General features: G+C 33.9%; 6 protein-coding genes across 7 annotated transcripts in view; 3 read left to right on the top strand and 3 right to left on the bottom strand.

The window, feature by feature from the left end:
* The first annotated feature begins 369 nt into the window (after positions 1-369).
* LOC128555935 (pancreatic triacylglycerol lipase-like) lies at positions 370-2767 on the top strand. Its single transcript, XM_053539770.1, has 3 exons — positions 370-540; positions 1786-1992; positions 2515-2767. Exons 1-3 carry the CDS (start codon positions 370-372, stop codon positions 2677-2679), a joined length of 543 nt encoding a protein of 180 aa, XP_053395745.1. The 3' UTR covers positions 2680-2767.
* A 19730-nt stretch (positions 2768-22497) lies between these two features.
* LOC123524354 (pancreatic triacylglycerol lipase-like) lies at positions 22498-31592 on the top strand. 2 transcript variants are annotated; one of them, XM_053538956.1, is made up of 7 exons: positions 22498-22750; positions 24136-24355; positions 24866-25060; positions 27951-28191; positions 28565-28669; positions 29411-29494; positions 30009-31592. In XM_053538956.1, the coding sequence occupies exons 2-7, from the start codon at positions 24146-24148 to the stop codon at positions 30242-30244; spliced, it is 1071 nt and encodes a 356-aa protein (XP_053394931.1). In that variant the 5' UTR covers positions 22498-22750; positions 24136-24145; the 3' UTR covers positions 30245-31592. The 2 variants fall into 2 exon arrangements, with proteins under 2 accessions (XP_053394931.1, XP_053394932.1); XM_053538957.1 differs by having other exon boundaries at positions 22501-22750; positions 24889-25060.
* Positions 31593-37601: 6009 nt separating this feature from the next.
* On the top strand, positions 37602-55027 carry LOC123525677 (inactive pancreatic lipase-related protein 1-like). Its single transcript, XM_045304818.2, has 6 exons — positions 37602-37748; positions 38913-39098; positions 39471-39765; positions 53524-53715; positions 54309-54410; positions 54807-55027. The coding sequence occupies exons 1-6, from the start codon at positions 37602-37604 to the stop codon at positions 55025-55027; spliced, it is 1143 nt and encodes a 380-aa protein (XP_045160753.2).
* On the bottom strand, positions 40503-46122 carry LOC123524357 (uncharacterized). The gene is made up of 3 exons (XM_045302505.2): positions 46018-46122; positions 43903-44160; positions 40503-41120 (listed from the first exon to the last, which is right to left on the bottom strand). Exons 1-3 carry the CDS (start codon positions 46073-46075, stop codon positions 40936-40938), a joined length of 501 nt encoding a protein of 166 aa, XP_045158440.1. The 5' UTR covers positions 46076-46122; the 3' UTR covers positions 40503-40935.
* A 3349-nt stretch (positions 55028-58376) lies between the features above and the next one.
* On the bottom strand, positions 58377-63955 carry LOC123524355 (uncharacterized). Its single transcript, XM_045302503.2, has 3 exons — positions 63802-63955; positions 62030-62293; positions 58377-58990 (listed from the first exon to the last, which is right to left on the bottom strand). Exons 1-3 carry the CDS (start codon positions 63863-63865, stop codon positions 58800-58802), a joined length of 519 nt encoding a protein of 172 aa, XP_045158438.2. The 5' UTR covers positions 63866-63955; the 3' UTR covers positions 58377-58799.
* Positions 63956-71319: 7364 nt separating this feature from the next.
* LOC123524358 (metallothionein-like) overlaps positions 71320-72089 on the bottom strand; it is a 5582-nt gene continuing 4812 nt past the window's right edge. The window contains exon 4 of the mRNA XM_045302506.2: positions 71320-71738. Within this exon, the coding sequence (XP_045158441.2) occupies positions 71737-71738 (2 nt within the window). The 3' untranslated portion in view covers positions 71320-71736. The remainder of the gene's footprint in view (positions 71739-72089) is intronic.

Below are 72089 nucleotides of genomic sequence, written 5' to 3'. Positions count from 1 at the left end.
TTTATACGTGCGGACTTCAACCGTTTTAGATCTTTGTTTCTTCAATTCTGTAGATTAGAAATCTTTCAACTCGCAGACCGCAGCCTCTGTAGATCTTTATTCTTCAAATTTATACATGGTTTAGAAGTGCAGACCCCAGTTTTCTTCATTTAAGAGCTAAGAAATATTTTATCGTGCAGACCTCAGTCACTTGTAGATATTATGCCCTTCCGAATCTAACAGCTTAGAAATTTTCAACATGCATATCTCGGCCATTGTAAACCCGCGTTCTTCATATTAAGTGCCAATGCTAATGAGTCTCATACACGTACATATTTCAGTTTATTTTACGTTAATTTCTTCATGTTTGTAGCTAAGAGGCATTTCAATATGCAGAACGCATGTTTATATGGGTGTGCTGCGGTGCTTGGTTTACTGTCTTTACGTTGTGTGCGGTGTGACAGCGTAACGTACAATATAGGAGGAGAAGACGTCACTTTTACGAATGAACCGCCAACCGATAATGTTGAACGACTTCCAAGAAAACCTGATAAGATACCGGTAAGACTAGAAATATTTTTCTCGGAGCATGAAAATCTCCAAACAAACCAGTGAATTCTTACATACGACAGTCATGAGCTGATGAGTTATATGTAAACAACATGCACATTTGCTTATTTACACATATTTATTAGATATCATAATTGCAGATTAAAGTAGTTCTCGGCCATTTTCAAAACAGTAAATGTCATCTTCAGGCATACAGACACTAAATAGAAAATTGGCGCGAAAAAAATGGTAGTCGCATAATGGCGGATACAAATAGTCTTCAGATTTTTTTTGCTCTGTAGAGCTATTTTCCTTTTTTTTGCAATTTTTTTGCTAAATTTACATGACAGATCTATGCTTGACATGTAGATAGCGTTTTCATAATGAAATAACAACATGACAAAATTTTTCATGGAAACCTAGATCATACACCACCAGTATAATTTGGGGTCTCACTTTTTAGCTGATTTTGCAGTTTGTGTGTTTGACTGAAATTATTTTTCTTGCATCAAACATGACCCCCACTTTTTTTTAATTGTTTTTTAGCACTGACAATATTCTTCAAGAAAATGTAGGTTACAGACATTTAAAATGGGCCCTGATGTGTGCTGCCGCCATTGGAAATAGGTCAGTTGTACATAGAATAAAGAACAACAACTATTTAGTGTGTTATAACCTTCAACCTGCTATAATTTTTGCTCTAATTGTGGATGAGCTTTTGTCATAAATTTTGTCATGCATAACTTTTCACTTACGGACTATTTTCCGGGCCAGTTTGCGTGTTAGGTATAACGTCTCACCGACACAATCACAGGTCATACTGCGGCTTTCCCGATTTTGATGATGGAGAAAGATTTCAGGTGACTCGGTGCCGGCATTATTTCCGACATAGGAATGTACTTTGGTAGAACCACCGAGCTTGACGGCTTCCTCACATGAAGAATGCTATATTCAAAGCGAGGTTTCGAACGCACAACGGGAAGGGGCACGTGATTGGAATTCAGCGACCTAAAGCACCTGGCCCCTTAGGCACACCCTGTTTAACAGCTGGATTTATAAAAAGCTGAAAACAGCCTGCTTCCCGTATTCATCTTATTTCTTGAAAGAAAATGTACTCGTTGCATATCGAATGTAGGAGGCCAGGTTGTAATGTGCTGTTACATATAACAATACATATGGTTTAGTCTGTTTGATCATAATTCATGAGAAGAGAAAAAAAACTCGTGTAAAAATAATATTTTATCAATTATCTTATAGACTATCTTCTACCTTTACACACAAGGGAGAAAGCAGAAGAAACAACTTGCTAAAATAGCGACAAAACAGTCCTCAACAGTCAAGGAGAGTACTATAACAGGTTCTAATTACGATGGAACTAAAAGGACCATCTTTATTTGTCACGGATGGTGGGGATTATACTTAAGCGACTGGGTTAAAAAAGCCAGGAAATTGATTTTAGAAGAGGTATCTAGTATATTATTACTGGAAGGGTTGTTTGACTTCATTGAAAGATGTATGTATAAAATTGTGGTTGTATGTCAGGCATTTAACAAATCCTCAAGTTGTCTCTGCTCATACTGCATTGTACCAATGCACTAGTTTTACATGCACCATTCCATATGGACGTTCGATAATTTTACGAATACTAGTACACAACGTATCATAGTGAAACAGACATCATAATGGCGGTGCTATCTACTTTAAATTATATATAATATAAGAGCTTTCTTAATATAAAGATAATAAACACGTGTTCGTAATTGACCTGTGTTAGCCTCAGACGTATGGTCCTCGGTCAAATGATACCACAAAGAACGTCTGCCTTGCCCCGGAAATCAAACAGTCCAACTCTCGATTGAAAATCGAGTCCTTTGCCTACTGCGCCACCCAAGCGTGTCGACAAATTGATACTTAGACTTTTTTTAAAAAAAAAAAATGTCATTCATAATTATTTTTTTCTTTTTAAATGATTGTTATTTTGATTAGGAGGACGTTAATATAATAGCTGTGGATTATTGGAAAGCAGCTGCTACATCGTGGGATGTATGGGTGCAGTCAGTGGCTGATAGTTTTCTGGTAGGATATGTGATTGCTTACTTTATGAAGGAACTTAATCGTATAACCGGCGCATCCTACGGCAATATGTACTAAATTGGCCACAGCTACGGAGCACAAGTCGCCAGCATGGCGGGAAAAGCGCTGAAAAACTATTATGAATCTGAACTTGGAAGAATAACAGGTAATGTATAAACTATATATATATAATGTGATAAAATGAGTATACTTTAAGGAATTTAAATGCCTGCCACATATTTTCACCTTCGATTTATATTGAAATTCTACTACAGTTTTACACCCTTCCGTTGTTTTTGAAATTCCAGTGAAGACAACAGGCAAACGTGATTTAGAGCAAATACTGTCACGGTTACGTGTCCAGGCATATGTGAAGCCAGACTGGTTCTCTACCGGAGCTCTTTCCAATTCGCTCCAATATCTTGTACTTAATTTCTTTCGGTGACGTTGGTACTGTTATTTTCAATTTAAGAAAGATTAAAAATGTCTTCAGCACAGAAAAAAGGCCTTGAATGTTATTTGTTGTAGGCTTGGTCAGAATGTGTTAAGACGAAACGTTGTGACTTGGGAGTTTGATTACCTTTAATTATATAATATATAGGTATTGATTCTGCGGAAGAAAACTACACTCGCTTCAAGGGAACACGTTTGGAAGCTAACGATGCCACGTTTGTGGATACTATTCATTCCGACGGGTACGCCTATGATAGGAGAAAATGTAAGCATTATGAATCTGTAATATGTAAATACTTCAATATATGTTATATAAGGTATTTTCTCCAAGGATATAAACTTCTTGTAAAAAACTGTATTCAAATTAATATTCCATTGATGCGGTGTCCGTAGACATGCGTATCTGCAATTGTATGTTTGCATTATTTTGTAACTAATTTTATTGAATACATTTTGTAATTAAATGCATTCTTACAGCTTTGTGTATTTGTATGTTTATGAATGTAAAAAATTAAAAAATAGTTTTTTTCTTCTTAGATGGCTGGGGTGTACACTTACCACATGGTAATGCTGACTTTTATCCAAACGGTGGCGTTGACATGCCAGGTTGTTACCAGGCAGACTTGATAGGTAAAAGTAAGTTGTGGTCAGTAATTTCCCTGTATTTTATAACATTTACTCCATAATTTCATCAACATCATCATTGTAGTCATCGTCATCAACGTCGTCGTCGTCATAATCATCATCATCATCATTGCCGTCGTCATCACCATCACAATCACCATCATCATCTTCGACATCATCATCAACAACAACAACATCGTCATTAACATACACATTCACCTCAACCTGAAATTTTCTCAAACTTAAAAATAATGTTGCTGTTATATATTTCAAGTTTCTACTGAAAGATTGAACATTTAAAATAGTGCCTAAATATAATACCATTTCAAAAGTTTTGACACGGAAAATCCATTTCTTTGACGCTTTATAAAATCATCAAATGATACTTTTACAATACTCCTTCAAAGCAGTAAAATCGGTGACAATTTGATAAAAGATAAGATGATGTTGTTGGTATACGCTTAAAATTGAATTATCTACCAAAACGATATCCCAGCGCGATTTAAACAAATGTTACACTATCCCGGCGATATGTCATATACATTCTGTTAACATGTGTTTCAAGCAACACGTTGAGAATTTATCTAGATGTGAAAAACTAAGAAATGCTAATTTATTGAAATAGTTGTCCAAGGAAGTACATGCGTTTGTTATTCTATTTCATACAGATCTTTCTTTGTTGATTGAAACGGATGGCCCAAGCTAAAAAAGTTATGTTTGGTGTTTTCTTTCGTGTACACGTGCACTATTGCTCTTTATTAGTTAACGTTTAGCCCGCTAAATTGCTAAAATGGACTGGTCCATCATTCAATTATTTGAATGGGTGTTCACTGAAAATTTACTGACAGAATAGCAAAAAATGCAGACCATGATCAGCCTGCACTAGTCGCAAAGGCAGAATAACTTGTCGCTAGCAGGCTAAAGGTTAATTGATATTCAATATAAAATATTTCCGATCAATAAGTATATTCTAACTGTGGGATAAGAGTTCCGTGTTTGGTCACAAAAAGAAGCTGGGAAGCTTTTGGAATTTTAGCGTCTTTTGTATCTTGCACTATCCTCTATCTAAAATTACTACAAAAAAAAAAAAAAAAAACGATCTTGATTGCTAATATATTTTAGTATTAGATACAAAAATGAAACATTTTTAACATATGTGAATCGCTGTTGAGTGGGAAAAATCGATACTTTACTTATACATTATAAAATGTATAAGTAAAGTCATGTACAACATATGTGGCGGGAGAGACATAGATATACTGAACTATTATAAACGTTAGTAAAATCAATATTATTGAATTTAAGGTCCGAGAATTTTCCACATTTGAGAATTAACATGTATGAAAAACATGGTCAGGAAAATAATTTCAATAAACCGAGGTGTGTTTACATAAATGATATAAATTGAAAAATAATCGCAGGTATTAAGAAAAAAATAAATAAATAAAAGGTAACACTAGACTGGGCTAGCATAATCCGCTATTAGTACACGTTGTGTAATACAAATAATACAGCCAATAGTTTGGGTACCGTTATGAAATGTGTATTACTGATAAATAAAAATAAGTCTTATTTTCTAAGAACACACCGTTAAACGTTTAAACCTGAATCACACGTGCACTGACACTTTTAAAATTAAATGTCCGCTACTTTTACTTTGCCAAAGAAATGAAAAAGCTTTACTGCAGATATTTTATTGGAAAATAAACTTAACTTCCTAATCTACAGAAATCATCAGTAAGTCATGATATTGCAGTGTCAGATACTCAAAAATAAAATCGATGTGTCATCAAAATTATGCATTTTACATGGCTTCCTTGACATCACGGCGTCTTAACACGAAATTTGTACATATGCGCAGACAAAACAGATGATGAAAGATAGGGGCATTTATCTGTTACTTTGACTTCCACACACCATGACTGTATGCAAAACCATAAGAAGACTTACAGACAAAACAGATGATTAAAGATAGGGGCATTTATCTGATACTTTGACTTCCACACACCATGACTGTATGCATAAGAAGACTGTATATAATAAAGTGTAACAAATACCACCATGTGTCACAAAACCGACCAGCATCAAAGGTTAGTAAAACATTAGAACAACAAATAAACAATTTCTTACTATATTCCTCTAAGTTCTCTAGGACAAAAAACTGGATGGTAACATTACAAATCGCAGCTCGATTTAACCCATGAAAATGAAAAGTATTACTTTTATATAATTGTTTACATTTCAAACAGGTGGATTTATAACTTCAAAGCATATACAAGAACGCGAATTGCATGAATTCCTATCATCGGTTAAGTGAACTTCCAGTCTTAGCTTCTCGTAGACCTTAAGGTCGCCAGCAATGACAAAGATCTAAACATGTTTCATGTGTCTCCAAAAACGTTTGACATACATATGTCAGTACCGACAATGAGCTTTCTGTGTTATTTTGTTTACAAAAATTATAACAATCACTGAATGTGATGCGTACCCTGACCAAAGGCTTGTTTGCCTAAAGGAACTACATTCTGATTATAACATTATTTGAATCTCACTTTCCAATGTCAATATGATTACCTCTCATAAATTTTATATGTTAAAACAATAGTATATTTACATTGCAAACTCCATGGAACGTTTTCTATAAAAGAAATATGAAAGACTTCTACTTTATGAAAGTAAATATGCAAAACTTTAAACAGATAAAAGATTATTACAAACTGTCTTACATACGATATTGATGCTTCTTAGTTGGTAGGGCACAAAACGGCCTGACTGAACCTATATTCCCTAAAACAAGTTTTCATCCAGAAGGTGATTAAAACACTATAATATGAAATTGATGTTAGAGCTATGGTGAAGCCACATTAAAATCTTTATGTAGAATTAGCCTCAGGAATTTTTACTTCATACAGAAAAATATCACTTTAATTTAGCCCGCATTGACAGGATATACACATTTGTTCGGAAGAGATGGTTAATCATAATGCTTAACTGTTATATACATAATGCAAATAAAATTGCGAGACTTCAAAGTGTTTTTTTTGCAAATTAACCTAAAGCATGTTTTTCATGCACGGTGTATCTTTCTCCCTATTCCTCGATATTTCTTTATCTCTCTTGTCTCCCAATTTGGGTTGCACATATTGTATTATCCATTAAACAGTTCAGGTTTTGTTGACCAACCAATGCTTCAAACACCAGTGACCTTTGGACGGGTATCTGAAACGAAAACTATTAGTCATTGTTTCATCAACACTGTTACAATAGTATGAATCTTACAGTTTTCTTATGTTTATCAGAACTACAAATCTAAACCTGTTTCATCTTAGAAATACAAATAAAACAATATCTATCTGAAAAAGATTAAATATGTTTATTGATTAAGAAAAATATAACCTAAGAAATAGTAAAACAATACCTCACAAAATTAATAAAGACACAGATTTCAGACTATGAATTTCAGCTGAATATATATATTTATCTATTTCGACTTCATTAATCTACTTTTACAATATTTAAAGTATATCAAGCACATACTGGCATGCGTATGTCCAAATTTTACTGCCAGACTCTGTAGAGACATGACAATAAAATAATATCAATTACAGTAAGACCTGTCGCAAGGACAGTGCTTCCGACATTTTGAAACTGTTTGCTAGTAGAGGAGGGGAAAGAACTGTCGGAATGACATCGCCCTCGACTATTCGTAAGTGTTTGCCAATACAGAAGGGGAAAGAAGTGCCGGAATGACAGCGCGCTCGACTATTCGTAGGGAAGGGGAAAGAACTGCCAGAATGATAACGCGCTCGAGTTTTTTTAAGTGTTTGCCAATAGAGAAGGGGAAGGAGAAAGAACTGTCGGGATGACAACCCGCTCGGCTATTTGTAGAGAAGGGGAAAGAACTGCCAGAATGGCAGCGCGCTCGACTATTTGTAAGTGTTTGCCAATAGAGAAGGGGATAGAGCTATCGGAATGACCGACTGTGCGTGTTTGCCAATAGAGAAAGGGAAAGAACTGTCAGAATGGCAGCGCTCTCGACTATTTATAGATGTTTGCCAACAGAGAAGTGACAATGATAAAAAACTCTGCGAATACAATAGAAGAAATATACAGACTATATTACTTTCATGTGTGTGATGGGGGAGGGGTGGTAATGCAGGGGTAGAGGAGTACTAAGTTGAAGTTCCGAAAGAGGAAGGGACATAAAAAACAAGAACGATTTCAACGTTTTATGACATATGCCCTCTGAAAATGCTGGACAGAATTTTGATATTTAGTCCAACTTCCTAAAACAACAAATAAACATGAAACTGGTTACAATTTGCCTTAGGAAATTTCTAAAACATTACGATTGTTTTTAGACCAGAAGTTGTAAATGTAAGCCATACCCAGTCCTTAACAAAACTTTCAAGTAGATTTGCAAGGTTTGACTTCGTATTAATAGAAATAAATGAAAAAATCAACCTACCGTTTTACATCGCGATTATTTTTTTCATCGGGCGTCGGGAAGGCGGTTATCCTTCAATGTGGTTTGTGTTTAATATACGCATGTCAACTTCATTATGATAATGTTAACTATAGACTTTCTTTTTTTCAAATATCTCAAACCAAACTTGAGTAATTGAGGAGAAATAATGGATGCCTTGTTAAAAAATGCACATGAAATCAATCTGTAACCATGGTAACAAGTCATTAGATTTGTAACCATGACAATTTCTGAACTTACAAAATAAGATAGAATAGATATAAAACAATTAACATTTCATGATGTGTCTTTATGGTGGAAATTTGAAAAAAAAATTGCATTTTAGTTAATTTTTGCCTTAATTTCCCATTGTTTTGAGTGAAGAATAGTTATCTCCCTTTATATTTCTTTTCTTATCTAAGTATTATAATGGATATTAAATGTCAAAATAAATTTCACACTATATTAGCCAATGAATGATCAAGTAAATTTCTAATTTAAGTTAAGTAATAACTTCAATATGTCACTTTTTTAAAACATACCCCCTTATAAAGCAAATATTCACACACTTGGACGCATGTATATATAAATCAGTATTTTTCAAAAAATACTGACTTTATTTAGATATTTGGCAACATAATAAAGAAAATAGACATATTTTATAGTCTAAGGATGCATTTAAAAACAAAATAGAATTGGGGGCCCAAAACACCCCTTATCATACATGGTCCTTTCGTTCGAATTTGATTGAAACTGTTAGTACAGTATGTACAGATGTAGTTACGATATTGTAAAGTAAAAAGGGCATAACTCGGGAAAGATAACCGACTTGGAAGTCCTGTTAATATGCGCATTTCGACTTCATTTTGATGATTTGTATACCAAATTGCACTTGCATTGTATAAAAACTATGGGAGAAGAGGAGTACATAAGGTACAAATGTAGTTGTAATATTATCAAGTAAGAGGCACAACTCTAGAAAAATAAAGTCATAAAAGCACTGACAACATGCGCATGCGCACTTTATTGTAGTGATTTATACCAGTTTCAATGAAATTGGAAAGAAAGTGAGGGAGGAGTTGAGTAAACAAGATACAAATGTAGCTGTAATACATAATTTATAAAGTAAAAAATACGGCCATAACTCAAGAAAAAAATCACCGGATATAAAAGTCTCGATAATATGTGCATGTCCATTGCATTTTGATGACGTATACCGTGTTGAATTTGATAGCATGTGTAGGAGGAGTTTGAAACACAAGGAATCAATGTAGCTGTATAAAGGGGCATATTTACTCAAGAAAAAAGTCAAACATGAAAGTCCCGTATGAACATACCCACTTTATGTTGATGTTGTATACCAATTTTCATTTTGAATTGGACAGAAACTCTAAAATGTTAAGCATATACATGAATGCATTTTGGTAATTTTGAAATAAAAGCAGCACTAAACTCTCATTGGCTGAGTGGTCAGTGAGTGGTCAGTTTCGCGGACATAGAATCACGTGCCCCTTACCGATGTGGGTTCGAAACCTCGCTTGAGGTGTAGAATCTTTCATGTTAGTAATCCATCCATCTGGCTTACAGAAGGTCGGTGGTTCTATCTAAGTACCCGCCCAGGCCTGAAACAATGTGAGAGGGTCATCTAGGGTCTGCCTCCACCATCAAAAGCTGGAAAAACCGCTATATGACTTGTGTCGGAATGACTGGACATCCTTCCAAAAACTAACAAACAAACGAACAAACTCATATATCTTTCTGAGGTTGAAAATATTTCAAAATCATCCTTTGTTCTACTATTCATGGTTTATTGTAGGCTGCATTGATCGTATCATACTGTAAATGAAATAAAATACCTATATACAAATTTATATATAGACAAAGCTCTGTTCATAACAAGCTGCAAATTCATTTGCACTGATACTGTGTGTTCAAAACAATTTTCAGAAATATATAAATCTTAGTTTAATCATTATCAATTATTTATTAAATGCTACATGCTAAATGTCAAATTTATTATCAAAATACTGACATCTACCTTTATATAAAATATATACAAATATTGACGGCCAAGTAAGTCTTTTTCTGGTACCCTTGTCATCTTTGTTTAATTTTACATATTCATCTGAAATAAGTACAATACAATTAGACACTTATGATTACAATACAAGGAAAATAACATTACTGTATTACATTTTTATGCAATTTTGACAAATTCAAGCATCAACCTAAAATCGTACCATTCATTGTCATTCAGAATGGCTTTAATGACATTTTAGTGCATGACCAGCTTCATTCAGACCTTTGTCCAATAATACATTTAAGACACTTTCGGCTAAGAGAACTTTTTTTTTCAAATAGTAATATTGTTTATGAAATACTTACATTTACCTTTCTGCTCTGCTGGCTGTCATCATACAATTAAATATTGTTTTTGTTGTTGTATAAACATACATGCTTACATATATACATGTATGTATAAACATACATATATACAACATTGTTTCTATGGTGTATATTTTCATCCATCTGAAACAAACACAAAATGTTTTGTAAAAAATATTATAATTCATATTACTTAAGGAATCCTTATGGTGCTTTAATGCAATGCATCAATAGCTGATTCATTTTATTGACCAGTCACACATGTATGAGGGTCCTGCAAAAAGTTCTGTCATTGGGTTCGGATTTCTTAAGTGCTACTTTTTATCAAAATTATTTTTATTACAAACCTTCAAAGTATTCCCCCTTTACCGAAACACATTTTTGTAACCTTTTTACCCAATCGCGAAAAGCAGATAAATAGTTTTCTTTTGGTATCTGTTTGAGACACTGATAAATGGAGCTGCCAAGAGAACTTCTGGACTTTCAAGAAAACATTTTCGTAAGCCTTGGAAATAAAAAAAAGTCACAGGCACTCAGGTCAGGTGAATAAGGTGGATGGTTTACAACTTCAACCTTTTCAGAAGCCAATAAAGACTTAACAACCCCGCACTTGTGAGAGGAGGCGTTGTCGTGCATAATCCTGACCATCCTTTGCTTGGTCGTTTCTTACTGTAAACTGTTTTTCACTTCCTTCAGTACAGAGTTCCTGTAAAATCGTCTAGTGACTGTATGACCAGATGGACAAGAAACTTGAACGACTGGCCCACTAGAATTAAAGAAAATTGCGTACAATATCCTTTTTGAACTTATGGATCTCTTGGCAATACAGGGGCGTTTTTGATATTTTCGTTTCCATTGCTGATTATCAGTCATTCTCTGTGGCTCAAACATGTGCAGACAGGTTTCGTCACCTGTTAGCAAGTTAGAAATAACCCGACTATTACAGCCTTTGTATGTTTTCAAAAGTTCCCGAGCACATTTCAGGCGTTGTTTCTTTTGCTCTTCAGTGAGCAAATGAGGTACCCACCTAGCGCAAACCTTTCTCAGGTCCAAACGCTTTTTCAGAATTGTTTGCACACTGCCTTCTGATATGCCAGTACAACTGGCTATATTTTTCACCGACAATCGCGCATCCTGTTCGACCACAGCTTTCACAGCGGCGATGTTTGCCTTGGTAACCAAGGTTTTAGGCCTACCAGAAAAGGTATCATCTTCGACAGATAATTTCTAAGCTTTGAAAGCTTTAACCCACCTAAAATCTGTGCGCATTGAAATGGCCTGAGGTCCATATATACCACACAATTCATCAAATATCTGCTTTGAATCTATATCAAGCCTAATGCGGCATTTAATATAGCTACGAATTTTAGTCTTTTCGTCCATTTTACAATGTGACAAGTAAATTGGTCAGTGTACATGACTGCATGTATTTCAATTTAAAATAACTCGGTCAGTTGAAAAGCAATTTGCACGAAATAAACGAATATCGTTAGCTATTGGACACACCATTCATGTGCAATGAAGCGTTTTAAAAAATACCTGGGATAAAACTACGGAAGCCCATTAGTGACAGAACTTTTAGAAGGACCCTCGTATGCAGATGCTTCTCGGCCACAGGTTTATGGCGTGTATTCAAGTGGAATCTCCTACCCCACCAAGATACTATCCTATCCATATGCTACAATCCCGATCATATAGAAAAGGTAAACATTCTTGTTTAACGTGGGTAGTCGACGAAAGTCCCCACCTGGAATGGATGGAACAACTTTTTTCCAGCCTAGTCCACGGCAAGCGTTATATTTATCTCCCCAGCATCCAGTCTAGGCCGATACTGCTGGAAACAGTACCAATTTAAGTAAATCACCCAGCACTGAACACTAGTCGTGATATCGGCCGCGACCGGGAATCGAACCCGGACCGCTGGCGTTGTAGTCCAAACTGCTAACCACTGCGCCACTGACTCCCTGATATACTGAAATAAAAGAAACATGTTCAACATTAATATAACATATCATTACTGCAAAAGTCTTTTTTGGCTAATTTTTTATTACAAACGTCTTTTAGATAAATTATTCCCAATTTTTCTGACACATATTATTTGGACAATTCTCAGCCGACTTCTTTAAACAAGGTGTCAACAGACGCATACATAAACAGGCTTAAAATCAAAAGAATTCCATAAACATTTTAAGTAAAGGGTTATCGTAATCCCAGAACTTAATATACAAATAACTGCAACGAGTCTCTACCTACACAATACAATCGCTCATATTCTTACACAAATTACTTCGGTATTCTTGAGAATCACATCAGCAACGCAATTTACCGATAGAAATCGCATCTAAATCCTTAATATGTTGCTGTACGAGATGATGTTTTCAGAGCGCTTCTCAACTATTCTTTCCGTCAACCATTTTGATTTCGATGACACATAAGTGGAAGACGCGCATATGTGCTGTTGTCATATTCTCACCATAGACGTCATCTCCAAGCAGGAAACCAGTACTTTCTACATGTATGCTTACATCAGCTTTTTTTTAGTTTTAAAAGGCGATAAACCTCATTCTTAAAAGGCACAACTTTGTAAATTTAGGAAAAGCAGGAACAGGAAAAGGCTTTACTGTAAAAAGTATTGATCAAAGTAATTGATGAAAAGGCAGATGGGGATGTTTGAATTGGAAGCGTGTCTATTATTGAAAATAACTTGCATTGAACGGTACAAAATGTCCGAGATGATGACACAGTTGATTAATTTGAATTATTAAACATCAAACTTCCAATGGAGAAATTTCAATTTTCAGGTAAATATAGTTTGGCTATGTTCTTGTTTAAAATGAATAGCAACTTTATACCTTACCGCAAATTTTAGAAGGCCAATGTTTATGCATGATATTTCCAGTTATTACATAGGGACTTATGAACTATTAAATCTGACTCGAATAGTGAATTAATACAGTGACCTCTCATCAGTGTTTAGGATTGAAAGGGCCAGGTCTGGCTGAATTCCACATATGAGCCGCGCCATTAGAAAACCAACATAGTGGGTTTGCGACCAGCATGGATCCAGACCAGCCTGCGCATTCGCGCAGTGTGGTCAGAATCCATGCTGTTCACTTTCAAAGCCTATTGCAATTAGAGAGACTGTTAGCGAACAGCATGGATCCTGACCAGACTGCGCGGATGCGCAGGCTGGTTTGGATCCATGCTGGTCGCAAACCCACTATGTTGGTTTTCTCATGGCGCGGCTCATATATAAATGATATGACATCTTTAAAGTAGAATTGAAAGCAGTATACGTTTTAAAATTTTAGATTCGTGTCTTGTACTTCTTTTTAGAAGGTGTAATGTAATACCTAGTTTTATAATTTTCTATTTTGGTATTTCTTTCGGATAATTAAGATTTTAACTGTACATTTCAAAAGTCAGACAAAACTTGTCAACTCTACATGTGCAGTAGCTTCAGGGTGTAAAACATTCGTGAATTAATTACTAAGTTTACGGAAGTGAAATAATGTGTCTGTTGTGTTTTCCTGTATAATTCTTTATAAACTCAGTATACTCTGTGATCAGCAGAGAGACTGCCCAAGTGGCGGGCTAAGGGACTCGTTCCCGCTCTCATGAACTGAAACTTAATAAGCTTTGTTAAGAGCTAGTTTGAAATATATTTATAATTAAGAAATGTTGTTAAATAGATCAGTAAACAGAACTGTTTTAAAAGACTTATTGAACATTGATTATATTCATGAAATTAGACTGAACATTTATAAGTTACTGTGCATTGCTCTTCGTATGAAATAAATGTTAGAACTGTTGTAATGTGTTGTGTTCAAGACAAGCTTCAGGTACACTACGCTACAAGCACTTTTATGGTGCCGTGACCAGGATGTCGGACTTCTACAATGGGTTGTCGCGAGATCAATGTGCAAGTACTACCACTATAAAATGACACGCCGAGAACATGGCCAACATTCCAATACATTGCCAGTAGTTTCGGCAAAAGTAGTCTCCCTTGAATGTACACGGATCGCGGACCCGATAACGTTTATCGATAAACAGTTTTACTATAGATTCGTATAGGAAAATATATTTCATGCATTAAAAACGTATTTTTATCGTTATCTAAAAAAATTTTATAACCTCGTGAAGAAATCTTCATTTGTTGCCCTTTATTTCAATATATTTTTTATCGATGTGATACAAAAACTTATTGCTTCCATTTTTGTTTGAAGTCGATGACTATGGTTTCTATGTATTTCTATATAGAAATTTTTAAAAGATCGGTTATGTCAGGTTTTAAAAGGCTATAAAAGTATTTTCTATCAAAATGACATTATTTTATAACCTCGTGAAGTATTCTCCATTGTCTGAACATTGTCTGGGTATTTTTTATTTTAAAATTGAGTAATGACAAATTGCTTCCATTTTAATTTGAAAATGAAGTAATCGCAATTTTGAGCACGCTTTTCACAAATATTTACTTGACGGTACGACGGCACAAGGCAATGCGTATCAATATGTTGCATATCTTTTTTGAGCGTTTTTTTTTAAATTTATTTATATAGTATCACATATATACATAACATATACTTTATTTGGCATAAAATGACATTATAAAATGACATTAATTGATATATTATGAATAAAGGTAAAACTTTTTTGAATTTACAAACTTTAAGTCATATCTTTAATTGGAAAATTGGTCTTAAAAAGTCCGCATTAAATTAAAGGCAATTAGAATTAATTCTATGTAATTGCTTTACAAACTGTGTTCCGGTATATTACAATAAACTGTTCAATAATTGAAACATTTCGCGAAAATTTTGATATATATGGGCCTAAAATATTACATACAACCATGGCTTCTTTACATTCACTGATCACTACGTGAACGTAAAAATATAAATTACAAATTAAAGAATGATGGTCATATTAACCGTGATGATAATTTGATTTATTTACCCGTGCATGCATTTCAGTAGAGGATGAAAAAAGGTACACTTTATGAAACTTATTATTCAAATTGAAAACAAAATAACAAGTAAATATTTATCAAATACAATAATCACTTTCACCGGTATATGACCTTTTTCATTATCATGATATTGGCAGATATCTTTTATGAAAACAAATACATTTTTATAGCTATATTATTATTCTACATTCCATAAAGGAAAACTAATTCCTACTCCACAAATCTTCACGGTCCGATGGGGACCCCTGTTGTGCAAAATTGCCCATCAATTATAATTAGCGGCTATTACATAATCGCTGATAAGCAGCAGATAAGACGGGGTTTTAGATTGGATTATCGTGGTGGACACCTCTTCGCAAATGTTTTATGGTCTTAGCGCGAATATTGTGAAACAGTGAAGTTTTATTGTAATACAATAATTTTTGATAGCAAATAGTTATTTTAGGTTAATTGTAAAATGTAAGATAGTATGTGTTTTAGACAATTATAAAATGTGTTTTTTTAACAAATGTATGTATAATATAAATGTGCACAAAGATGACTCAAATGAAATATTGAACTTATATAGTAGTGGATCTAGGCATTTAGAAAACACAGATAACACTAGAAATTGCCAAAATTTATATATGTGTTTAATTCAGTTTAGGTTGTATTGTCCAGCTGTCCGAAACTATTCTGAAACAAACTGTTTAACTGCCTTAATTTCTTTTATAATTTTCTACATCCATCTAAAATTTTATGCAAAAAGTATAATAAGTAAAAAAAGTACATCTGTGATCAATTTGCCGATAGATAATTTAATAAATAAATATCTGTTTTATCGTTTAAGCTGTAAGAAGATATATATGGCAAGACATCTCTACTTAATGTCTCATTTGATGATTTTTATTACAGACATATTTTGGGGGTAATTAGCATAGCCTGGGGTGTTTAGCTTGTCTTCATCCGGTGTATTCGCAAAGGTCCATAAAAACTTAAAGGCAAAGAAAATCTCTTACAGTCAATATGCAGTAATTGTCATAATCGAAATTTTCAGGGCGATAAATTAAAAATAAATAAATAACACGAGAACATAATTTTACAACATTACGCTTTACAGCAAAAAGGTGAAAAGCTTTCAAAAAGGATTGAAAGAAAAGGAATTGGTTTGTGTGATGCTTTATCCTTTACCACTAAAAGTGGCATTTTATTATTTTTATATTTTCGGTCCATGCATTCAACGAAACTTATAACTTCACCCAGCATATACATGACAGAAAATACACATTACATACGCATGATGAACAAGTATTTTTATCGTAAAATCGTACATTTTACTTATTGTTTAATATATAATTATTTATAACTCATGGAACAATGTCGGTAGCAAAGTCCATGAAATACAATTAATTACAGTAGCTTAAAGATGAGTTATATTCTGCTTTAATTTGCATACTTCAATAATTCTATCTAACCAAGATGCGTTGCTCAGAACCGAGTTTACCTATATATGCCAAACAGCAGGTTTATCGATAGTTTGGTGTAAAGGGAAACAACTACAACGGCGCACAAGGCAAAAAATCAATACCGACAAGAGTTGCGGTTCTCGTATATTTCACGCTCAAAGTTGGGGATGATAATGTGATGCCGCTAACAGTAAGACCTTTATTTTCATACATAGTTCTTACAAAATACAAGCCTTTTCGGTTATAAAAACAAGAAATTATTTGGCGTTTGAGATGAAATTAAACAAAAATGTTCTTGATCATGACGAATTTTTATTATGATACGATTGTAGAGTTATAAAATGTAGCAAAAATGCTGAAAAAAGTAAAGGATTAAAGAAACTCAAGGAAACCTCAAATATTTATCTGTGTATATATAAAGATCCTATTTTTTTGTTGTTTATGCATATGTCATTCTGTAAATAGTAATTTTATTGATACCCAATGGTGCATTCTTATATTGTAATTGTAAAGGAAATGCTATAGAAGCTTAAATTCCTTGAAACCATTTTAATAGTATTAAATGGTGTATCCTCTATAATGTGTCCATTTTTGATATGGATACTAGTAATTAAAACTATAGAGATGCTGTGCTTTCGCACGGGTTGAACGTGTAAGTACACGTTTATTTAAGGCACTTTTGAAAGCAATTTTATTGACTATTTATTACTTGTATATAGATTCATCGGAGTACAGTTATATTGATTCGAGTGTTTAAGATTAATTAAGCTGAATTGATATTTTTGCGTTGTAGCCTCAAGGCAGGCTTGTCAACCGCATCTAGGGAAGACGACGTGTTATGATATAATATAAAAATCCCTTCAGGTGTGGAGTTAATTACTCTGAGTAATATGTTGTAGTACATAATAATTTGTAATATTAATACAAAAAGGCTCAGGGATAAGGTATGAATGTTAAAATCGCCCCTATACTAGGTTCAGTATGTAGACTGTTTTTATTGAAAATAACAGTTTGTGGTCATTCATGGGTATAAATATATTCAGCTGTTCGTTAAGTAAAAGAGATGTTGTACTCCATCATTGTTATGCATGTAGAAGCATAACTGATTATTGTCATTAATTTGTGTAAATATTGATTTCAATGTGTTTTGTTTGCTTGCAAATTTGTTTATTTCTATGTAAGGTGTCATACGGTATAATATTTGACGTTTTGCTAGCGTTTCTTCTCTTGTGTGAAATACTGATTTTGTCCGTTGTCTGTTTTAGACTATAGACTTTAAAGAAATTGATACAAGCTTGCACTTAATATTAAGAACTATGAAGATTAAAAAGGCTTGATAGCTTATGCTCACATGTTCATATGAATATACCGGTGAAGGATTTAGAAATAAAAACAGTTCTAACACAACATTTGTAAACAGTGACCTACTACAAAATAATATGAACTTGGCATTTCAGAAAAAAAAAAACAGAGATAAATAAGTGTAACATTCACATTAAAATATGACAGAAAAGGAGAGACATTTCACTGAATATCTTGCTACGAAGTTATTTTATTCAAATTAAAATGCAATGAATGGACTTAGCATGCACAGTAGCATAATTATTAAATCAAATGCATATTATCGAATGGCAAGCTGAAACAAAGAAGTATAAAATACACAGAATGGCAACTGGCTGTAATCTCGCGTGAGCTCGTGTCAGAGCGTGATTCGGCGTTATCTTACTAAAAACAAACATCGGCGAGCATGGAGTTACAATTTGTACCTTTAAAACTACATTTAAAATACATGTTAGCTTCTAAAACAAAATTAGTTTAATTTGAAATGGTCTTAAGACACGAAGTACACGGTTTTTTGCCATCGAAAGAAGCGTGGTCATACGGTGATAATTATTTTACCGATGAATAATTGCTTTCGCATACAAAATGGTGCGTGGAGAAAGCGCCACTTCCGGTAAACGAGATCTCGTTTTTTTGTCACGGGAGGTTGGCGAGATTTGCTCTATATGCCTTTCAAGTTGCCAATCTATTTATCTTTATAGCTCTTAGGCTGAAACAACAAAAAGTTACATGACATTAAATCGCAGATCTTTAGAACATTCTAGTACACAGAGGAATGAAACCACGACTATCGAGTTGGATATGGTACGATGAAGTTTTGGCGATTCAACGTTCAAGATAACATCTCCTTTGGTGGATATCGTTTGGCTAAACGATGAACGATGGTAGTGGACATTCTTAAGAAGCTGACGGATCGAGAACTACCGACTGCTGATACCATGGTCGTGTAACGTTATACTACGGTTGGATCAATGGTTATGTGTAGCAGATGTCAATTCCACCTGCCAACTGGGAACACCAATGGAAAATTTCTCATTGCATTTGTTTAACTTTATTTCTTTTATCACTTGTTTTTTTTTAATTAAATTGTTATATCTAATCAATTGATTTTTTTCATCATAGACTAGTACATTGCTTATGATCAAGAAATCACATATTCATCCATCTTAAAATAATATTCAAGAATGTTTATCTTAATAGTAAGGAAAGTAAAAATGTGTTAACATGCAAACTAATAAACTTTCATATATCTGAATTTCATGCAATGTTAAACAGAATTTTAATTGTGCTTTCTAATTTCAGAATTTGATGTATTTCTACCTATTGATTCAGAATATCCGTGAAAACACAGACATTGAATGGAATCCCTACGCAAAGTGGCATATTCTAAATATGAAGAATGGAAATGACTTTCATTACGTACAAATGTGTGACTGCGAATAGGACTATATCGAATAATGAATGCTACATACACATATGAAATGATGTTTACTGTGTAACTTTTATAATGAATTTTGTGTTCAAGTTATAACTTATTTGTATGTTTAAGCTATGTTAATCTATCATATGATTTAATTTCTAAAACCTAAACAAGTAGGGATTCCTGTTTATTTGATTTCATTGATGTATGCAAGGGAACGAACAATTAAAGGAATATCTCCTGTCTCCTTGATTGCCGTGCCCTGTTATATTGACACATTATTCAATTCCCCAATATACAACTTAATAGTCCATATTAGTTGCATATTTTAGACTTCTATAATTTTACTGTTTATTTAGTTCATTCAGACATTTCAACCTTTTTTTTATTCTTTTTTTTCGTGAAGAAATGAAGGAATTTGTAATGTAATACCTAGTTTTATAATTTTCTATTTTGGTATTTCTTCCGGATAATTAAGATTTTAACTGTACATTTCAAAAGTCAGACAAAACTTGTCAACTCTACATGTGCAGTAGCTTCAGGGTGTAAAACATCCGTGAATTAATTACTAAGTTTTCGGAAGTGAAATAATGTGTCTGCTGTGTTTTCCTGTATAATTCTTTGTAAACTCAGTATACTCTGTGATCAGCAGAGAGACTGCCCAAGTGGCGGGCTAAGGGGCTTTTTCCCGCTCTCATGAACTGAAACTTAATAAGCTTTGTTAAGAGCTAGTTTGAAATATATTTATAATTAAGAAATGTTGTTAAATAGATCAGTAAACAGAACTGTTTTAAAAGACTTATTGAACATTGATTATATTCATGAAATTAGACTGAACATTTATAAGTTACTGTGCATTGCTCTTCGTAGAAAATAAATGTTAGAACTGTTGTAATGTGTTGTGTTCAAGACAAGCTTCAGGTACACTACCCTACAAAGGGCATAAGTACTTTTGATGGTATGTGTATATTTTTTATTTTATACTGCACATTTGGTGATTATAGTGTATAGGTTAGAATAGTCATTAATGTGTGAGTGACAGTAATCTTTATATAAACAGAATTTAACATGCTTTGTCTAACATAGTAGTCTGAAGCGTTTTTCATAACAGATAGTGCTCGAACCCACGACCTTCCTAACTCTAAGCGGGCGCTCAACTACTAGGCTACCTAGGTGATTCATTGACGCTTCTTACTGGATGCAAATTGGTTCCATTAACCACTGAAGCATTGCCCGCTGAATACCGTCATCAATTAAACCTGACTAATTACTCACTGAGCCTGAATCAGTCAGATAGACATTACTCCTCGGACCCAACTGATGGTCTTTTTTCACAAGTAGGAAAGCCTACCATAATTTGAAAACCTATGTTATCGGGTTAAATTCGTTGTGCTGCAGGCAGTGGGTACAAGCAAGTTACGACGGGTCAATGGTATGAATATGTATGATGGATGGAGAATGAATATTGAAAGTGTTACAAACTCGCGTAGAAATTCAATGATGTTCACCTGCAGGTGATGTCAAATGTTTAACAAAATCCGACTGTACAAACAGAAGCCAAAATCAGAAAAGCCATAAAGTCCGACATCATGATTATCATCCAGATATTGCGCCAGGGAGGACTGAAGTAGGTTTCCTTGTTTTCACTTCTTTCACTTTTCGTTTCTTAGGGATCATGGTGTTCATTCAACGTTTTTGTATTATCGGGTCCCGCTTAAGTAGATGGTAGATTGGAGAGTGGGATGGGGGAGTGAGGCGGGATTTGTACTTTCCATTGCTTCTCCTGAACAGTATTAATCAAACCGAGGCAAGTTAACATTGATTGCATTCTATGCTTTCAAATCTTCTTAGAATCATTATACAATTATCGACTTTTTCATAGGTTGATATCAGGATTTATCAACCCGAAAAGAGTTATATTCACCGAGCAGGCAAGCTCAGTGAATGTAACTCTTTTCGGGTTGATAAATCCTGATATCAACCTATGAAAAAGTCGATAATTGTTTTATTACACCAATAAATGTATAGTCAGTCTTGTTATTACAATTGTATATTTAATAAAGAAATAAGGAATAAATTTAGACCAAATCAGGTTGATATTGGTTTTCCAAGCACCTACTTCGATCTATTTTTATTTTCGTACTATTTATAACCCAAGATAAGTTGATATGATATATACTCATTAATTTTCGAACAATTTTCAGCCAATCAGAGAAACAATAGAATACAGTCATGTAATAAAAATTGTATTAACTTTGGTCTGTCCGCATTTGACACTGGTGTTTTCACAATGGTGGTTGTAAAATTTAGTGTTTTTCTTGTGACGGCTGTTAAGTCTACTCATATGTTTAAACAGTCCAATCTGTATTTAGCAGCCAGCCAGGAAACCGGCACAGTCTGGCTATTTAAGGCAGGTGTTTGCTAAAAACAAGTTGAAATTAGAGTAAAAAGTTTATTTAGGAAGTAGTTGACTTGCGTACTGCAAGTGGTACGTAAATTATGAAAGTCTTACATAATTTAGTTTACTTCTATATACAATAAACAACATCTCCAACAGCAATGGTTAAATTTTGGCTAATAAAATACTTATAGCCAGTAAATAAATAAGCAACGGAACAGTTTTAGAAGAAAAAAAACTGTTTTGTGTCGAGAGAAAACACTAAATTTAAATATTGAATTTTCTACGCACACAAAGTATTCTTAAGATATCCCAGTATGATTTAAACAAATGTTACACTCTCCAGGCTATATTTAATATAATATGCTCAACTGAAACGTGTTTCAAGCGACATGTTGAGAATTGATTAAGATGTGAAAATGAAGAAATGTTAGTTTATGGAAATATTTGTCCAAGGAAGTACATTTATTTGTTGTTTTATTTTATGTAGAAAGATCTTTGTAAAATAAAAAGGAGCAGTAAATGCCGATCTTATAACGAATTTATTTGTAATTAAAACCATTCTTATTTTAAATACTGTGCCAGAAACAAACAAATCTAGGTCTTTTTGGATACTAACGTAAAGAGTGGTTAAAATTTTATACGGGTACGTGTTTAATTGTGTTTATCTTTGGATTCAAAACATTGAAATTTTAGCCGAATTTAGACGGATACAATCATAAAACACATGTTCAATCTACGAAACCGTAAAAGCACATGGTTAACTATATTTGGGATCGTAAACCTTCTAATACTTTGATATTTTTTTTTACAATGAATATGTTTAATAACTCTGAATTCTTTGAAATAAACGAGAAAAGGTAGACACCAGTTTTAAATATGGATTAATTGATTAACAAGACTAATCGATCGTGCTATGTATAACATTACTGTAACATATGTTACGGGCGTTCCAGGTTTTATTTGATTTTTTTCAGTATGCACGCTATACATAAACATAATAACAAACTCCAACAATTATAAATAAAAGACACGCGATCATAGAGGACAACTGTTATTTATAAACGTGAAAGAATGAAAAAAAAAACATATCAGATTATTTATTACTCATTATTCTATATCAGTAAGTAATTTAGAATCAATATTTGTGTGCTTTTTGGCGATCAGAAACCAAGTCTATAATTGAAATTAATTTCCAAGCTATTTGATTTGTCAGATTATTCACACGCTTTGTTTAAAGTTATTATTATATGTATGCTACTGGGTCAAATAATATTATGTGGAATAATTATGTCATACGCAACATTGCACGTGGTCGACCAGTTAGACGGTCATTTTGTTAAATTTTCAAAGTTTTGTAGAAGATTTAGACATTTTATTGTAGAAAACTGGTTGGAAGTAATACGTATATACTATTCATATAAGATGGGTAAATTCTGAACATGCCACAAACATTTTAACTAGTGCTAAAGATCACCTGTAAACACAGACTACATGGCTTTCAAGACATGTATAGTTTCACTCCCATTTACAAAAATACAGTATAACCTGCAAATAGAGACCGCCTGCAAACAAACACTAGCCGTTATTTATTTATAATAATCAACGGTTGCACATAGGGTTTACTCTATCACCCAATTTTACTAATTTAAGGTTTCGGAGGAAAGATCAAAAGGTAAAAAAAAATGCTCCAGGTTCCTATTCGGACAATTTGTAAAGCACCCTACGAGGTGTCTCGATTTAAAGTAGCATTGGGCAGACCTTTTGTAATTTAAGTTAAAGCGTACTAGTAACAGGGAACTGAGCTCGCAGCCTCTGGTTTCGTTGTCCAGCGTCCATAACATTTGTAATATAAACAGCAGCTTTATCAAGATGTACATGACCAGTGTTTAGAAACATCATTTTTATCAAAAGAGAAAAGCACTCTTATCAAATGTAAATGACTCTCCCCGCCTCGCACGCACGCACGCACGCACACACATCCTCCCACGTACAGTTGGCATGATAACATGATAACCATTATTATTGTAGACATGACCCCATGGACAAATATGCAATGCGGAAGAAAACTATTATGGCAGTTTTCAACTGGCTTTTGTTCATCTTCCTATTCGGTCTCTGTATAGTGTACGTAACACCGAAGCCGCCGGCGGAAAAATGTTTCATTATTGGCGATGAAACCAAATGTTTTAGTAATGGAACGCCATTCCATGAAATAAGTAGTTTGCCCGAAGATCCAAGTGAAATACCGGTAAGAAAGTTAAGTATTTTTTATTTTATGTAACATTAGCAGATACTGAATTAAAGAAAAAAACAACAACAACAAAAACCTCAATAAGAATATCATCGCTTTATTTCTTTAGTTGAATGAAAATTATTGTATAAAGACAGGTTGTACGAATAAAGAAATAATTTTAACTAATGACAAAAACCAAAAGCTAGTTCCACAAATAATATACTTTATTTTGAATTTCCGTAACAAAGGTTGTCTAAACCAATATTTCAGTTTCTAAGTGGGTTGTCAGGAATGTAACTTATGCAATTATTATTACAAATGGTACACGAAGTTCAAATGAAAAAATCCACTTTGATAGACATGCAGACTGAGCATCAATGGACAAATATTTTTATCATGATGAAAAATATTACAATTATTGTAACATTTTTATCCCACTGTAGTAAACATCCTTAAAAATTTCTAAATTGCATCGTTACATTTTACTGTTATGTAACTTCATTGAAACGATTATTGCTTATCTAGACAACATTCCGTTTGTATGTTAGAGGTCACCATCCTGAAAAAATATTCAAATTCGGAAATGAAATATCGCAGTATATACCGGATAAAGATACAATTTACAATGGTACGAAACAGACTGTGTTTATTACCCATGGTTGGCATGGACGCGGGAACCAGGATTGGATTATCAGGGCTAAAAACCATATCATGGCTCTGGTAAGTACAGCTTTATTTTAAGGGAATGCCAAAACACGAAGCCAAATGGTGAAACTATCCCTATTTTGGAGAACAAAAGGAAACAGTCAGTTAAACTTCGAACATATAGCGGTAGAACCTGTATTTTTTCATATATTTTAAGTTTGAAGTCATATCCGTAGCTTTTTTCGGGTACCTGCTTCATGACCCCAAATGTCTGTCCGGCAAGGACAGGTACCTGTCTCATGACCCTAAATGTCTGTCAAGCAAGGGAGGGAATTGGCCTGCCGGATGACCCTAGTTGTGTGTCCGGCATGACTGGCCCTGCTGGAAGACCTGGAAAATGAAGTTTAACAAACAAATGTAACATTTCCTCCTGTCGTGATTTGTCAAACACCCACATTGAGAAGAATATTCATATTATAGTTGACTTTCAAGCCAGATATTATAGACCTGAAAATTACGTTGTAATATTGTACATTATCTGCCGTTGTCGGTATAGCCGTATTAAGCTCTAATAACCTATGTCACGTGACTAAGTTGGCAACTTTTATTAGATTGATTGATTACTTTCATTTTCAGGTATTTCTAGCTATTCGAAAGAATTATGCAACAGTCTAAAATGTTCAGGGTATTTTTTCACTCTGTCTTGTGCAACGCTGAGTGGTATGACAAGGCTTTCATGCTAAATGACGCTTAGGATGACGCTGTGTTAATGTGTCAGTCAGTATAGTTAGCAAATATATGTCTAAATAGTTATAATAAGTGTGTCTTATAAATAGAACAAAAGTCCGTTAAAATACTTAGGTCACTAGGTCGTGGTGGGTCTTTAAAACCACCTGTACAACCGGATTTTGTTAAACATATGACATCACCTATAGGTGAACATCATTGAATTTCTATGTGAGTTTGTAATACTTTCAATACTCATTCTCCATCCATCATATACAGATCAATCGTAACTTACCTGTACCCACTGACTGCAGCACAACGACTTTAGCCCAATGAAGTGGTTTTCGAATTATGTAGGGATTCCTACTTTTGAAAAAAACATCAGTTGGGTTCTAGGTGTAATGTCTACCTAACTGATTCAGGTGGTGTTAATCTTTTTTCTTATATGTACTAAGTAACAGGCATTTTCATGCAAGATTTCTTCTCGTTTGATGTTCAGCTGCAGATAGGCAATAATAAAATTAAACAAGAAATCACAGACTTTTACCACTTGCCTTGAAACTGTTTGTACAACTCTCCGTTACCGCCCAATGCGCAGGTGCCCTTGGGACGTGTATTTCTATCCGCTTTGTAAAGCATGACAGATATCATTATTCTTCTTTTCAGCATTTTTATGCCCCGGAATCAAATATCAAATGATATGAGGGCATATTGTTTTGCTCTGTCTGTTTATCACAAAGTTTAATCATGCTTATAACTCAATCATTTCTACATGTTGCTGGATCACTTTGAAACTCATATACATATTTCTGCTGGACACAAGTAATATACATTGATGTAAAGACATTTCACTCTGACCTTCAAACACTTACCACATTTTCAATTTTGGACACAATATTTTCTTTCTTACTGGATCCCTTTCGTAATAACACACTTAAAAAGTCAAGTTTTTCAATGGCAAACACTTACCAAATATATACATTACTTATTTTCCATCTACATTGCGCCGGCCATCTTTTTGTAGACTTGTATTGCTTGTTACAAGGTGTGTTTGTTTAATTCAGTGACGATGTGTGGATTTCGTCACCATTACAACTTATCTACATGTACATTCAATACTTTTTCTCGAGTTTCTATTATAGATTTAAAGTTGTTATATAGAATTTCTGGTTCAAAAGTTAAAACGTCTAAATCTAAATAATCTTACAAGATAAAATAAAGGGTTTAGTATACAAAATAAAGTTTCGTTCAAGTATGAAAATGTTCACGACATAACTTACTTTCAACAGGTATCTGCAGTTTCAATTATGTGGCACTATAATATAATATAAGTTTTTGTTGTTGTATACTAGTATTTTGTTATATACATATAAAGCATTGATTAAATAATATTACTTAAAGTTATGTGAACATTAGCAATAGATTCGTTTTATGTAAATATTATTCGAACATATGTCGCCATATGTGTCGATATTTTCGCTTGTGCCACATAGGTCTAAGACCTTCTGGGTGAGCTTGATACTAATATATTCCAGATTCAGATGAATGTTATAACTAGTGGTATGTTTCAGACACGGCCAAACTGATAACAATTGGTACTGTTTCATACTCAGGAGAACACGATATCGACAGATATATTTCAGACACGGCCGCACTGACGGCAACTGATACTGTTTCAGTCTCAGACGAACGTGATAATAAATGATATATCGCAGACCCGGCAAAAGTGATAGTTATCGGAAACATTTCATACTCAGACGAATTTGAAAACGATTTATATGTCTCAAACTTAGCTAAAGTGATAGCAACTGATAATATTTCAGACTCAGACGAACGCGAAAACGATTGATGTATTTCAGAGTCAGCAAAAGTGATAGCCACAGATAATATTTCAGACTCAGACGAACGTAATAACTGATATGTTTCAGACTCGACCAAGGTAAAAACAATCGATAATATTTCATACTCAGACGAACGTGACAACAATTTATATATTTCAGACTTTGCCTAAGTGATAGCAACTGATGATATTCCAGAATCAAACGAACTTGATAATAGACTGATATATTTCAGACACGGCCAAATTGATAGCAATCGATAATATTTCAGAGTCCGACTAACTTGGTAACGACTTATATGATTAGACAGGGCAAAAGTGACAGCAACTGATAATATTACAGACTAGGAAAGTGACAGCTGTTGACAGTATTTCACGTTAACGAATGATGATATATTTCAGACTAGGGCCAACGTTATAACAATTGACTGGAGAGCTGGCGCCGCAGGATCTTACTATCAAGCTGTTGCCAATAGTCGCTTGGCAGGAGCGGCTACAGCTTATGTAATGAAAGTTCTGCACCAGACATTTGGAACTAGTTACAGCAATATGCACATGATAGGCTGGAGTTTAGGGGCCCATCTCGCCGGTTATGCCGGCGAAGAGATAAAAAAGTCTGACAATTTGTTAGGAAGAATTACAGGTAAAATAAAGCTAATAGTATTTATATTCAGAAATGTACATTTTGTGATTATTACCATTCTAACCTTTACGTATTTATTCAATTATTATTGTCAAAAGTAAGTTTTTTTTTATTGAGATACGGCTGTTTGAAATCCAGTTACAGGCAGACACATTAATATAAATTTTGTAAAAAAAAAATTCCACTGATGTCACGTGCTTAGACAGGCGCTTGATTGGTGTTGCACATTTAATTATCTCTCATGAAAAAAAAACAAACTCAGTCACATCGAGTCATTTACTATATTGCTTGGATATTTCTAATACTTTTAACTGAATTATAAGATGATGAAGATGCTTTGAACTTATCAATGCGTGTCAATTTCTTTTGAAAGGTTTGGACCCCGCAAGTTTAGGCTTTACAGGTGACGGGAAGAAACGTGTAAGACTTGATAAAAGTGATGCTTCCTTCGTAGATGTCATCCATACGGACTGTGATTGTAAGTTAATACTGTTGTATATGCACACTTATAACTTATTTCTTACCTTTATTTTCAAATACGCTTTGTGACGTCCCTTCGACCATTTGTAGCGACAAAGAAATAGTGCTATTTTATTTGCAACCTACTAAATTCTATATAACACGATAAAATCGAAATAATACACAGCAGAAGTATATCAAAATAAACTGAACACTCCTAGTCTCTTTTACATATACCGCACAGAGAAAAAAACTCTTAGTCTTAGCTATCGTGAACTTATTCCACGAACCGTTTAACCTACTTCATTAACGCACATTTCTGCTTTATATTATTTCTTAAATAGACTTTTTTCAGGTAAGATTGCTAGTCTTATCAAGAATACGAACCCAATGTGTTTTACATGTACTTTTATTCCGGCCCGTCTCGACGGGTCGGTATTACGATAGGATTTTGTTGAAAACCAACGAAAAAGACCGAAGCCTTCGAATCGCATCGAATCCCATGGAGGTTTTAGTACCTTGCTTAATATGTGAGTTACTGCAAACTCAATGGAAAGTTTAGAATAAGCTATTGCAATACATAAACCCAAAGAGACTCTTGTTTTCTTTTTTGCGTAAGTAGTCGACGGTATACCTCAGATATTTCAGTCTCTATTATGTTGAACATTGGCATAATTAATAGGCCGTGTACAAAAAACTAACCTTGTTTCATTTTAAAGGAGGATAAAAGTAATAAGTCACTATTATTCACATTTTACAGCTGGAAAGGGAATACGAGAAGCGATTGGTCATGCGGACTTTTATCCTAACTACGGTGTACATCAGCCGGGTTGCAAGGACAAACGTAAGTCTGTAATCTTAACACTTCAATATCTCTTACTAAAATACAGAGCCTATTTCAAAAGTACTAGATATCATTTCTTGTTTGATGATGTAAAAGAATGATCCCAATTTATAAATGCAGTATTTGTGCAAAAAGATTTGTTAGAAACGTTCAGATATCGCGCTTGCTATAGACAAAGCTAATCTTTGTTTGTTTGTTGTTGATTTAACGTATTTTTTAAACATTATTTATGCAGTTAATCTAACCAGTGTTCCTGGATATATACCTGCTCTCCGCAAGTAACTGCCATCTTTTCCACATGAATCAGAGGTAAAGAACGAATAATTTCAGACACAATATCTTTTATAAAATCGTCACGGAGAACATATGCCCCGCCCGGGAATCGAACTCACGACCCCGCGATCCGTAGATCTGCGTTCTCCCTACTGAGCTAAGCTGGTTGGCATAATGCTAATCTACTGTACATTTCATACATTACATGTATATATATTCAAAAATGTCTTCTGCAATTCAGATATGTGCGATCACGCCAGAGCGCCGGCGTACTTTGGTGAATCTATTATACATGCTTGCTCGTTTGAGTCAAACCCATGCCCGTTATCGAACATTTTGGCTCGGTCGGGATGTAATGCAACATGCACGAGCGGGTGTGCACGAATGGGATTTTATGCAGGTTATGAAGCAATGCTCCCGAACGGAACATTCTACCTCGAAACTAACGAAGCTGCACCATTCTGTATAAGCGTATGACACAATTTACATGGTTGACAATTTTAGAGCAACATATTTGAACTAAGGGGTATTAATGTCAGGACAACATCATCAAAAAAGCATGCTTAAATATTGTTTGAGTGACAATGTCTTTTTGTGTTTTATATCAACTTGTGAAGTACGTGAAAGAGGTGTTTCAGCTTTACGGACGGAAGAAAATAATAACACTAAATTCACCCTATTCACTGTCATGAAGAAGGTATCCTTTCCGTATTTACGTAATCTGCACAAAATAAGTGCAAGATTACGTTAACCCTTACCCTGCTATATTTCTAAAATGGACTGGTCCATCTTTCAATTTGGACAGTACCACATATCATTCAAAGGGGTTTTCACTGAAAATTTACTGACTGAATAGCGAACAGTGCAGACCATGATCAGACTGCACGGATGTGCAGGCTGATCTTGGTCTGCACTGGTCGCAAAGGCAGGATCATCTGCCGCCAGCAGGCTAAGGGTAAAGTTACAGTCTGCTGTTATATGTATATTATAGTATTTTCAAAACTTTTCAGTTTTAAGGTAACATGTCACAACTTTCTTTTTCTCAGAATGTTTGAAAGTAAATCTCCTACTATCCAATATTGGGTAGGCCTAAATGAGAAGTCAGATTTTTTTTGAAAGTAATTAGTCACTTGCTGTTAAATGATCACTTATAGAGTATTAATTCCTGTTCTACCAAGCTTTGTCCATGGAATATTCAGAAATTCACGACGTACATGTTTCCCCGCTGGATGGAAGTGTCAGTAATTGTGTACTTGTATGTTCTGCATAAAAATGATTCTATTGACTGCGTCATCAAATTGTCTTTTTATCAAGCTATGGTTAAATCCCAGTACTTAGCATAACAGGCCCCGTGTTCACAAAACATTTTCAGTCTCAGCTGAGTTTGATAATGAAACTTCATTTGTTATTTATATCTAAATAGCATGTTTAAAAACTACATTTTAAGTTAATAACTATTTCAAGTGCATGACTATTCAATATTGATGGTCAGTTTAGTAAAATTGATATTAAAATTTCAAACTCAAACTCAGCTGAGACCAAAAAATGTTTTGTGAACACAGGGTCAGGACTACGTACGCCTCTAAATTTACGTTTGTGGCAAATTCAGTCACACAGCAGACAAATGTGTTTCAAAACGATAAAAAAGATTACTGAATCAGTTCAATTAATTTTGAACAAAGTAGAAAGAAACTATGTCACCATCTTTATTGCATGCAGATTTTATCACGTTTTATCATTTACTGGAGTATTTGATGTCGTTTCTTTTTAAATGACACGATTTGAATATGGTCTTGTAATGAAATAAAATATCATTAAAATTGTAAACTGCATTTGTTATCACTTGTTATCTAGGAAACCACTTCCTTCCTTGACATTATTCATTGTAGATGGCCTATTACAATATGTATCGTTGCAATAATTAATTGCTTGTTATTTGTATTTAAAAGCATATTACATAAATTAAACATGCATGTAATTCTAATCAAACTGATCTTTGTTTGATAATTTAACTTATCTTTCCTCCACCCCTTCCAACTGTAAGCCAATTCCTTTTACAAATTTACAAGAACTGAGTTAAGGTGATGATCAGAGAGCATGTTTTATTAGGGCTTCACGCTCTTTTTTTACGTCAACGGTCATTACATTACAAGACAGGCAAGTATGAAATTGACACATTGCAACAATTCCTTGTGCTTGATACCCGCTTAATAACGCACATTCTCCGAGTACCAAAATTAATACATATCGTTTCATGGTAAACAGTCTTTGTGTAGTTTTTATCCAATGTAAAACTTAATTTTGGTATGCGGATCTGCAGGTATCGGGACAGAGCAGATATCGTTTCACAAAGAAGTGTTTCCACAAAAGAAATCAAAGCGCTCAAAGCGCTAATGGTGGCTGCTAATCAATGTGTAAAATATTACAAAGAAAGTGACATTTGAGGAATTCTTAATATAAACCAGAAGAATTTTTTTTGGTGGGGGGGCGCAAAATATTCAGCTTTGGTTTTAAAATTAATCCTTTTTTCATTGTCAGTCATTGTTTACATACACCACTGATTCTGTCTTTAACGAATAGTTTTGATCCTTTTTGATTATTTGTGACGAAAACAACAACTTAAATTATTTTACTGTAAATAAATAATATAAGCTTTTTTCTACAAACCATTCAGCTTTTAAGATTTCTTTCTTAAGCTTTTGGACAGTGCCTGTCATTAATTATATACACACTGATTTAGTCCTTATCGGATAACTTTGGTTTTCATGAAATTTTTGTGGAAGAAAACAGCACAAAACATGCACCACAAATGCACCTCAGAATTTCAATTCTGCAGCCAGTGTATTTAAGAGGCGCATTAATTTTCACTCCATCTGTTATACCGGTACTCAAAAGTCCGCTAGACATAACAGCAGGCTTCGCAAAAATGTTGGACATTTAAGTCAGACAAACTTACAACTTTAGTCAGACCGTGAAAAAAATCGAAAAATAAATTATGTAACTGGCGAAACGAAACCGTTTTAATTTTTTATACATATTTGTATCAATCCAGATATTTTGAGCCGCACCATGAGAAATCCAACATAGTGCGTTTGCGACCAGCATGGGTCCAGACCAGCCTGTGCATCCGTGCAGTCTGGTCAGGATCCATGCTGTTCGCTTTCAAAGCAACTAGAGAAACCGTTAGCGAACAGCATGGATCAGACTGTGCGGATCCGCAGGTCCATGCTGGTCACAAATGCACTATGTTGGTTTACTCTTGGTGCGACAGAAGTGAGCAGAATCTGTCTTAAAACAATATTCAGTTTTTAAGTTGGTCAAATCTGTTATCCGATGGCTTGATACAGTCTGACATATTGTCGTTTCAAAAAGGCGAGTATTGATATCATCACTGCGCCCGTTGATAATTCGTGTTTTGTTAGACGAAATTGTACCGAATACATGTGTATCTATGCGTTAATATAGTATCTTATGTTGTACATTTGCTGAAGGAAGATTATCCGTGAGGGAATATTATTTAGAAAACATACATGTCTTTGATTCTCATAGCAGGTCACATTGCAAACAATATTGAATGAATTTTAGCAGAATATTCTTTTGTTTTGTTCACTCTCGTATTGCTAAGCATGTTTAATTATTTTTTTGTTCTTAATATAACGATGAACTGTATACATGTTTAAGTTATATCAATAAATTACTGTCCTGTTCTGTTCTGTTCATAAATCATCTTACTAAATTAGTGCGCTTATTAGTGTTAATTGGCAGTAGCAACGCCTGAGGAAATCCGTATCACTGCTGATTATCGAATTTCTATAAATAGCCTAATTAACATGTGGTCATATTTTCGATTGTTTGAAACGACAACGAGACTGTCTAAAATTCGGTAACATTCTTAGATCACTAGGGTTGCATTAACATAATATCTTATATTTTGATAGCTGTGATTGACGAACATTTAAGTTTATTCTGACATACTTGAAAATTGTTACAACTTGCTGGAAAAGCTATGGTAGGTACAAACTGGTATTGTCTATGGACCGGAAATGTTCGGAAACTTTTCCGTTGAAATTCCGTTTCTATTTTTAGCCGTGGATTATCTGTAGATGTATATAATCTGTAGATTATTGTTGCTATTAGAAGTCATCGTTCTTTATCAAATACAGTCTTATATTTCGGGAGTTATACATGTGACAATCGCTCATTTCAGGTGACATGAGGTCAACGTTTATTCACGTGATCATAAATTTGCATATTTGTATTCATACACGTGGTTGTTTTAATTAAAACGTTGACTTCAGTCTGTATTGATTTTAGTTGCCGAATTTACATTAAAAATGGTATTAAGGCATATATTGTAGCATTGCATATTCTGCACGTTGTGTAGATAATTATTTCCCTGGAAAGCCTGGAACTATTTTTGGTTGTTAGGATGGTCTTAACAACTGACAAGATTTCTCAAACAGAGTGTTCTTTTTAACACTGGTGGCAGCAGCCACCAAAAATGATTGAAAGTAATCCGGGTGTCACGTCGAAACCCGAATGTCAGTAGTTACAACTTGTGTCATTTGATAGAATGGTTACAATTCGGCGACTGGTTACAGGGATAAATATTTAGGTGCTAATTTAAAAGTTGGATCAACTGTTGCTTCCAAGAATCAGTTTCACACTTGCCTGGCTTGTAGTATAAAGAGTATTGCTGGTAAAATGTGCATTTTCAAAACATGCCAACATTGTAAGAAAACATGTTCTATGATTGTCACCCATGCTAAATTCGTGTTAAAATGCAAAAGATATTGGATATCAGATGACAGGAAAAGAGTCCTAACCACAAGTGCCAGGGTCCCTATTTAGAATTACAAAAAATACCGATGCTGTTCTGGTGGCATAAATACAATTATGCGTTTTTTTCGGCACGTGCGATGTATTTTTTGTCGTAGTGTTCCATTGCCCTTTTTAAGGTGACGTTAGGGATAACGTGATAACGTTGTTTTCTTTACGTTGAAGTTAACCATTTGCTAAGACAAGAAATACAAAAGATAAACCGTCTTATACCTTTACATTATCCTCTGTCTATCAGATTCATTTCAGTATGATTGTGTGTTTATTTTCAAATTGTAAGCTAGCTGCCTTGCTGTTACATACAAAGGGATGTTTTTGATCTTCGCACCGAAACGTCTGTATAATGATTAAAAAGACATAACTACAACTGGACAATAGTGACAGTAACATGTAACTCTATACAAACACAATTTAACCGGTCCATGTTAAAATTGATCCGATGAAATTCGATAAGTTTTGGTTGCCTATATAGTACATTTGTATTAAAGACATTAATTATACTTGATTGTCCTGTGCAATAATTGTTTAACTGCTGGCAAATTCAACAATAACTTTTGGACCTACGGGGTTTGTTCTTGTTCGGGCGGGCCGCGGCGTCAGACAGATCGTTTCCACTAAACAACTAGTTTGGATGGACTTATTGTCACTTGTATAGGTAGTTTTTATCAGGATAAAAACTGGAATTGCATTAAGGGTTTTTAGAGACCACGTCAGAATTAATCACTAAAAAATGGAAAAACGGTTTCCGCTCAGTAATATTGTTCTGAATGGAGATATGTAAGTGCAACTTGGTGTGTAGGTAGCTGAGGGGGGAGTCTAAATTCGGAACCGCATTGAGGTCACTGTTACTGAAATGAAAATGATTTCTGCTCAATATATCAAGTTTGGATATACCTATTGAAAGCAAACTTGTACGTAGATAGCATTTATCGTAACAAATGTTGAGATTATATTTGGAGTCACTAGGAGTAAGGTCCATGTCACTGTCAACACATAAGATATAAGAAAAAGGTTCTGCGCAATAACTTTACTTAGGAATGAAATATAGTGGTTAAACTTGGTGTGTAGGTAGCTTAGGTAGAGATGATAGCTTGGATTGCGTTGGGACCGTTGGAGTTCAAGGTCACTGTTACAAAAACTGAACAATGATTTCTGCTCAATAGTTTAGTTTGGGAGCACCTATTGACACCAAACCTGGTGTAACTTTCAGTTAAGGTTCGCTGATTTTTATCCATACAAAGTGTCAGATTAAAAATGCTGAAAGCCAGGTTTCGTGGAGTTGCTGTGTTACACACTTCCTAACATTGAATATACACCGTCTATAAATTGAATCAATCAAAAAGACTGTAACTTACACGCACGGCCGACTAATTCAAGAACATTGTATTTCTATGAGAATCAGTTTCACTTTCTGCAATTGAACATAATACACGGCTTTTAGGTGCTATGGTGACAAACATTGATGGGCTTGTGATATCATGATTTTTATATATACAAGCTATTTGAATGTATCGTACACAAACTAGAAAATATATGGCGGCTGACAAGACACTGAACATGCCAAGAAGACTTTGCAAAGTCGCTATCCAAAGGTGTTTACTAGTAGTACATCTGTGCTAAAATCAGAGAGAAAAAAGTCAGGACTGTGTTAATAACAGAATGAGTGTTAGATATCCAACAGTCGCGAGCAACATGGTGGAAAACTGAGAAGTACCGAGAAATATAAAGGTAAGTTAACAGGCCTTTGTGGACATTTTGACAATTGAAATACCAGCATTTTCACAAAATATAAACTCTTTCTACGATAGCTTCGAGGTTCTCTTTTTACCTGGTTTCACTGGATGGAAAGGTCAGGTGTTTTTTAAATATAACGCTACACCATTTAAACATTTCCAAATTAAAGACATCATATAGACAATGATATTGATGTCGCAGTTTGATTTATGTTATCAGAAGGTCTATCACTGGTCACATATGCAATAAAGTGTTGCCCGTTAACACGTAGCGATTTAAATCAGTTTTTATTGTCTATTTTATTGTTGGTATCATTTTATTTTCTGTTTTTCCGATTAAATATTCTATTGTCTCATACTTTTCACATTTATTTTATGTGAACGTTAGGACAGTGGTCTAACTTTCACCGCATTTTCAGTAGATACTTTGAACGCCATCGGCAAGATATATACTAGTAACTATACTCGTTTACATTTAAAAGCGCTTCTTCTATTGCATATATGCCTGCTTTCATATATCGCAAAACAATCAAAATATTTAAGTAGTTAACTTCTAATTTTAACTTACAACAGTAAAACATAAATATTCCCAGTTAAAAAAATAAAAAGTCAACAAATTTCAAACATGTTTGAAGATTTATATGTTTCTTTGAAAAAATTTAACGCTGGCATCAGTTTCAGAGATATTCGTGTACTGTTATTTTTTAAGGCACCTCGTATTGGAACCAAGCCATAAATCCTGGTAGAAATATATATCGCTATTCATTTTTCTTTTGATTGAAAATAACAACATGAACAGGCAAGCGCAGTTTTCCATAGACTTACAAAATATGTTGACGTCAAGTAATCTGTAATAAAGTTTATTTCTTTCTTCGTTATGGCATCGGTAATTTCTAAGAAAAACCCTTTTCTCTCTTGACTCATCACAACGTTAGAGTCTTGTAGTTTTTTTTTTCAGAAATTGCTATTTGAGAGGATTTAATGGCAGAGATATTTATTGTAAAGGACTCTAACGACTGATGCCAGTCACTGTTTTCCATTAAACGGCAACTATTGCTGATGTCGTTTTTATTGTAAGAAGTATATGTATTTACTCCAGGTAAACAATTATTGGTGAAGAAATAAAATCAAATGTATAAAAGTTCAAACGATGTTCTTCTTATATAAATTATAACTTGCTGTATGTTGTGTTCTACAAAGTAATTCAGAAAGAAGTTCGCGAACTATTTTCATTTGTATCTGACAATATTTCGGTGAAAACTATGGCGATTTGTACATTTCTGTATTATGTCTGGCTTGGCTGGATATGCCACAAAGAGGTGTGTTACGATGGGCTGGGATGTTTTGAGAACAAACCACCATTCCACAACGCAAACTTTGAAGTCCCTCAATCTCCGAAGGATCAACAGGTAAATTAAAAATTGTTAGCAAATTTTAGTAAAACTTTCATGAAATTACTGTTACAAAACATAATTTTTACGAGTTCATTTGTGATATAAAGACTCCCTCAATTTGAATGGAATGTTTCTAATTTTTTAATTCATCCATTTTATGATTTATTGTTGAACATTTCAGAAGTTGCCCAGTTAAAGTCAAATTAATATTAGATATATAAGTTTGAAAGAAGCAAAGCTTTTATCGTAGACTTTATATGAGCCGTGCCATGAGAAAACCAACATAGTGGGTTTGCGACCAGCATGGATCCAGACCAGCCTGCGCATCCGCGCAGTCTGGTCAGGATCCATGCTGTTCGCTAACAGTTTCTCCAATTCCAGTAGGCTTCAAAAGCGAACAGCATGGATCCTGACCAGACTGCGCGGATGCGCAGGCTGAACTGGATCCATGCTGGTCGCAAACCCACTATGTTGGTTTTCCCATGGCACGGCTCATATTGTGTTGTTTATTTTAAATAAATAAACCAAAACATTTCTTTAACAAAATGAAAATGACGAGTAAGCGTTCCTCCAGCCTCTATACGGGATCTTTGAATGTCGCGTTCCGGTCTTGCAAAAGTGTTATATGCGACAACAGTCAAATAAAATTATATATGTTCTATGTACTACAGTGTTTATTAAATTCACTTTCAGTGGTTTATAGAAATAAAGCAATAAAAAATAACTGGCATTGAAAATAATCAAACACTTTTTTTCACTGACACGGAACTACACTTGAACGTGGAAGAACGTGGAAGAAAACGAATGATAGATCAGATTTTGAATTTATTTCAAAAATATTATTCAGTAAAGGCAAATAATTATGCACATAGTTTCTCAAATAAACAATGAATGTAAGTACTTTTATTGAAGTGTACTAGCAATCTGTATTTTGTTTAGTTTTACTTACTTACTTTGTGAAGTAAAATTATTGTTATTCTCAGATTAACAATGCATGTAAGTATTTTTGTTGAAATGTAATCGAAATCTTATACTTACTACTTTGTGAAGTAATATAGTCATTGATATTCCCGCACGAAAAACTATATATAAGCACTTTTATTGAAATGATACAGAAATCTATATTTGATTTAGCTTTATTTGCTACTTTGTGAAATAATATGTTTGTTATTATCACAGGTTTCATTTTTGCTGTACACAGTAAATAATAACGATACTCCAGAAGATCTTACAGCAAATACTACGGAAATTGAACTATCCGAATACTACGTTGAAAGTAAAAGGACTATTTTCATAATACATGGGTATATTGGAAGTCCACAAGATGAATGGATAGTATCAGCTAAAGACGCAATACTTTCAGTGGTGAATTTTTTGTTTGTTTTCTGCTTCAAGCGTGGTTATTCAAAACTGCGTATTTTTAATGTGAATTTGATTAGAGGAAAATAGTTGAGGTCTGCTCAATAGAGATCGTGAACTGTAGCATGCATCCATGAACAGGCTTAGTCAAACCGAGTCTGCAAAAGTTTCATGTTTGTCCTGTCGGGCGACATGTGGAGTTTCCACTTTTTCTGTTTTACGTATTACGTCGTGGTAAATTCTTATAAAACACAAACACAGAATTTAAGTTATAATATAATTATTTGTGTAAGAATTAAACATACTGATCTAATTATTCAATTCTTGTTTTATTATAATTGCTATGAAATCTTACCTTTATATGTGTATGTATGATAGGAAGATGCTAACGTTATTGTAGTCGACTGGGAAAAAGGAGCGGACGATTTAATTAACTATTACCAGGCTGCAGCAAATACTAGAGTAGTAGGTGCCCTAACTGCTCAGCTGATGACGTCACTGCATACGTCAACTGGTGCTAATTATAGTAACATGTATATAGTGGGATACAGTTTGGGTGCACATGTTGCTGGCTATGCAGGAGAAAGGATACCTTCACTCGGGAGAATTACAGGTAAATTATCTAAAAATGTCGTTATTGCGAACTTTTATCTATGTGCACTCGACCTTAATAGTTTTGAAATCATCTAATAATTTCCTTATATCCTTTCCGCAGCCTTAACGTACTAAAACGTATTAGCGTCTGATGGCCCTTTCACGCTTCCGTAGAAACAACATTTATTACACGAAACTTATTTTGAAAATATTTCTGAAATGTCTAGGTCTGCAGCTCTCAAATACGGTTATATCTTACATCTGAGGCATATACTGACACTCTCAGACAAAATCAAAAATGACATTTTGAGCGATTTGATGAAGTTCCAAAATTATCAATGTACCCTTGGTCCGTTACGGACCCCTGTGGGATTTCTGTTTATCCAGAGCTCAAATATTTTTTCATAGATTAAAAGCTGACATGCTGTACTAAAGCCCAGGTAATTTCAATTCGTAATAAAGTGCTGAAAATTGGCTCCCCAATAGCAAAAAAAAAAAAAAAAAGTCCACGCGCATACATTTAGACGGGGTGACCCCTGCGCGTGACCCCTGACTATCTACGAATCAAAATGCGGCTTTCGTTTTCAAGTTTAGCATTTCTACTTTACTTTTATTTACTTCCGGAAATAGCTGAAGGTCGAGTGACGTCATTTTCTGTGTTGTCAAAAACATACATATGCCTGGCGAGATTGCATAAATATGTGCTGGCCGTCCTGAGGTTATGGGTAGTTGTCATTGATGTAAGGTTACAGCGTCTTAAATTGGCAGGGGTGTGGGGGCGGGGTGGGGGTTGTAAAAGTTAAAATAAAACCAGGGGAAATTAAAGTCACTCGTTACAAGATATTTATTATAGACGTGTACAAATATAAAATATAATGAATTATCTTAAAATTGCATGACGAAAAGTATAACACGAAAGCAGCAGAAGTCCTTCATTTTCATTACTTAACATTTTTAATACGTCGTGAGAAAGCGGAATAATAAAGTCAGCTGATGCAATACATTTCACGAATAAATCAAAGAAAACGGATTTATTCATTAAATGTATGGGGTTTTACATTAAAAAACGGCCATTCTTGCAAATATGAGTTCTTTTTCAGAAACTTAGATGATATTTTAGTCTATATAAACAAACACAGTCATGTACAAGTGAAGTAGATCTAAGTCTTCCCAAATTACAAACAGCCTGACTCTATAAAAAATGATTCTTTTTAATAAAACCGCTTTAAACTTCATTATGCGTTCAACGTTACAAGATACACACTTCACCGGTGTATGTCACGGTTTCCCAAGCGTCTCTCACTTGAGCAAGTTGCTGCGTCATTTGCGCTTGTGTGTCTGCGTCTAGGTCCGCAAGATTTGTACATCCACTTGCTTCGCCGATCCACTGTGCATGACATCCCCTAACCAACACTGTTACGTCCATTTCAGCGTCTGTAATAAAGTACTTGTATATCAAAACAACTCAATGTTGTCCTCCAAATGTATTGCCTTTTATATGTTCAAATTTTTAGTTTTGTCATGAAATTAATTTTCATATTTTAGTGACTGACAAACTTTATACGAACATTCTTTTTTTTCAAGCGTCGTTAACAGTTCTACAAGAATTAACATCTATGTGTTGCAATTTCATCTTCAGACAACTTAAACAATGCTCTGTAGTATTAAAAAGAATACTATAAAAGCACATGTTTTAACTGGGTCAAAATTTCGCGAATTTGAAATATTGAGTCTGTTCACGAGATTCAATATTCGCGAGATTTATTATTCGCGGAATTGTAAAAATGACATCCTACTTGAATTAGAATTAATACACTAATGGTGAATATTTACGCAAGAATTAATTTTCGCGAAGTGTAGGGCCTCGCGAATGTAGCGAAAATTAAACCCTCGCGAAAATTTCTGCTTTTACAGTAGACGAGACTGCCGAGTTATTGTAAAACCAGTCGCCCGAGAGCCAATATTTTCCATTCGCACTTTCTACCATGTGTACCGATTTTTTTCAAATAATAGAAGAAATACAACGAAGGCAATGCCTTTCTTTTAAGCACTATATTACAACGGTAGCGTATGAATTTACACATTCATTCATACATTACAGCACAAGAGTCATCTTACACACAGCATGCAAGAAAAATTATTGTATATTAACACGGAAAAATCATGTCCAGAATGCAAGAAAATTTATTGTATATTAACACGGAAAAATTTTTCTTGAATGCTGGCATATGATATGATTTTTCCATGTTTTTGCCGCTGCTGGGAAAATTCGTCTTAAACCTTAGTATGTAAGATGACTCTTGTGTTTAAACAAATAAATGTAATATTTGCATGTATTAACTGAATATAAATTATATAATGTATACATGTAACTGGTTTTAACTGTACCAGTTATCCTAAATTGCACATAGTTGGGACAATGTAGTAGAGCCAACCTACGTGTTAAATTGAAGCCAAGACACTCGCTAGTATTATCTATTCACACGTGCAATTGTTCGATGTGTTCACTCTTGTGGGGTTTCCTTCCAAGTTTTCTAAATGTGCGTAACAAAATCAAATTTATATTATATAATTTAAATGAACCTAACTACTAATGTTAGTAGTACACTTTAAAAAAATTCAAATATTTATTAATTGTTATCGAACATATTTTAGGAGTTCTTTATATGCAACGCTCGCAACTCTGCATGTACATGTTTCTTACGTTCCCATTCGTTTCGTAAAAGTAAGTTTGCTCGATTTTCAAAAGGGACAAATTCATTTTTGCCATTAAAATTGAAATACTAAAATCTTAAATATCTAAAATGCTATATTCTATATGTAGACTTTCAAATCATATCCTAAAACTCGAAAGAGACTTCGTAGCCAACCTCGTGTATATGTGACTCGTCACGCCACTACGTTTAATTTGATTAACGAAAATTTCAGATACAGCTACTCGACTATCGAATTTCTGGTTAAAGGTAACACATATTTAAATGCGAATCAGTAATTAATTATTATTACAATTTCGATGAAATAGAACATTACATTAAACGTGGCAAAAATTCGAGAAATTGCCTTGGATCACTGTGAAACGAAGATTGCCTTCTTTCAATCATGTTTTTTTATTTCTCTATGTTTAAATAGATTCTTGTTCAAATAAAATCAGATAATCAAATTATACATGCTCACCAAATTTACTATACTAAATATAAACAACAGATGTAATTTTGAAACAATGTTCATAAAATTGCACCAATCATGCAAAAATTAAACAAAGTCCTATATATTCGTTTTTAATAATTTACAAATTAATACATAACTTCATTCAATAATTATATTAGAAAAAATAACGAATTGTACCCAAGCGTCCTTATTTATCAAATCTAACAAAATCTATATTATTTTCACTAATAGACCATGAATAATAGTTGATAAGTACATTTTAAAATCATTTATTTACTGTTTTAGATTGTTCGGTCTTAATTTGAAGTAAAATTTATACGGAGCTTTTCCATGGGCATAGTCAGCGCGTTTAATGACGTCATTTTGTTATGCTTTCTGTGATCTTTCCGCGATTTTCGACATGTTTGTATTTTAGCAAAAAAAGATGTTTTAAAATGAAATAAAAGATATCTTAATTTTCGTAAAAGCTTCACCTGGCAGCACTCTGAAAATAATTATACCAGTAATAAAACTAGTATTTCAACTTGATACACAAAATCCTCTATATGTCACACGTTGTTTCGTCAGTTATTACGTTTCAATCTGCCGGAAATTTTTAAACAACTGAGTTGACTATAGCGAAAATTTCCGGCTGAAAAGAAACAATAATATAAATGCAGAAAACAAATTTATACACTTACATATTATCAACACAAATTATACGAAAATACTTACTTAAAACAGCAAAAAAATATTTAATAATTAAACGGAAAAAAACACCCATCTATAAATGAGCCTTGCATATAACGAACTAGTACAAGCGCCCGTATAATATGAACTGTTCGTTATAAGAAACAAAGTTCTAATGTCCAAACGAGTTCGCTATATTCATTTAAAAGAATACAGATTTCAATATGAATCTTGCAAAATAATGCTGCGATGCATAGAACAAACCAATCAGTTAGATCAAGCAAAAATATTATCAAATGTAGGCGACGCAACAACATATTGTCCTAGATAGGGTTATAAAATGTTGAGGTTGTACTAATCTGTCTATTTTAATACATACCTGGAAGTATGCCTGTAATTCCAACTGCATGCAGAGTCACATGTGTAGAGAGACATCTATTCTCAATCCAAGCAGGGTACATTGGCGCCTCACATGTTTCTGGTTCCACAGTGTTTTCCTCACACTCCGGGTTTTGCAGGTTCATGTTTGAAAGTATATTCTGTAACATAATCTTGTACATTGCCGGCATATTCCTCAACTCAAAAGTCATGTGCATGCACGAAGGACAAGCCACCTCCTCGGCTGATTCGGTGGAATCTGAAATATATCGTAAAAGTCTTTTTTTTTTTCAAAAAGTACTTTGAGACTGAAGAAAACTGTTTTATTGTTTAATCTATTTAATACTAAATAAAGTTTTTTACTAGATAAATTTGTTATGAATGAGCCGGACTCTGGAGGCGTATTGTCTCCAAAACCAATGCTTTTGCTTTATATCGTTAAGAATTAATATTTATTTCTCAAAGGCAGATTTTCAACGGCGCTTTGTATTACTGAATATTACTCCAAATAATAAGACGTGAAAAAGTTGTCATTTGACGTCAAACATTCAATATTCTGATATTGGACATTTTTACCGTCCGTCTAAACGAATACTATCAAAGCAGTGTAGCATAATGTTTGATTTATCAAACATTATAAATTAAATTGATTAACTTTATTCAAATTTCTATCGGCTTATTAATCAAATAATTAATAATTTATATAAAAAAATAAGGTAAGATATTACTTGTAATGGCTGCCATAATGCACATTAATGATTTTTCTTCACATGATATGAAGTTTCAATCTCGTTTGAAAATGTCCATTAAGCTTCAGATCAAAATTGACATCTGTAGCCGATTTTATGTTATACGAAAATGCAATTAACTGTTAAGACCTGACATAACATGGAAAATAAAAAATGTAAGATACAAATTAAAATGAAAGTTTAAAATGATATATGAGTTATGTCAGCTCTTATATTAAGGACTTTACTGAATATATATCAGTGTTGAGAATTAGTCAAATTTAAACGTTTGTCCCACGTCTAAATTAGACAAAATTATCATTGCAATAAATGGTCTGTTCACTTTTTGGATTTTAAACTACTCAGTTTTTTTTTCTAATTTGTAAACTGATATTCACGACTGGTTAAGAAGTTTAAATCCAAAATAAAAGGTAAGCGTTGAGTGTTGAGCATTCACACTGTATAAATAGAACTCGACATTTTGTCAAACAAACTAGAACACTGATCGAACTGGTCTCAAGAAGGTTTGGTCGTCTAACGGCGGTTAGCTTAGGAGTCTTTGAACTTAAAAAACTCGAGAACAGAAAAAAAGCCTCCATGTATATCTAACTACTTCGATCGGTAATTATTTGCACTCTGTGGCCGTGTTTCACAAACAACAGATTTCTGTTCTTTAGAAACTGTCTGAGATTAAATGTACATTAAATTTTAAGGATTAAAATGTCTTTTTTAGTCTCCTTTATTTTTAAATTATTGCACGTAATCGTGTAAACGTTTTTATTTTGAAAGAGTAAAGGTTTACCAAATACACACATTTCATAAGATTTACAAATGCACCAAATTGAATATCCATTAAAGTACAACAAAAATATCTGTCGTCAATCCGACATATTTTTTGGCGCCATTTCAGAGGGTGATGTTTTTCAGAACAGATTATTTTTCTTATATAAAATAACATGTCAATATTTTTCTATTTTTGATAAGATGAATTGTCATACTAAATTACCATATATTGTTTTCATATCATTGAAAAGCAATGAGGTCTTAAGATTTCATTATTTATATGAAATAAAGAAGAAGAAAAATTAGAAGAGTGTAAGATTAAGGATACTTGACGTATTGGTTTACCAATCACTTTGATAGGAAATTCAATAAGTTTGATGATGTAACAAAACTTAGAAAAACGCTATCGTAATATTTGAATTTTTCATATTTTATTTCATTATTAAACTATTTAACAAATCATTTTTCCAATGTAATATTTACAAACCAAACGTTTATAAATAATCAAATTTGATATTTCTGAAATAATTAAAGGTTTTTATAATACATTTGCTACAAAATCAGAAAACACGCAAAATGTACATGACTATAAAATATTAACTCACGTTGTGCTTTTGTAGACAATAGCAGCATTTGCAGCATGTAAAATATCAGTAGAAACATCTTGCTCTGTTATGTGTGGTTGTTGTAGCATGAAACTCTAACATCACTTTAAATTGACACTACGTTGCTTTATATATATATCTAACCGTTTTGTGCATACGACAAAACATGGGGTGGTTTGTCCACAAATGTTATGATTACCGCGCACATCATATACAAAACAAAGAGATTGTACCTTAAAATGTAAAGACATAAATAAAACATGACATAAAGTCCAGAAATTTAGTTCTAAGTCCTTCATACTACAAATAAATCCTTTAAAAATGTGTATTTTGACAAAATGATTATTTGAATAAACTAATGATATAATTATTTTACCTGTGATTGCTAAGAACGTCAAGTCGTATTAGTATCTCAGGCATATAGGTATTTGTATTTATCAGGTACCTGTCTGGTATCAGTGACGCTTCTATCTTTTATTGTACCTGCCTAGCACTGGCATTATTTAGAATGAATGAAAACTACTTTCGACAAAATACGAATTTGTTTTCTTCATGTTAAGATTTTTTTGAGCTTTTATACTTTTATTATAAATCGCATATGTTAATTTCGTTTCTTAAAAGGCCTTTGGTCGTAATCTTTAAATAACAACCGTGTCCTTTTTTAATTGATAATGACAATTGATGTCCTTTAGAAACTAGCTAATAAAATCTATATGAATGTCTTTTGAAGCATATATCGCAACCAAGCAAAGCAATACCAGTGTGCATGCGTCTGTTCAAGATATATTTAATAAGAAATGGAACATCCTCATGGAACCTAGCTTCGGTTTAAGCGGAATCTATGATTCAAATATTTCATGACAAAATATTGACCACCACTTTTCTTATATTTTCTATTTAGCACTGACAGTGTTCTTTAAGAAAATATACGTAACAGACCTTAAAAAGAGCCCTGCCATGTACTGTATAATCTGATATGTTTTTGAAAGAGACGAATGATGATATTGAAACAATTGTTGTGATTTGACCAACGTTCAATTTATGTTCTTAGAGGTGTTAAGAAGATATGGTCTGGACACAAAATGCAAAACTTACAGTTTTGACATTGACATTGGCATTGGCATTTAGTTAGTGCTACTGAAACGTTGATTCTGCACCATGTCTTAAAGAGATAAAATTTATGTCCATGTTTAAGAAAGTTAAGAAGGTTCACACCGTCTACAAATCGATCGGACGGACGGACGGACGGACGGATAACAACACTATATTTTCCTTAGACTTGCAGTAGGTGATATACAGAAAAATAGATCCCTAATGGACAATTTAATGATACATTTTTATTTTCAGTATCAAGAGTGGTCTTGTTCCCATTTCCTCTGTGTTCACATATTTATATTCTGTAAATATGACAACAATGTAAATAACTAAATAATGTAAATTGTATCATTTTCTAAACTTTTTTCCCATGGATATAAATGGAGACAACGATTTAATTATCATCATTTCATAAAATTGCTATAATTTCCTGATCAAAAGTAAAGGTCAGATCATTGACATCCGACTAACCTTCGGCTTGGAGTACACTCTGATGTCAAACATAACTAAGCATGTTTCAGTGGTACGACGGACTCATATGTAGATTTATGGAAAGCGTTGAGCCCTTATTGGTAATTACTCTATTGTGGTGGACATAAAGGAGAATGTGGAAAACTGAGAGAAAAAATTGTTACATGCAACACAGAACGTGAGAAAATTATTGCAACAGAATTATTTATTTACATTAAAGATAGCTGATGCATATCCAAGTTCTTTTTTAACCATTTTCAATATTTTCACACAATAATTATATATTAACTTAATGGTATAACCAGGAATATAGTTTACCAAAAAATGAAGTAATAAAATGACAAGAAATACGAAACAAATTGAGGTAAGATTCCGCCTGTGAAGTGCATAGAAAGCGTATTGTACCCAGACCATATGTACCATTTTAGAGAGGTTGGGGTGCGCACATGTTTTTGGAGAGTCGGTCACTGTTTACTCTGTCAATAAGCAAATTGATGATCTTCTGACAAAAAAAAAAAAAAACATACGCTTTGTTCAATAATACGAGAGTTAGAGCATACTCTTGCATTACATATTCGTTGAGATATACAATTCTGGGGTTCCGCGTCATCATGTCATTCAAAATATACATACCCGCCATTAGTTTGTTGTTCAATAATGTATCATCAGTATACTTTATTTATTTTTATGCCCCCGAAGGGAGGCATATTAGTTTTCAACTGTCCGTCCGTTAGTTCGTTCGTTCGTCACAACGTTAACTTTTTGCATGAAGGCACTTTACTCGCGAGCCACTGCACCCAGGACCTTCAAACTTCACATGCTGATAGTGCTTATTGAGTACACGACCCCTACTGACTTTGGGGTCACCAGGTCAAAGGTCAAGGTCACCAGGTCAAAGGTCAAGGCGCTGCGGGGGCATTTGTTACCATTAGTGACAGCTCTTGTTTTGTCATATTTTTGTGAAAATTTCAAAGTTTATACATGAAACTATAGACTCAAACATGTTTTTTTCTTGATTTCAATGAATTTTAACATGGATATTCACTTGTAAATATCACTAAATTTACAAATTCTTAAAGAGATGAGCATAATTGACCGAGTACTTCGAACCGTTTGTCACTCACTTTTGTTGGTACAAGCCCTGCTTAGGTCGTCATATGAAGAAACATTCAGTTTCCTGCCGGCGGTCGGCGTGTTTGCTAGCAAGGTATCCGTTCGTATCTGTAATTTTGTCCTAGATCACCTTGCATCTTCCTCTATCATTAAAGCTTGAAAGTGGCCCTATCATCCGAACTATGCTGGTGTCTGTGTTCTTCTTAACAATCAGACATAAGAAAGAAGTTTTAGATCCATCATTTAAAGCGATTTATAACAGAAAAAATTTAATAGAAAATAACTTTTAAATATTTTATATATGTATATTTAAGGAAATAAAGGCGTCTTGGATTTTTGCTTAAATACTTATATGATAAGCAAAGATACTGTCATTTACTGTATTGTTTCTTTCCAGTTGTCGCTTTATCTCAAATACGAATCGTTTATTAAAGCTGTGGATGCCTTGACTTTTATTATTTGTTTGGATTTCTATCACTGGGGTGAATAGTTTGTACTAGTATATACTTTCTGTGGTATTGCAGCGATGTCATTGTGCTCTGCTTCTACATCCTAATTTTAACGAAAATGACGTAATGACGTTCAGTATCCGTGTCGTGTCTGTCTCACCGAGAATATACGTATAGATAAACCGAAAATGTAAGCAGTTAGAGCCGGAAAAACACTGAGATTCGAGAAGAAATACCCTCATTTTAGACACGTTTTACTTACAAGGTTAGCTTTTGTAACTGCTAGTCCGCACCCCGTTTGTAATGCTATTGTTTTGACATAACTGAGACTGAATGACCTGTGAAGTACACATACTGGTATACCACAGAACAGTTACCTGAATGATCTGTGAAGTGCATATACTGGTATACCACAGAACAGTTATCTGAATGATCTGTGAAGTCCATATACTGGTATACCACAGAACAGTTACCTGAATGATCTGTAAAGTACGCATACTGGTATACCACAGAGCAGTTACGCAAACTGGAAACAACTTTCACTTAGAAAGAGTCTCTTTGGGTTTATAATACTGCAGTGGCTGGTTCTCAGCTTGTTAATGCATTTGCAATTGCTCCTACAGACAGCAAGGTAAAAAAATCCTTCGTCGTTTTAAACGAAAATCCAATCGTAATACAATTGTAGACAGGCCGAATTCTTAATATCAGATTGCAATGTTATTGACTGCTTTGAACAAGCAACGCAAATGTATGCTCTAAAACTTCTGTTAAAGGAAGAAAAGATAAGCTGTTGTAAGTAAAATATTGATAGAACAAACTGAACCGATTCTCAAATAATCCTGCCATACCTCTGTAAATAGTTGTATATGGTCTACTTCAACGATGTCTGCATACTTTAAGAATCGCATGTAAGCACCGACGCATTTAATTACTTAAATCAAGAGTCATTTTTGACCAAGGTTGTATATACCCTGATAGCGTTGTGTTTATCAAACTGTGAAATTATGCAGTTAGGAACAAAGCCTCCTATAACACAACACATAATGTTAAGACCAAAATGCAGAATTGGATCATATTTATAGCTTTCAAAACAATTTGACAATAAGTTGCTTCCCTGCAGCAGGTTATTATTACCTAAAACGCTCTAAGCAACTGTCAACTGACATTTAAAAGCATTAGGACATAGCAAAATTCATTTAACGCATAATGTTGATAGACCTTCGTTCAAGACGGGTTCCCCCCCCCCCCCCCCCTAGTCAAAAATTTCTGGAACCGGCCCTGAACTGAGACCGATTCTTCAAAATAATGCGCTTACCATACCTTCTGTAAATAGGTTGTATAATGGTCTTACTGTTAACCGGGTAAAATGTGTCTTTGCATTTCTTCTAAGTAAATTCGCATTTTTTGTTTCAGTCATTCCGACGCATTTAATGTACTTAAATCTAGAGTTTCTAGTCATTTTTGACCAATGTGTATGTAATATACCCTGAATAGCGTTGTGGTTTATCTGAAAAAAAAAAACATGTTGAAAATTATGCTACAGCTTAGGAACATAAAAAGTCCTATCTGATTGTTATAACACAACAACATTAATGTTAAATTGACCAAAATGGCAGAATTGATCATATTTATATAGCCTTCAAAACAATATTGCACAATAATGTTGCTTCCCTGCCTCTTAGCAGGGTTTATTATTGTAACCTAAAACGCTCTCAAGCAAGCTGTCAACATGACAAATTTAAAAGCATTTAGGACATAGAACAAATTTCATTTTAACATGCATAATTATGTGTTGATAGACCTGACATGTTATAAACAATTTATCTACATTGTTATTGCATATTTCGTGCAAGAGGACTGACTAACCTACAATCATTGTCTTATTACAAAACTCAAACGACTGTATTCGTTTTGCTGAGACGCTGATCTGGACAGGCGATTACGTCACTATAGTAAACTGTAGTAAGTCAGCTGAACTCGCTCAAGATGGTCAGTGTTTAATTTCACTGTAAGATAAATTGGAAGCCACTCCATCTCCTCTTGAAGATGTCTGTTTGTTTGTCTGTCTGTCTGTCTGTCCGACAGTCTGTTGTTGCTAGAATTTGAATTGGACGAACTACATATGGAATTTGTAAAACTTTCTGTTGCATACTTTAACAAGTTTGTCCATTGAAATAAAAAATCCAGTCCTTACTTTAGATCCAGTTGAGATTGTGAAATGACCAAAATTTTAAAATGGTGCTTAATGGAGGTTTATTTGTGAAGAGTATTTTTTGTCATTTTTGACATTTAGTCAAAGGTCAATACAAAAATAATGCTACTTATAACCAGTGTTTCTGCATCCTCACAATTTGATCTGTTACTTACTGTCAAATTATCCATGTAGCAAAATGTCACTGAAAAATTCGGAGAATATAAAGGGCGTTTGAAATTTCCAGTAGAAACTTTCGAATATATCAAGTTAAGAGAATAGTTCTATATTATTAAATCGAAGGTTGGTTTTGACTCGTATCATATTGAATGAGGTACTTGTTGGTGTCAGACCAAACATAGACAAACTTGAAATATTTGAATTTCTTAACAAGATAACCTTTAATATTTTTTCAACAATACATTTTAAATGATACTTTTATATAACACCACAGTAATTGTAAGACAAAATAGATGTGGATATACATCTAAAAAGCAACTGGTAATGATGGTAGACATTGTTAAGATGCAAATATTCAAACTAAGCAGTAGGTGTCATTACCTGCGGTCTGGAGGTATATTGGAAAGCAACAAGTAGTGTAGTACATGGGTGTTTTCACGTGATTTTTACCGATATGCGATTGGCTAATCGGATTTTTGGAACGCCGTTTTTGCATAGAGGACACTGTAGTAATTTCTCACAAACAAGATTTGTTTCAAAAATTAAAGAATAAAAAGTTACACTATTTTCGTAAATTGCCTACATTTGACCTCATTACTTTTAATATTTTAATATATTGCACATGTTAGAGAACAAAAGTAAGCCTTCAATCTCAAGACATACGTGGTGTTGTATAAAAGCGTCTTTTTATTTTGAATACGCGTGACTAAAATTATGTGTTGAATTTATACTGTTTGGATTTATTCTCTGTTTTCTTTATATTTACCCGTTGAACTTACGCATTGAAAAAGAGTTGCATTTTGATAAAAAAGTGAAAATATGTTATAATTGAACGCTGTGGTTGGCCCTGTCAGATAAAAAAAATAAGCAGCATTAGACATTTGGTAGTACTAGTTTGGTCCATGTGAAATTACACAGGCATATTTTAGATTTAGATTTTTGAAATAGTATTAATTGTTGTTGTTGTTGTTGTTCTTCTTCTTCTTCTATGAATATCATCATCATCATCATCATCGTTATTTCCAGTTGGACATGAAATAATGCTGGCATATTCAAACGGTTAAGGGAGTTGGTGAATATACATAAGAATATAAATGTAAAATGTAAAGTATTATACATATGAGCCGTGCCATGGGAAAACCAACATAGTGGGTTTGCGACCAGCATGGATCCAGACCAGCCTGCGCATCCGCGCAGTCTGGTCAGGATCCATGCTGTTCGCTGATGGTTTCTCTAATTGCAGTAGGCTTTAAAAGCAAACAGCATGGATCCTGACCAGACTGCGCGGATGCGCAGGCTGGTCTGGATCCTTGCTGGTCGCAAACCCACTATGTTGGTTTTCCCATGGCACGGCTCATATATCACTTTCATACATGTAATGTCCCTTTTCAAAGATTCGTCCATATATTATTGACATTCATAACGACAAGCCACATGCAAATGATAAATTCATAAAGACGATCCGATAGAAGCACATGATACAATAAAGCAACGTAACATCATATTGCAACTGACCGTTCGAAGACAGTGCCCTACGGTGTTCCTGTATTTGTGTGTTTCGGACTTACTGTCTACCTGTAGTCAAACTCGTGAGATAGTTGTCACTTTTATTTCATTTCAGTATGATATAGTCAAGCTCGGGACATAATTAACACTTTCATTTCATATTACGACTCTGTGGACGGACCGTCAGGGGAACTAGTCACGGATTGGGACTGATCTAATTGTTACTTTGTCTATGTTCTTTTTGTGTAGATGTCTATCATTTACACATCTATACATACACTGCTTTGTGGAGGTTGCATTCTTGCTAAATGGTTAATCTTACTGGATCGTTGTCTTCCTGTTTGAGTCTGAAGTGTGCTGCCGAATACAATCATATAAATGAAAGCTGACATACAAAAGGTTTTTGTTTACGAAGGTACATGGTCATGTCTTAACCTTTAAAAGTCTTCATTTGATGTCATATTTCTGCCTAGATATGGCTTTAAACTAAACAAAAATAAATATACAATGAAACGTTCGATTACTCTGTCTGTCGTTTAGCTAGCGTTGTAGTCGTCCATGTTACACATTATTTTTTCACAGGCTTAGACCCGGCTCATAGGGCATTCAGCAAAGACAAACCCAAAGTAAGGTTAGACGCTACTGATGCCCAATATGTGGATGTAATTCACACCGATTCAAAGCAATGGATCTGTGAGTTTGTTTCTCGTTTTGATTTCTAGATCATTATTTTACACTGATAGTGTAACAACCCTCTTAATCTATTTCATATGAAAATATCTGTGCGATTTGTTACCAAAAAGAAAAAAAAGAAAAGAAAGAAAAATAGCAAAAAATATAAACAGTATGTGTTTGTCAGCTAATCCATCTATTTCCTTAAACATGGTCACCACGTTTGTCATTGTTGTTTTTGACGGGGATTGCCGCCTCATTAAAGCCACTACTTGCGTAGTAGAAAACTCCAAAATGTAAAAGTTATTTAGAAAGTAGAAAATTTGAAAATGTAAAAAGGATGACTAAGCTAACATTAAGAACTGTTAAGAATTGTTAAGACGCAACCATGTGTACCCAAAAGACGGTTTCAGGAGAAATAGCTAAGCCTTTTCTATGTAATTACGAGTGAAGGAAGGATGTTCAAAGACAGTTTATAAACTTAATTGATAAAAATCCTAATATCCTTATATCAGGTACAATGTATTTGACAAGGTATTTCACCAAACAACTGCAATATTGCTCAAGAATTTCACATAATATAGTAACACACTTTGTAATTCGTTATATTTCAGGGGGATTTGGAATTCGAGACTCAATTGGACACGCGGATTACTTTCCGAACGGAGGTCGGAACCAGCCTGGTTGCTTCTCTTTCTGGTCTTTCCTGAGACAAAGTATGTAAATAAATGATATGATGGAAAAATACAGTCTGCAACAAATACCATTTGCGAATCAGATGTTTAGAATGTCATGTCAATTAAAACACACGTCGATCAATTTTACTCAATCAAATTTAATGACAGAACAGCTAAAGAAAGTATAACATCAATTCATACAGGAATTACAATGATTATGCTAGAGGCTCTTTGTTAGATATGCTGTTTAATTTTCCAGCTGTACTGTCCCTTAGCTTGCTTTCCGTTTTGTTTACTAGGATTTCCTAAGAAATATCACTGTTACTGTTTTATAAGTAGCTTAAAGGTAACCAATGAGTAGACAAAACGTATTTCAAGTATATAAACAATACAAGAGAATAATAATTTTCATTTCATATATGAATGACGTTCCAGGTACGTGTGACCACGCCAGATCTAGGCAGTTCTTTGTGGAGTCAATCAATTCTTCATGCACATTCCATGCTGTACCATGTGGCAACTGGAGAAAGTTCAAACGTAACGAATGTACATGTGACACAGACTGTGGGCAGATGGGCTTCCCACAAAATGACGTCAGCGTTACGGGGAACTTCTATCTCAGAACAAATGGACAAGAACCTTTTTGTCAAAGTTAATACAGATTCTGTATTGGAATCAAATGTATTTCATTTAGAATGGTTATCGTTTCGTAATTTAAAAATAAATAATACGTCAAATGGCGTTAACCTTTTGGACGAAAACGCATAACATAATGTTTTAGTGTAAAACTTTTTTTATCTATGCGTAGCTGAGACGGTAATTTGCCAATAAAACTAAGATCATGCGTTTATACAAAAATCTATGAAAACTATTTATAACGAGTAATTTTAGTGGGAATATCAGTAGACTGTTGTCATCTTATCCTTTGCCTTTATTTCTAAATAAAGTCATACATATTCTGAATAGAGTTTGTCTCCCTTTTTACACATTTATGAACCATTTGTTGCGTCTAAACGTCAACGTCCATTTTGGCGCGTTGACGTCATTTCCATATTCCATATATCATTGTGTATTTCATATATTGTCAACTGAAGAAGCTTATCAAAGCGAAACATGTTTTGGCAAGATTGTGTTGGTTTGTGAATTTACAGTATCATCTCCCTTTTGGAGTAAACCGGGAATCAGCCAGGATTTCCTAAACTTTCCTTCATAATTTAAACCACGTGCAAAATATATATGGTGGAGGAGAGATTTTAATTAAAAACATGTTTACTCAAACACTGTGGTCGTATTTCTCTAATGAATATATATTGTTGATCTCACACTCTTCCTCCAACTCCCTTATTTCTGGAGAAGTAATGTATTTTTAAAGGTTGTAGAAAATACAACGATAAAGAGTACTGATACACAAAACATCAAATTACTGACTTATTGACATTTTGAAAAATTAGATAGTTTCATATTTCTTTTTTAAAGAAGAACGTGATTTCAAACAACGGATTTTCTTTGGAAAGGTTTTCAATACTTCAGCCACTAGTATAGCAAAATGTTTTATTTTCATGTAATTTGTGTGGTATCCCGGCATTACAATATCAGTATAGCAATTAGTTTTTTTTGTGGCAAATTGACCAATATGTTTATGATACAGGTATAGCACACGCATTAATTTAATCTTTACCCTGCTAAATTTCTAAAATGGACTGGTCTATCATTCAGTTTGGGCAGTACCGTTTATTATTTGAAGAGGTGTCCACTGAAAATTTACAGACCTAATAGCGGACAGGGCACTGGTCGCAAAGGAAGAATCACTTGCCGCCAGCAGTTTAAAGGATAGCATAGATACATGAAAGCCAGTTTGAAAAAGCATGTGAAGTGACAGTTGCACTGGAATCAGAAGCAAAAAATGGGCCAAAAGTATTTTCTTCAACATTTGTGTCTGTCTTCCGCCAAGAGTAGGCTACACTAACAGATGATCCGAAATTTTCCTTTAATCACATATTGCTATCAAGAGAAGAACAATTAAAAATGATGCCAAATGCACCAAAGAGCGACAAAAAGGAGAAAAAAAAAACATATTGAATGCGTTGGTATGGAATTCAATATCCTTGATCTGTCGTGTCTTGAGTCCAAAGAAGTTCACTATTTTGCCTAAGATCAGTAACTGAACATTTTGATGTTAAAGTTGCAGTGCACTTTGTATATATTTGTTGTATAATTTGACTCATTTAAAAGATCTGTTCAGCACTGCATTTACCAAGATGCTGTCACATAAAACCTTGTTTTAAAAGGTAAATTTATATGTCTTTAAGGTAGTGTATAAAGCATACTGAAATTTTATTCGTTAAAATCTACAAATATTTGTATTTTTCATTATTATGATATTTTTATTTTAATTAGAAAGTATATTAATCTAAAAATATTTGGATAGGTTTGTCACGTAGCTAATTAGAAAGCAAAACACTAGTCATAGAACATGTGGCTACACAATAATATAGGCCACTTAAAGGAAAGAAAATTCTTACCGATCCCAAGATAACCCCTTGTCAAACTCGTGACGTAATCAGCCTTTTCATTTCATTTCAGTCTGATATCACTAAGTGATTCCGAACAGAATAGAGACAAAAAACTGACAGTCAAGAAAATATTACAAGGTGCATCGCTGACGGCCAGAAATCATGCTTCTTTAAGATATTGAGTATTTAAATGCTAACAATAAAGAAGAACTGAAATTCATAAGCATATTTCAAGGTCATTGGTATCGGTAGCCATGATTATTTAAGATATTGCTCAAGTATTTCAGACTGATATTTGAAAGGACAACGATCCAACAGGAATAGTCAGGTTCAAAAATACAACCTCCCAAACACGAAACATTACTATATCAGTGCATCTTTTGGATGTTAAGTCCTTATCTTACAAAAGAATTTTCTATTCCTTGTCCAAGAATAGAAAGATGGAGTGTAGTTGTTTTGCGTTTCAGGCCTTTATAGAATAAATCCAACTTTTCTTGCTTTTTTTCTAGCTGATTTCTTTTCTACGCAAGTAACTGCCAAATCTTCAAATGAGTCTGAGGCAAAATAAGAATTATTTCAAAAGCAGGGTCTTCTCTCAAATAACGATGATTAAATTCTGTTAGAATCAACTAATACCTCCGAAGCGATTTGAATTTTGGGCTATATTCGGGAGCACTCTGTTCTTGAAATACCCGTGGCACATTCTTTGCATTGGCAACATAAACCAAAGTTCAGCATTATTCAAGGCTGACACAAAAACACACCCTTTTCTGTTCTATAATAACGTACTGATGTATTGGCGTCGGAAAACTATATCCGTGTTAGATTAAAAAATGTAGGTGATTTCACTGAAATTTATCAACCAAATAACTTGAAATAAATAACAGAAAAATAATATCATTTTAATTCAGCTTTTAAAAGAAGAGTGCTTTTAAATTGTGTCAAGGAAATAGGAATGATACTGTATCTTGTGAGCTTGAGTTAAACAGTGCCATGTGTCAAGTGAAGAAGTGCACAGTACGCAAGGTCGATTCAATGTCTCTTGTACCTTGCGATTTTAATGCCGCCAAATCCATATTCGTTACATGTACACCTATACATAGTAACATGTTTGTGAGAAAATCGTCCCTTATATCTTTCTGAGCGATACATCATTAAGATCAGTGCGTATTTGCTCCAAAAATACAAAAAGATGGTACAGACCAGTGTTTCCCGAAGTTAACAAGTTTCCACTTTTTTATTTATTTACTGTCAACAGTCAGTTGTTTATTTAAGTCACTTGTTTTGACTGCTGTCATTGTTTGCAGGAGTTACCAATACTTGACCAGTAAGTTACAGAGTTTTGACTTTTGCCATTGTCAAACATGATGACGTTTCAAAACGCATAATTATTGAGCCACGTCTGTGAGATGGTCAGATGGGAGATATCAGTCAGTACAGATGAAGCTACCACTGCGAAAACGAGATACTTGCAAACATTGTAAAAAAGAAATTGGTCATTCCTGAACTTTTATTTAATAATTAGGTGGAAAATTTCACTTTGTAATAATGCAAAAGTTTTACTGAAATCTACTTTTCGTTATACATGTGAAACCACGCGAGAAAGTATAAATATTCGCCAATGGATACAAAACATTTAATCCTTAACAGCTGATCGTTTGTAAATTTGAAAGACGTTTCTGACTATAAACCTTATTGCTGTTGACTTAAAAAGTATAAATATATTTGCTCCAGAGTAGAATTCCTGCCGCATCAATCAGTATTTAACAATTTTATTAATGTAATATATATAAACTTTAATACCAACGAGAAAAAAGCGTATGTATTTCCCGAATGCATCACATTGCCGTAAAAGAACGAAACAAAAAGAAATGATAGAATATGTCTTGTTATGGCTTTAATTGTTTGTGACGCGTTATGCTGAATCGATGCAGACAAAACCGGAGTATGTTGCGTCGTCCCAGCTGTTTCGAAGCGGTGCAAGTTGCTGCTTGAGGCGCGCTTGTGTTTCTGCGTCTAGGTCCTCGAAATTGGTACAGCCGCCCTCCTCGCCAATCCACTGGACATGACAACCCTTAACCAACAGCGTTATGTCCATTTCAGCAGCTGTAAAATATCAGAATACTAGTTTCAAATTTATTACTTTCAAAGTTGTCTAAATGGCGTTAAGTTTTATTTAATATTCAAACCATGCATAATGTAGAAGAAACAAATCGCATATCTATTGTGCCGATTTCTTTTCAAGAACGACTATTACAAACACCAGATAAGCCTTTACTTGGAGCATAATGAAAACACTTGACATGTTGTATTTACAGTTACGTAATGAAATAACATTTTGATACAATGGACCATCACTCGTAAAATGCACACTTGCGTAAATTGGCCACAACATGTTAAATATAACAAGTTATTGGCCGAGTACGATTTCTGAATAGAAGAGATTTGTGTTTTCATATACATTTGCATTCAATTTGTTATTTTTTTTATATTTAAAGAACTAAAGTTTTCTACGAATAACTAATTACAGTGTAACATAAAAATGCTTGGCACAGGATATTACAAGCCTTAGTAATATCGGTGCACTGCATCCCTCGTGTTTGTTGCTCTGTTGCAATGAAACAGAGCTTCTGTATTAAAACTATCAACTAAACTTTGAGAGGATTCGCTCCCAAATTTGGTAAGTAGTTCTGGCTTGATTATTTAGCAAAACTTCTTCATCATTTACAAAATTACAATCATCAATTTACGGTCGTGATTATGAGAGAGTTATACTCATAGGGCTGTCCTGGTCTTTCTATTTTGCTAAGCGACATATCAAATATATCTCTGTTTAGCTTATCCTATGCTCTTTCCAACGACACATTTTACAATAAAATGCACACTTGCATTTGTTGTCCACAGCATGTTAAATATTGCAAGTTATGACTTTCTGAATAGAAGAATTTTGTGTTTTCATATGTATTTGTATTCAATTTGTTATTTATTATGCTTATTGAACTAAAGGATTTCTACAAACAACTAATTGCTTTGTTACATGAAAATGCTTTAATCAACAAATGATATTTTATATATACTGTAGGCACGGCTAATCGCAAGTGAGGACAGTACAGGGTATTACAAGCCTTAGTTACGGTTCGAGAGCTCACGGACTTTTATTGCAACAGCTGAGGCTAAAAGAGGTTTATACTTTTTTTGGAAACAACATTTCACATTCTCAATGAAAATCTATTTCTTAAGTGTCAAAGCCGTGCCTATCTATATTTTGTCCATTTAAGTGTGTGAAATAGGAGGTAAAATTCGCTTGTAAAAGTACTTTAGTATTAGCGGGTAGGTTAAAGTTTACGTCTACCAGGGTTTTTTTTCACTAAAATGTTGCACCTTTTTGTAATAATTTTATTGTTTCAAAGTTTTTGTTTGATCATTTTAGTAACTAATCGTTGTTCATTTTACTGTATATGTGTCAGACGATGTCATGAAAGAGATTATCGAAAATAAGTCAAGGTTAAACCTGGTATTAAAGGTCAGGGGTCATCTTTTGTGTAAAAAATCAAAATGTAGCACATTTATTCATTACTTTTGTTAAGAAATAGCTTGTTGTTATAATTCACAGTTAGCAATTTATTTTCATGCATACATGTCAAACAAGGTCAGCAATGTAGGTCATATCCAAATCAGTCAAAGGCAAACTTACCATCAAAGGTCAAAGGTCAAATCTGTGTGAAAAATCGCAAAAAAAACCCCTGCATTTATGCAATATTTTTTCTTTATTGTTTATTGTGGGTATATTTCTCAAAACTAATAACTGATCATTATTTATTTTAACGTATATATATATATATATATAACAGATGATGTAGAAATAATAATGAAAAGTTAGTCAAGGTCAAACCTGACATGAAAGGTCAAAGGTCATTTTCATATAAAAAAGAAGGTATTCATGCGATTTTTCACACAAATTTGACCTTTCGCCTTTGATATCTGCTTTACCCTTGGCAGTTTTCAGGTTACATCTGCACTGTTGGCTTTTCCTGGCATACACACATTAAAACGAATAAACTTCAGCAACTAATACAGTCGGCATTGTATTAAGAGACCACCCAAGGGACTGCTAAGAATTGGTCTCTTAATGAATTTCAGTCAGATGAAAAAATGTTATTTTCAACTGTTCATGTAACTGATTTTATTATGAAGATATATGTTTGGTTTTAAAATCTGTTTTAACATCGTGAACACATTTCCAAGTCCACAAACCGTAAAAGTTACGGCTAGACTGTTTGTCAATTTGACAGATACAAAGGTTAATTGCATTTAGTTACGTACAAAACGTACTCGCTAATTGCAGAGATGAAGAAATGCTATGTAGAAATTTGGTACCCGGTCGCTTAAAATAAAAAAAAGTCGTTTAATGGAATGAATTTATGTACTGAAAACCTTTAGGAGGAATGTTGACCGGTCGTTTGATACAAAAGTCGCTTTATAGCGGTGGTCGCAAGTACGATGCCGACTGTAATGCTAAGACATATCAAACAGATCGGAAAAGTAAACTTTATTTTTTTCACATTTTTGTATGAAAATAAACTTTGACCTTCAGTTATCAGACTTAACCTTGACCCTTTGCGGTAAAATTTGCATTGCTAACTTTGGCTGATACATACACATTACATATTCAAAGATGAGTGACTTCGAGAAATACGAACGAGTTCTGCACCGGAAATATTGCGCGGCTTTAGGAGTACAATATCATTCCTAGAAAGAACGTTTGCAAGTCTAATAATCTTCTTACCACATGCGCATCTACATTTAAAATTACTATATAGATGGCACAAATCTGTTATTTATCCTAAGTGAAATTGAAAATATCTTCGTTGAAAACATTTAAACCGCGGTGAAATTCATAAAAGTGACATCACAATTGATGTTACACACCGACTATGAAATTTGGACGTCAGTATAGAAAAAATTGGCGTTTGAGATTACAGTGCAAGTAAACATAATAATACTAAATATTAGCAAATAAAATAACAAGTTTCATATTACAAACTTGGTCTAATAGGAAAAATGTCCCATTCCCCTGATACCAACCCGACCAACATATTTTTTAGAATTAGGTTGATTGGTAACACGTGTTTATAATAAAATTACCTGGAACTAAGTTGGTTATTCCAACTGCATACATGGTCACTCTTCGAGTGAAACATTTATTTTCCATCCATGCAGGGAACGTCGGTGTCTCGCACGCTGTTGGTTCAACAGTGTTTGCTTCACAAGCCTGGTTTTGCAGGCCAAGGGCATCGTTTGTTAGTACTTGTTCGAAAATCCTCCTGTATTGTGTCGGCATATACCTTAACTCAAAACTTAAGTGACTACATACCGGGCATTCAACTTCGTCGCTTGTTGGAACAGGACCTGCAAAGTATGATAATGATCTCTGTTGCAAAGTAGTTCTTTGACGCTTCTTTACTAACAGTTATACTAAAAATTATTTATTGTCTAAATAATGAAAACAAACCGACAAACGCTTCCGATTAGATATTACAATATTATACCGTACATACCAAATTTCTCCAAAACGTAGTATTATCTGCTATAAGTGGATACAGTGATAAAAGATGTGAGAGTGAAGCTAGTAGAAAATAGTCCAAGCCCCTAGCATTCAAATGCATAGAAAACCCCGTATTTTGTAAGATTTTGTAAGGGGGCGCCTGAAGCGCACCACAACCAAGACCCTGAATCCGCTAGTTATGTAACATGCAGTCTGTTGGTTCCCCGTCAAACCTTTAACTCTCATAAAAGGACTAGATCAAACCGAGTCTATTGTTATTTTTCTTGATTGCATTTTGTGCTTGTAAAGGATCTTCTTATAGACATCATCATTTTTACTGTACAATTTTCGAGTAATGTTGAGAATGAAAAATAAATGAAAACATCAAACTCGATAGTTCTTCCTTATTTCTGCTTATGCACACTACCTCTAGCTTTGATCACTCTACCAGTCTTTGATAACTCCATCCAGATAAAAGCACTTTATCTGGATGTGAACACTATATCTGAACACATTTTCCGGCTATGGACACTATATCTAACTTTGAACACTACATCTGACCATGGAATCAATATCTGGTTACGGACACTACATCTGGCTATGTACACTATATCTGTCCATTAATACATTATCTTGCAGTGGATACTACACCTGGCTATGGACACTACATATGGATATGAACACTATATCCCGCTATGAACACTATAATACTTATCTGGTTATGGACACTATATCTGGTAACGAACACTATCTGGCTATGGACACTTTATCTGGTTATGGACACTATGGCTATGGACACTATGCGTGGTTATGAATGTTATATCTTTACATATAACTATTATCGGGAAGATAGTTCTCTTTCACTTCCTATCTTTTCGGCCTTTTCTAAAGAAACCTCCACATTTTATTTACTTTATTTACTTTGCTTGGTAAAAAACTTTCAGAAACCTGTATCTGTCATACAATAAACATAATGTTATATATTTTCTTTCTTTTCTATGTAAAAATTAACAAGGTCATTTCATGACCATTTAACCACATTTTATGTTTGTTGATATCCCCCATAACTGGTCATGAATAATTTTAATAAAATGAGCCGCGCAATGAGAAAACCAACATAGTGCATTTGCGACCAGCAGTCTGGTCAGGATCCATGCTGTTCGCTAATGGTTTCTCTAATTGCAATAGGCTTTGAAAGCGAACATCATGGATCCTGACCAGACTGCGCGGATGTGCAGGCTGGTCTGGATCCATGATGGTCGCAAATGCATTTTGTTGGTTTTATCACGGTACGGCTCAAATGTACTCACTAAGAATCATCATCAAACTTATCTAACGTTAAAACACCACAAAAATATCATTAATAACTCACCTTGTGGGTTTGCTGACACACGTACATGCACTATTCCAAACAGGAAAAATATTAGTAGAAACATTTTGCTGTGCTGTAATAAGACTAATAATCATCTAGAATAAATCCTGGCTTTATATCAGGAAATAGTTATTTTATGCATACAATGAAACATGAGATGGTCTGGTTATGCTTACAAGCACTGCAAAACTACTAAGAGGGAGAGGATGGGCGCCCTGATAACAAATAGACGAAAATGGGAACGATTTTCGAACGGAAGTTAAAATAACCCTTCCCCTACAGTGTGTAAGGTTTATGGCTGATACAGTTTAAAATAGCAAGAGAGAAAATATTATCACATTTAGCTTGACTTTAAAAGGAAACGTATACATACAATATATATTTTTATTTACGTAAACTTTTCATTTAAAAATAGTGTTGCAGGCTGACCAACAAATTTTGTTTTCCTATTATTTTATGAGTCTTCCATGTAATTTACATTGATACGTCGACAACACCTAGCAACAACAAAGCCGAACGCTCCATCTATGACACTATTGCAATAACTGCCAAACAGGTTGCTAAAATAACGCTTTATTACGTCACACCATTGACACGTGCAAATTCAAGTATCGCTAAGTTAACAATCATGTATATACTTCGTTGAGTTAGAAAAACCGGAATAGTTTTTTTTATTATTATTTTATTTCATTTTAGTGTTGTTCTTAATGCACTCTATCAATTACCTTACAAACTTATATGAATACCCTATATGGTATCTATTTTCAAGGTTTAGGCATTATCTGTTAGCATGTCTGAAACTAGTGATTGTCACTGATACATGATAAAAGTTTCAATGACGATAATTAGAGGCAATCCAAGCTCGTAGAGGTATAAGGTATTAGAAAGAAAAAGTAAAAATAGCTAGACTGCTTTTATTTCAATGCCAATTTCCCTAGAGGAGGTGTTTTTTGGTGTACAGAACATACAATTATGGCTGTTATGAAACATAGAGTTGTATCTTGACTATATTGCAACAGAAAGACATTAATTAGCACGTGATTCTTATAATACTAGGATACCATCTCTAATAAATCATTTTTCTTCAGGAAACCCTTTATTTATTTCCGTATAAGTTTAAAGGCTTCTACAGGCGTTCCTAGTTTTCCGGATGACATATCTTGGTCCAAACGTCGTGCAAAGTTATTACCAAAGAAAACTGACGATTTTCAATATTCTTTAATTTTTTTAAGATTCAAGATTCAAAGTTTATTTCTTGTAACGTATACATAAAGTATCTTGTTACAAACAGATGTATTAACAAATACAACGTGACACATTCAAATAACACACACACACACACACACACACACACACACACACACATATATATATACACAAGCGTACACATAGTTACACTCGCACACAAAAACATAAAAATACATATAAATGTTATTGATTATTGCATAGAGAAACTAAGTATGTTCGTTAATATCTTAAATAGAGAGGATGAACTAAAGAACTGCATTGTAATCTAACATTTGCACTGGCTATAAACTGGCATTACTGTACTATAAATGAAGCAAACATTGTCATTAATCATATAATCTCCTATGATTTGAAACGGCACGAACTGAGTTTAATGAAATACAATTAAGAGTTACATTACAGTATTTAACACGCACGTATAATATCATTTAAGATGATAAATAATCGTAGCCTGCAGACAAAGTATATACTATAGTGTCAATAGGGTAAACTAAACATATGATAATTTGAACTTGCAATACTACATGGAGCATATAGATATAATTTGTGATATGTAGGTATAATTCTACAGACAAATAATCTATCATAGATACAAATTAAGCTGCTTATTTCTTTATACATAACATTATGCATACAGAACTAAACCCATAACGATTACAATCGCTACGCGATGCATTAAAGCGTATAACAACACACTGGCCACATCATAAGCCTTACCGTACGTTAGCAAGGCTTAAGGTACAAACATAGACTACTAACTATACTGTAGGCCTCTGTGACAGCAGACCTTGCCGAAACGAAATACAAGGTTTGCTGTATAGGCCTAACAATAAACGAAATGAAGTACAAGACACAAATAGTTAGATCCATATAAATGCTGAGGTAATGTCTTGCATAAAGAAATCAGCGCTTACAAAATTCTAATTTATGTCAAACAGTATGAACATACATAACACAACCGCAGTAGAAAACATACATCTGATTCAATAGCATACAACGAGTAATAACGGTTCACAGACATAGCTTTCAATACAAAATAGTGCAATGGCTCTGGGAATAACTGGTACACTGCACTTAAATACTGAAATTGGCGCAATTATAGCGCTAGTTAATATGATTACTAAGTAATAGGTTATGAATGCATGCGGTGATTTGAAAATACCGTATGACCCGTTGTAAGTTCTTACAAAATATTATAATATAGTCACATTATGTTCAATCATGTCTATGTATTTACAACAATCATATTCTGACGTAAAGCAAAAGCATGATATACAAATTTGGCAAGATTCAATATAACTGATTTCTTATTGGATTGCATTAGCTGAGTAAACTTAAATACACTTGGCCTAACACAATAATACGGCTTAATGTACCGTGTACGAATTTCTCTAAGATATACAAATTATTTCAATTTCATTTTTACACATTTCTTATAAAATCAATATGATTTCTTTTTTTAGCAACATTTAATGTGAAATTCCGGAAATGCTGATGTTGCCATGTGTCATCATATTAAAAGGGAATGGGAAAGAAAAGAAAGTTATACTGTTATAACTGAATCAAAATAATGCGAGTCCAAGAAAAGTAGCCCCCTTTTACTAAATAACAGGTCCTTCTTCTATAGGCCATTTAAGCTTGTGGAGAAAATAGAAATTATGGCTACCAAGAAACATTGGCCTGCTCTTAGATATATTTAGTTATCACACCCGTGAAGTTACAACGAAACCGGAAACGCCTATATTTGTCCATACACTGACGCCTGAATTTCATATCAGGCGCGTGACGTCATTTAATGTGTGTCGTTGCATGAATTCCTTTATTTAGTTCAGTATTGTCAATATTATTCAGACTATTTAACAAATTCATAATATTTACATTACATTTGTACGCGTAGATACGTATGTAATAAAAAGGTTATGATCTTTGCATCGGGAAATATGCACTTGTTCTTTAGCGGAGAATATTGCGCTCCTAAAGTCACACAATATTTCCGCTTCAGAACTCGTTCATTTCTTTGATACAAAGCTAATAACCTATAATTATCGTCCACTACATTAATTGCAAACATTTTACAAGTCGTACGAAAGCAAGAATGTTAAAGTCTATGTTGTAGTTTAATTGAATGGGTGTTTTCTTATTTCTTGCGTGTAGGAATTTATTCTAGCCGACAAATTGAACCCTTGAAATCCATTCCATAGTTTAGAAAACGTAATAATTATATAGCTGCAAAGTAGGATCATTTATGGACTGTATTTAAGGACAATTATGTGTAAAGGTCAAAATGAAAATAACGTCCGTCAAACGTGGGAAATTAACATTCGAGACTCATTGATGACGTCAGCATCCGAGATATTTTTCATCTGAAATAATTGACAAAGTTACCACATAATGTAATGTTTGTAATTTCTTTCCTTTTCCTTACAGAAATACTAAATGTCGTTAACCTTTCTTTGCAAGTATATATTTTATTACTTAATAAATATAGCCGTAGTTAAGTCGTGAAATAATTTGAACATCAGTCGCAAAATTTTACATTTATATTATTAAATGTTCCACGTTTTCGGTGGCTTTTTTTTTTTTAAATTAATAATGAAATCCTGAAAATCATTGATTTTTAAACAAACATGTGAACCTGTTAGTATGAATTCATAAGTTTCCTGTTTTCAACCCCTTTTTACAAAAAGGAGCAGAATTTTTTTCTATTGATATACAGTCGAGCCTGTCTGTAAGGACAATCCTTGGGGAATGAAAAGATAGTAGCTGTTGGCCGGTGTTTTTGCAAGTAAGTCCAGCAGTAAGCAATCCATACATATTTGTTTTTCAGTTAAAGCTTAAATGTCTGCCTGTATAAGATAGGCTAAACTTGGGGGAGAGCGTAGATTGAAAATTCGAGCGCCAGCTGTATCCCCACGCTAAATTCCATCATGTTTTATTCTGCTCATTCCTTTCTCTTTTAGGGTAAACCCATTATTTTTATTGGGGACCAAACGCCGCTTTTCATGGAAATGCAATGTGTACCATTGAAGGTTCCATGCTGTTAATAGCTTTCAAAGCCTATTGCAATTAGAGAAACTGTTAGCGAACAGCATGGATCCTGACCAGTCTGCGCGGATGCGCAGGCTGGTCTGGATCCATGCTGGTCGCAAAGCCATTATGTTTTTTTTTCTCATGGCGCGGCTCATATGTTGCTGCTTTTTTGTAATCTGTCAGCAAACAATGATATGCTTCACGTTAGGGGGCGGGGGCAAACATTAATGTTGAAAGAACTTGTTGCCCAACCATTTGGTGTTGTAAATATTTTCTGTTTCGTAATTAATGATGTTGTAAATACATAAAGACTTAAGGAATGTGATTAAACTAAACAGACATGTTAGATCAATATAATCTACATGATACCAAAATAAGTATCAATCTATTTTAAACATTCACTGTTCATTGTCTGCAATTCAATTCATTATAAATGTAACAGTTTATTGAGTGCTTCGTAATTAAGCAGTGTTTGTGGCTTTTAAAAGACAAGTTTCCTTTGTTCTGTAAAATATACTGCTTTATTCATGTTGTTCGTCAACACAGTGGTTAATAAGCAAAGTGTAAACTTAATTATTGTACTGAATGATGTACTGATTGAAACACTGATCAAATCATCTATCAACAGTGACGCTGATTTTGTAAAGTATATAGTTATATATTGATAAACAGGAAATTGTAACTGGCGTCACCTGCTCTGGGTCTTTTTTTTTTCATTACATATTGCCTTTTAATACAATATCCTAATGTTACAATATAACGGTAAACATACAAAAAAGTCTTTATCTATATTCCATCATCAAAACATCTCATATATTATATAATTAATCGAGAGATGCAAAATTTCAAAATGTCTGGAGTCTATGAGTGATTGAATTGCTTTCACATATTTTAAACTGTAATTTAAAAATTTAATGAGACAGCGTACACCTAAAGTAATGGTTTATATTAAACTATACACCAACGAAACTGACCTAAGTGTAAGTCAATTAATAGAGATACGCTGCATAATTTCAACTGCAGAATAAGTCAATGAATATCAGAGTTGAGGACCGGAAATCAAACATATCCTGTTAAAGCCCTGCTTCGCGGCTATTCCAATTCTATTGTGTGTATGCAACCCATGATTACAATAGGTAACAGTTAACGACCATGCGCAACACTTCAGCACCCAAAACCACAGGTATCTTATAAAGAACTTTATATATATAATAAAGACTTTATTTTGACAGGCGTCACTGTTCATAGTCAGGATTTTCATGCTTTTTCAGTGACAATTTAAGGTTAAAAGGTATGACTGGAGCAGGTCTTTAACCTATGACCTTCAAGTGTGACATTGACGTTTGAGGAAGGTGTCCAAATCTTGTGCGCAACACGTCGTCTTATTATAAGAACATTTGTGACAGGTCAGTTGGATGACAAAAAAATGAACCGGACGGAAAGACGCAGCCCCTACGGCTATGTTCCCCTTTATTCTTCGAAAAAGACGGGGAAACAAAAATTTTTTTATTTGCTTGCGTTGTTTCGGGCATTGATTGGTTTAGAGTGAAATAATTAAGGTATCCTATCCACAAATAGATAGAATTTCGATATCTGGTGACCCCATTTTTTATTATTGTAAGAGTTGAGTCTCTGAAGATGACCATAAATGATACGCACGAATCACTATAGTCATGCTGTTTGACTTCAAAACGATAAATCTTACACTATAATAACTGGAATTCTATTGAAGTATCACTGGAAACTGAAAAGTAAAAACACATTATCACATATTTTTGTCATGTAATTCATATTTTCTTTTTCAATATGATACATAAATTATGTGAGCTTACCAGGCATCAATATTTGATATATTTAATAGCACTGTTATATAGAAATTGCTTATTTGTGGATCGGATACCTTAAGTTAAAGAAGTTGTCTTTCTTATATGTACGATTAATGCACCTTGTTTTATATGCAAATAGAAAATTCCATTGACAGTAATACACAGCTGTTATATGATTCACCTCAACAAGACAAACGATCAGTTTCAATACATTGTCTGCTGATACTTCCTTGTAACTGAAAATCGCTGAGTAACGCTTCAATTAATTATAGAAAATTGTTAGAAAATTTCATGACTTTCATTCAAATGTAATTGGCAAATATACTGTCAATATATAAACAACAGATTAATATTCCGACCTTCTACGGGAAACTGAGGAACTTTTCAACTTTTTATCACCAACATACGCTTAACATTTTTAACGGAATGTTGATTGTCGAACCTTACGCAAGCGACTGAAAGTTAGTCGCAAGCATACGCTTAGAATTTTTAACGGAATGTTGATTGTCGAACCGTAAGCAAGCAACTGGAGAGTATTTCATTTGTTTGGCACCAACTTATGCTCAATGTCATTATCTTACAAAAGGTTAATGGGCGAATCTTACACGGGCACGAGTTTTTTCATTTTTAGGTGAAAAACGTACTTTCAACTGCCTGATGAAAGCTTGCGATGAGAGAAGGAGAGTTTCCACTTGTAATTCCCCATTATGAACGCAACGTTGCTTGTATCATCTTTTAACCGTAACAGAAAGGTCTGTATCACATACGCTTGTCGTTGAAGAGCACTATATAGTACGTTGCCAAAAGTTCAGTCAGGTTAAGGTAAATAATGCGTAATGAGCGGAAATTTCAAAATTATGTTGTATCCTTGATAACATGATTAAATAATAGCAAAAGCTGATCTTCAACCGATGTGCAATTATTGAAAAGGTCAAATGCACGATTTTTTTACACAGATGGCAAAGTTGGGATGTTGCCGATTTTATGTCGATTAGCTTAGTTTTGCGGTGACGATTTAATTCAAAAGTTAAATCTTTCATTTCAAATAACAGGCCCGTTGAAGCCTACAGGTGGTACTGCTTTCAGATGGAGACGATCCTGATATATTCTGATAACATCAACATTTGAGATTTTAACACTTTCACAAGCTGTGATAGTCATAGTATATCTATAATTTCCATGTAAGTATATCAAAAATTAATAATTTATCGTAAACTGATATATAATGTTCAAAACGTGACACATGTAATGAATTCACGTAGAGAAAAAATCGAGTTTTGTAAACTGAATTAATATATGTACAGATTTTGTTGTGATAAGTGCAGTAAAATGACGACAGGAATCATGCTTAAGCGGTATTATAAATTACTTTTAAGCAATTATGCTCCTCTGATATACAAAAACAAAACTAAAGAACGTTTAATAGATTATTTTTGTTTAAAAGATACAACATGCGGTTTATACAAGTATAGCATTTTTTTCGGAAAAGTTGCAACCTGTTTTACCTACAATTACAAAGCAAGCGAAAATTGAAACAAGAAAATACTGTTGACTGATTCAACAAAAATCAGACAAGAAATACTGATTATAGCTTGAAATTTCCTTACATGCTGTAGTAGATTTCTTTACATGTTGTCAAGTTAACATCAATTATAGAATCATTTCGATTAGACATATGTCAGAATGGTAAGATGCCTTTAGATAACATTGTGCTGAAGCATGTCTTATTTTTATATACAGTTTAAATCCAACAGTTGTCACTGTTTTACAACTTGCAAGAACATTCTCCGTTACACCCACAATGCTTGCCATCTTTCCCACATTGGCATGCTCCTGTAATAAAGAAAGATACAATATGATCATTTTTTTCATATCTGTTTCTAGAATAATGTTACAAGATGCCATTTTTTCTTGAAAACAGTATCATTTAGAAATTCATGCTGCTGTCGAAGGTGCCTCAGAAATAACGCGTATATATCATTTTTAGTCATAACTTCTGTATTAGCCTACGCATTAGTCTATCATTCATAGTTTTAATTTGATAAGTATAATATCACTGCTGCTTCGAAGGACTGACTGATTAAGTTAAATACCTACAATTGTATAGAGCTTTATTTAACGACATTTTGAAAATTGTCAGTATGTTTTATATCAAATCGGGCAAGTGCGGGTGTACTTAAACCA

The sequence above is a fragment of the Mercenaria mercenaria genome, chromosome 3 (genome assembly GCF_021730395.1).
Source record: "Mercenaria mercenaria strain notata chromosome 3, MADL_Memer_1, whole genome shotgun sequence".
In the NCBI taxonomy this organism is placed as follows: Eukaryota; Metazoa; Mollusca; class Bivalvia; order Venerida; family Veneridae; genus Mercenaria; species Mercenaria mercenaria.
The sequence above is the reverse complement of the archived record's forward strand: the minus strand, read 5'-3'. Positions and strand labels throughout refer to the sequence as shown.

What these genes read in the sequence shown, in the direction of transcription:
- LOC128555935 (XM_053539770.1), top strand. Translation starts at nt 370, where the DNA reads ATGCAGAACGCATGTTTATATGGGTGTGCTGCGGTGCTTGGTTTACTG. An exon ending in GAAAACCTGATAAGATACCG is followed by an intron (nt 541 to 1,785) that starts GTAAGACTAGAA and finishes ATTATCTTATAG; the next exon opens with ACTATCTTCTACCTTTACAC. An exon ending in GGAAATTGATTTTAGAAGAG is followed by an intron (nt 1,993 to 2,514) that starts GTATCTAGTATA and finishes TATTTTGATTAG; the next exon opens with GAGGACGTTAATATAATAGC.
- LOC123524354 (XM_053538956.1), top strand. Translation starts at nt 24,146, where the DNA reads ATGGACAAATATGCAATGCGGAAGAAAACTATTATGGCAGTTTTCAAC. An exon ending in AAAACCATATCATGGCTCTG is followed by an intron (nt 25,061 to 27,950) that starts GTAAGTACAGCT and finishes GATATATTTCAG; the next exon opens with ACTAGGGCCAACGTTATAAC. An exon ending in CATCCATACGGACTGTGATT is followed by an intron (nt 28,670 to 29,410) that starts GTAAGTTAATAC and finishes CACATTTTACAG; the next exon opens with CTGGAAAGGGAATACGAGAA.
- LOC123525677 (XM_045304818.2), top strand. Translation starts at nt 37,602, where the DNA reads ATGGCGATTTGTACATTTCTGTATTATGTCTGGCTTGGCTGGATATGC. An exon ending in ATGTGCACTCGACCTTAATA is followed by an intron (nt 39,766 to 53,523) that starts GTTTTGAAATCA and finishes AACAAAAATAAA; the next exon opens with TATACAATGAAACGTTCGAT. An exon ending in CTGGTCTTTCCTGAGACAAA is followed by an intron (nt 54,411 to 54,806) that starts GTATGTAAATAA and finishes ATGACGTTCCAG; the next exon opens with GTACGTGTGACCACGCCAGA.
- LOC123524357 (XM_045302505.2), bottom strand. Translation starts at nt 46,075, where the DNA reads ATGTTTCTACTGATATTTTACATGCTGCAAATGCTGCTATTGTCTACA. An exon ending in ATTGTCTACAAAAGCACAAC is followed by an intron (nt 44,161 to 46,017) that starts GTGAGTTAATAT and finishes GATATATTTCAG; the next exon opens with ATTCCACCGAATCAGCCGAG. An exon ending in AATTACAGGCATACTTCCAG is followed by an intron (nt 41,121 to 43,902) that starts GTATGTATTAAA and finishes ACTTTATTACAG; the next exon opens with ACGCTGAAATGGACGTAACA.
- LOC123524355 (XM_045302503.2), bottom strand. Translation starts at nt 63,865, where the DNA reads ATGTTTCTACTAATATTTTTCCTGTTTGGAATAGTGCATGTACGTGTG. An exon ending in TGTGTCAGCAAACCCACAAG is followed by an intron (nt 62,294 to 63,801) that starts GTGAGTTATTAA and finishes CATACTTTGCAG; the next exon opens with GTCCTGTTCCAACAAGCGAC. An exon ending in AATAACCAACTTAGTTCCAG is followed by an intron (nt 58,991 to 62,029) that starts GTAATTTTATTA and finishes GATATTTTACAG; the next exon opens with CTGCTGAAATGGACATAACG.